Consider the following 71,568-nt stretch of genomic DNA (forward strand, 5'->3'; position numbering starts at 1 on the left):
ATAAACAGCCGTAAAACGTGTGTAAAGTGTTTATGGATCGTATAAATGGTTCGCCTTAAAAACATATTTTTGTTTCTTCAATTTTAAGGAGTTAACCGAAAACTAAATAAGTTAGGGAGTCAACCAGAACAAGTCCGGTTACATAAAACCACTCAAACATGTATAACATGTAATAAACAAAAACACAATCTATTAGTTAAAACAAAATTCTATTTCAAAGGCAGCTTTCTCTGATGTAACCCATCTAGAGATTTTGAACAATTATCAAGCAGTAAACTTTCATGTGTACATTTAGCTCTCAAATCTAGTAAAACTAAATCAAGAATTATCTAAAACAACTTCAAGTTATCCAAGAACAATGAATCATTTTTTTCCATTTAAAAAAACCTTAATGCAGTACTCAAAGAAAAAACATCAAAGTAACAAACCAACCGGTCTCTTATTCTGCTTCAGTAAAAAGAAGACAAATAACACTTCTTGAACCACTAACGCCCTTGAACACCTCCATTCACTATCACTAGCAGCAGGTTTAAAAACTCATTGATGCTTAAGAACTGCAAACACAAGAAAAAATTAGCATTGCTTCCAAATAATATATAAAATTACTTTAAAGCCCTTGACTGATTTGAATACTTTCTTTTAAAATCACATAACTTAGTTTAAAAACATATAGAAACCTAATTCAAGCTAAACAAAAGTATAAGCCGACCTCTTTCTTATCTATTCCTCAACCAAAGCATTCTCCTCTTTTGTATTAACCCCTTCCTCTTGTTCAAGCTCAGCAACGTCATCTTGTGCAAGTCCAAACGACAGATCATTCTCATTATCAACCGACTCTTCTTCCCCAAAAATCTTTTTCAATTGAAGATCAGTCAAAGGCAAAACCTGAATACTCCCTTGACCATCAACAGTTATTATAGGAGTAATTAAAGCCTAAAAAAATGATAAAAAAATTAAGTTAACAAGACATAAAATAAAAAAAAAGCATAGAAATAATCTAGAAAAAAAGTTTCAAACCTGCTGTACATCTTCATAAAATTTCTTATCACAGCTTGCAAGAAAGCAACCCTTGTTAATAGGTTTCTTTAAAACTTGCAGTATGCAAGTATGCTCAGACACATCATAAAAAAAATGGCTGTACAAAGTAGGAAAAGCATCCATTTTTTTAAACAATTGTCGTTTCTCAGCAGTAGAAGATCCAAAATCTCTGTACCAGGCTCTTAATCTTTCATTTCGAGTAACACACCTGTGACATTAAATAAATTAATACACAAAAATAATTATAAAGTCTCAATGTAAAAAATGCAAAAAAAACTTACTTGGTTTTAAAAAAATCAGTGGGAGAATGAATTAAAGTCTCTATAGGCCGCCACGGGTCTCGGTTGCCGCTAATAACCCATTTGATAAACGACGAGTCAATCAGCACACGAGCATTATATCTGAAGAGGTAGGTCCCAGCAGAGCCCAGTTGGACCCGCAAGACTCACCTTGAAGAGAGACGTCTGCGCAGAAACCAACTGAACCCGCATGACCCACCATGCTCAGAGACGTGACGTCCTTACGCGCAGTACGCAAGCTGTTCCCGCAGGAAATGCCTCCCAATGGTGAAGTACTCCGCCTGTTCCCGCAGTTGCGGATACAAGCCATCAGGGAAGGCCACCCGCGCAGCAAGGCTACACGTACAAGGCACTTAGCTCAATAATTCAGTTGTCACCTGAATGAATGAGCAAGGAGGGAATAATCCCGCCTAAATGAGCCAGTCCATATGCTTCTGAAAGATCTTTTGTACTATACCTAATAAGGTATGGGCAGAACAGACGATCTGACCAGAACAGCCCATGAACCAATCACAGGGTGACAGCTCACCGACAACAGTACGAGGAGGAGCACCCTCTAGTACTGTTTGTCACTATTAGCCGCTGCCTACTCACCAACCCTTACTATGGGACGTGCGCAGCCTACAGTTGGTGGAACAGTGCATAGCCGACAGTAAAGGAACAGTATACAGCCGACCTTGTTACTGTCGGCCGTAGTCTATCCACCAACCAGCATGGCCTGTGCGTAGTCCACTGTTGGTAGAACAGGAATACTATTCAGCCGGCTGTACCTTCTAGGAAACCTACCTTCGGCTATAAATACTCCAACACCTTGGAATGGTAAGGACATCATCTAATATCTCATTCTTATCTAGCAATCTCTTAATATACACTTATATTCAGAGCAATCTAGTCTGATTCTCACGCCGGAGGGTGGTCACAAGGAGGAACCCCCCCCCCCCTTCTCAGTGACGAGCTTACGGTGTCTGTTTTGCAGGTCACCTGAAGAACAACCTTCTCTGCTGACCTCATCCTCGTGGGAAACATTACTTAACCCCCAGATTATCCGTAATCTGCCCCGGGTCACTTAGTGTTTCTTCATTGGCGCCATCCGTGCATAAAAGCTAGAACTAATTCTTAGTTTTTTCAAAATTTCTGAAGAAATGGTTAACGTTACTCCGGTCCCAAGGCCAGTAAGCAACCAAGAAACCCCGGTAACCACAACCCCAACAACTGGGGGGAACACCGGAGGTTATACAAATCTTACGAACACTACCCCGGTTACCCAAGCCGGGGCAAGTGTAGTAAATATTCCACTGGGATTCACTGATGCCCAGTTGGAGAAACGAACGAGGGTCCCTCGCCAAACACTAGATCAAGTTAAGGCGTGGGCCGAAGCACGTCAGAAAGAGTTCCAAGCCGAGTTGGATGAACGCTTGCGTTCAGTTCAATAGGCTGACGAATTCGGCAGTACTCGCCAACATCTCAATATGAACAGTGAGTGCGAGTACTCAGACGATGAGCGGGAAGAATCCGATACCGACGAAAACCCTCGCCATAAGGCAAAAGGGAAGCGTAAGGAAACGGACTTCCAACCGACAAGGAATTTTGGGGAAACCTTTAAACCAACAAATGCGGAGAGAAACCCGCGTGACTTCTCCAAAACCTTTAGACCAACTGCTGCAAATGCAGGAAAGTCTAAGTTCGCAAGGGACATTGCGGAAGCAATCGCCCCGAGAAGTGCCAAACAAATGTCCAACATCGGCACTTATGATGGTCTATCCGACCCAGACGACCACTTGAACAGATTCATTGCGGGGGCAACCGTCAGTAACTGGACGGAACCCACGTGGTGTTATATGTTCCAGATGACTCTGGTTGGAGCGGCCAGGGCATGGTTCGATCGTTTACCGGTCCACCACATTTATGATTGGGCGGACTTTCAGAACAAGTTCAGCCAGCACTTCAGCCAGCAAAGGAAATATACTGAAGAACAGTGGACGATCCTCAACTGCGTTAGAGAGGAGGATGAATCTTTACTAGACTTCATCACTCGCTTCAACTCCAAAAAGCTAAGTCTCGGCAACATAAGTGAAGATCTTGTTCGCGCCGCTTTCATTCAGGGCGCCGAATACCCAGAGCTTATCCGCACATTGACGGGTAAGGACGGCATGCCATCAACATGGGATGCCATCATGACGGCGGCCAAGCGCTTTGCCGAGACGGAGAAGCAACTGGGAAGGGATCTTCCCCAGAGTACACACCTCTACACGCAGAGGACTAGAGAAAACAATGTTCGGATCGCCCGGCAGAACAAAAAGAGGAAGCTAGGTATTTGGCAGTCAAGGGTAAACTTTGACACCTCATCCAGCTCTCACCCTCTTGTTGGCGGAAGAAATAACACACCCTTCAAGCCAAAAACACCGGTGGACGCCACTCACCAAAAGCGTCACGGAGATATTTGCCACTGAAAAGCTACCATGGCCAAAAGCTCCAATGATCCGGCAGCGACCCAATGCGGATCAGAGCATATCCTGTGACTTCCACGGGACAAAAGGTATAGTACGGAAGAGTGTACATCCTTGAAGGATATTGTTGAAGCATTCGTCAAAGAAGTTCTGGGAAAGGGCGCATACCGGCTCGAAAGGCTCGATGGCACTCCCATCCCAAGAACATGGAATGGAGCTCAATTACGCAAATGTTATATGTAGATCAATTCCAAACTTGTAAAGGCCTAGAGCCACTTCTAATGGAAATGATTCTCCTTTCACAATGTATTGATAACCTTACCTTTATACTTATGAACTTCCCACACTGATGTGCCGGTATTCACCGCATAAATAGGGGAAGAAGTAAGTCGTTACGTGTGGAAGGCGGCAAAACCCGCATAAACACAACGGTAAAAATTTCAAGTTTTAAGGAAAACCTCCACGCAGGTCAGATGTAAGTAAAGTTTAGCTATCCTTGTAAGTGCAAGTGACGGTCTTACCCGCACAATCACGAACAAGGAGGCAAAACTTCAACCTATTATCTACCACGTCCAAAGGTTAACTTATTCTGAACACTTAGAAAATTTCAAAGGAAAAGATGAGGAAAACTTCCACGCAGGACAGATATAAGTAAAGTTAAGCCATCCTACTAAGTGTAAGTGACGGTCATACCCGCACAATCATGAAAGAGGAAGCGAAACAAACTTATAATTGGCCACGTTAAAAAGTTAACTTATCTAAGTACTAAAGAAATTGCTAAGTTAAATCAAAACATGCGTAAAATAAACAAGGCAAGGGATTAACACAATCTTTATTCCATCAAATTCAAATATTACAAAGATTGCTGGGTACATACCCGCATACAAAAGAAGATATACAAAAACAAAAATCTACGCTAATGGTTGAGAGGGATCTTCAGGATCATGCTTCAGGACCACTTCCACTTGGACCGCACCATCAGTAGAGCGTGGCGGTTCAAGGAAAGCTTTAAGAATAGCTAGCCCATCATCAGCAGCAGCGATTTCGTTTACCTTCTCCACCACCGGATGCGGGAAGGCGGCATACTGATTCACTGCTTGGTCATAAACAGCTTCAGTATCCACATTATACAAAGGGAAGTTGGAAGGCGGGATGCCTTTCTCAACAAACCCTAGACCAAGCAGGAAGCCGGCATTTTCCCCATCCTCGTGAGAAGCGTTGAGGGCTGTGCTCATAGCATCGTCATAAGACGTCTCCGTGAAGACCCGATGCACAACCTACAAAAAGAAAAATACAAGTATCAAAACCTTTTCTATTTACAAGGAAAAACGTAAAGACATGAAAAGCTTACCTGAGACAACGCTTCTCGAAGAAGCCATTCCTTGGCAACCAGAGCTTCTTGGAGGGCGGCTTGAGCTTGATTACAGGCGCGTTCGGCTTCACTTTTATTGAGGTTGGCAAGCAACACTTCCTTTGCAGCAGCCTCTTCGACGCCCTTTAGCTTCCGCTCAGTGTGGTCAAGCACGCCCCTCTGGTCCAGGATCTCTTGGAGCTTCTTCGCGTCCTCCATCGCCAAGGCATCATGAGCCTGTTGGAGCGCCTCTAATTTAGCTTTAAGTTCCTCATTCTCGAGGCGTAGAGGCTCAGCAACAGCTTCAGCCTTGGTGGCCCTTTCAGTCGCGTTTCTAGCAGTTTCCTTAGCTAGCCGAAGCTGTTCGTTAACAGCTTGGGCAGCCTTGGAACGGGCCTCGAGACGGGCCTGAACCTCAACTTCAAGGGCCTTGAACGCCTTCTCCTTCTCCGCAGCCGCGGCGGAGAGCCTCCTATTCTCCTCCCGGACAGCCCGCGCCTGAGCTACTTCTTGTATGCGAGCTGCTTTTAACTTGTCGTTTTCACGACAAAGCAGCTCATTGGTTAGCCTACCCTCCTGGTAGCTAGCCATGGCTTCCCCCAACGCACCACTGGGAGCTGCGTGACGAGCCCACTCCACGCACTCCACAGGTGTGCGAAAGGTTGTTCCTCGGCGGATGTTCCATCATGGAACATACACTTCATTGGAATCCGACACTGCAAAAAACAAAAAGCAGTTAAGAAAAGATGATAAAAAAAAAAATATATATATATATATATATATATATAGGCCAAAAGAACCCTACGCACATGTAGGGTCAATAACAGGCCGATAGCCGCCAAACCCATCACCTGAACCCAAGGGAAATCCGTCCAAGAGGTCAGGTAGATGGGAAGGAGGCAGAGGTTGGCGAGAATCCCCATGCATACCTGAAGGATCGGCCGTCGTTGCCGATGACGGAGGAGGCATGGTAAAGGCCGCCGCGGCCAATGCGGGCGCCGCTGCGGAATCCGCAGGAAAAGTAACCGCCGGCTCAGTGAAAGATGTAGTAAAAATGGCACTGACAGCCGGCGGTGATGTCATCACAGCTGGAACAGTTGGCTCAATGGATTGAGCAACTGAACCAGCGGAAGCAGGCGCAGCCGCCTGGGTCGTCGCCTCAGGAAGGCTGACCAAGCCTACCGTCATGGGCGGAGGGGTACTCTTCCCTGCTCCACCCTGGAATGCGTCAACATCCACGCCTGCACAAAGAAAAGTATTAAAGATGGAAAACTACGAAGTTAAAAATAAAGTTTGTACTTACGGGTTTTCTTGAGCCTGAAAGTGCGGACAGGCGGGGATGAACCCGATGGAGCCGGCCTTTTTGCGCCGCTCACCGTCGTCATCCGAGGCTCTCCGGAGGTGACAGTGGTCACAGCCTCCGGAGCAGTGGTCTTCTCACCACCGGGGTTCCCCGCCACCTCCTCGCTCTCGGCCTCCGAGTCAGACCGAGGTACCGGATCGGCAGTGGAGGCCACCTTCTTCTTCCCCTTCCCGCCGGCGGCCTTCTTCTTCCGCACCAACGGAGGACCATCTGCGGATTCCTCATCAGAACATAAGATTAGAGGAATTCCAGCAGAGGTTTCAACATTGAGGGGTCGAGGGTTGAATAGCGCCTTACCTGGCCGCCTGGCGCTCAGGATCTCGTGGCCTAGCGGGTAGACCTCCACGAACTGATCCGCCGTTTGTTCTAGGATGGGCAACTCGTTCTCATCTAGAGCACGAGTACCCATCCGAGCGGGACCGTCAGCCTCCCGCGGATACAGGAGCGACTGCAAGTCGTTCCCCTATGAAATAAATAGGAAAGAAGTTAGAAGAGATTCTAAATCAACAAAAAGAAACAGAGCATACCGTAAGGAACAGAGTTCAAACAGTATTCGAGGACGATCGGGATCTTTCGCGCATCCGCATCCTTCCACACCCGGCTCATCCCGAGCATCATCATCCCGGACTCCGCAAACCGGTAAACCGGATATTGGACCCGGGATATCTTCGAGAACCATTCCGCCTCCTGGTAGTTGGAGGCGTGAAGGCTTGGGAGAGCTTGCCCATTCTTAAATTTCATGGCAAGGGGGATGGCACGGGCGGAGATGAAGAAGAACTCCCGCTTCCACGAGCGAAGACTGCGCTCGGTTGCGCAAATCTTTAAACCCTTAATCCGGGTTATCAGCGTATACCACCCCTGGATGCACCTCCAAGAGTAGAAGGTCATCAGGCGGTCGACGAAGGGCTCAATGCCCAGAATCCGGCACACCCACTCGAAGTGGCGAATCTTCGCGATCGCCATTGGGTGCACCTCGGTCAGGTGCACACCGTGCCTCTCCAGGACACGGTAGACAAACTTTGTCAATGGGAACCTAAGATTCCCATAAACAAAGAATGCAACATATACCCCGATCTTGCCTCTGGGGGCATCATACACCGTTTGATGGGGTTCAGGAAACTCAGGCTCGAGAGACTCGAGCATGAACTTCCTGAAGATGTACTGGTACAGATCGACAGGTAGAGCACACTGGCACTCGCCAGCAGTACTCTTGTCATCGGTGAACACCCCAGCCTCCTGGGCTGTAGCTTCGAGATCGTGAGAAGACATCTTGCAGAAGAAAGAAGAAAACGATTTCGAGAGAATGCTCGACTGAAAAGTTGAGTATTCGCCGGAAATCGCTTTGAAGATGAAGAGAAAAGTGAAAGTGTGGATTACAAAGAACTCTCTCCCCCTTTATATATTAATCGCAATTAATGCGATGAAATTAATGCGGAAGAGAGAAATCGAAGGTGCAATAAAACTATGACACGTGGCAAAAAGCAAGCTAGCAACAGCTGTTGAAAGGACGCGTACCATTAATTTCGCGGCCACGCGCCCGAAAAATCGCGCCCACGCGCCTGAAAAAGCGTCTGGAATGACCATGTACTGTCACGTCACCATAACTTCCTGCACGTCCTGACACAGTCAGAAGAAACCGTCGCACGACGTTTCAGAGGTTTGGACTGTTCTTATCCTTTCACCAACTCTTCGAATTTCAAAAAATTCAAAAAAGATTCAAAAGTAGGCGGGAAAATACCCCTTATCTTGGCAACCAAGTAACTGTAAGACGGGTGCGGGTACAGTGTCAAGGCAAAACCCTTCACATACTTAGCACCCGCAGGGAATTGACACCAGGAATACCTTGGAAGTAAAGTAACCGTAAGACGAGCGCGGGTACAGTGTTAAGGCAAAACCCTTCACATACCGAGCACTCCGCAGGGAATTGAAACTAAGAAGGATCTTCTGGGCAATACTTGCGGAAACGGGAACAAGACCCCCGCATAGCGGGAACGTCGAGAACTACATTGTTTGAAGCTCCAGGATGGAATTGGTGGTTTTAACATAATTGATCACTATGTTCAAAACTACCAAAACCTCATGGAGAATCCACACAAGTGGGACTCAACGCTCCTGACTTGCGAGGAGGTTACAGACCTACCCGCATCATACCCAAAGATCAAGCAGGAAAGTCGGGAATTTCTGCGAGTGACATAAGGACTTCCGCGGGAAGAATCCCCATGGAAAACCTTAAAACTAAACCCTTTTCAAAACCCTTTGCTTAAGTTCAAAAGTTCACCTCACTTTATTAAACATTTGTGAGAAGAACATTGGACTGGGGGGACTTGAAGAGGTATGTCCCAGCAGAGCCCAGTTGGACCGCAAGACTCACCTTGAAGAGAGACGTCTGCGCAGAAACCAACTGGACCCGCAGGACCCACCATGCTCAGAGACGTGACGTCCTTACGCGCAGTACGCAAGCTGTTCCCGCAGGAAATGCCTCCCAATGGTGAAGTACTCCGCCTGTTCCCGCAGTTGCGGATACAAGCCATCAGGGAAGGCCACCCGCGCAGCAAGGCTACACGCACAAGGCACTTAGCTCAATAATTCAGTTGTCACCTGAAGGAATGAGCAATGAGGGAATAATCCCGCCTAAATGAGCCAGTCCATATGCTTCTGAAAGATCTTTTGTACTATACCTACTAAGGTATGGGCAGAACAGACGATCTGACCAGAACAGCCCATGAACCAATCACAGGGTGACAGCTCACCGACAACAGTACGAGGAGGAGCACCCTCTAGTACTGTTTGTCACTATTAGCCGCTGCCTACTCACAAACCCTTACTATGGGACGTGCGCAGCCTACAGTTGGTGGAACAGTGCATAGCCGACAGTAAAGGAACAGTATACAGCCGACCTTGTTACTGTAGGCCGTAGTCTATCCACCAACCAGCATGGCCTATGCGTAGTCCACTGTTGGTAGAACAGGAATACTATTCAGCCGGCTGTACCTTCTAGGAAACCTACCTTCGGTTATAAATACTCCAACACCTTGGAATGGTAAGGACATCATCTAATATCTCATTCTTATCTAACAATCTCTTAATATACACTTATATTCAGAGCAATCTAGTCTGATTCTCACGCCGGAGGGTGGTCACAAGGAGGAACCCCCCCTTCTCAGTGACGAGCTTACGGTGTCTGTTTTGCAGGTCACCTGAAGAACAACCTTCTCTGCTGGACCTCATCCTCGTGGGAAACATTACTTAACCCCCAGATTATCCGTAATCTGCCCCGGATCACTTAGTGTTTCTTCAATATCCAACACCAAGCAAAGTTTTGATTTGTTTTACATCTTCATCGAGTTCAGTTCCATAAAACAATACTCCATTATTAAAATCTATAGCTTTCTTAAAATATAATTAAATACAGAATTAACACTTGTAATAAACGAACACCGGCCAAATTTGTTATCAACTCGATAACTTCAAGATCAAACAGTGCAGAGCATGTGAACAGTAAGCCCTAAAATGAAAATATTAATACAATCATCGAATCAACAAACCCTAACATGAAAAACATCATCTATAAACAAAATCACTCAAACACGAAACTGGTGGTCAATAAAAACTAATTTGAAATCAAAATGTTCAGAATGAAGCAAAGAAGAGAAATCGAGAGCATCAGAGCAGTTATTAGCAAAATCAATCAGTCATAACTTGTATGAAGATGATGATGATAATAATAATAATAATAATAATCAACTTGAATTTACCTCAAAAACAATAGAATTGATCGAGAGAAATCAAGATTGGGGGGTTTATTGTTGCGTGGAAAAAAAGCAGTAGTGGTAGAAAATAAATCTGTTTTAAGCGTGTTGATCATCTTAGATTTCTGATAGAAGAAGAATGCGAATGTGTGTAGAGAATGGGATAGATGGATTTTTAATATGAAAATCGCCTGTCTGTTGTTTATAACGAACGAGTGAGAGGAAGGAAAGGAGACAAAGAGGCACGGAGTTATTATTATTTTAAGGGATTTTATTTATTTATTGTTATTATTTTTATTACTAATTACATAAAAATAATTTATTATTATTATTATTATTGATGTCGTTTGTTGTTTATATGAACGAAATGCAAAAGTCCTAACCAAATTTGTTACATTAATAGCAATATCATAAAAATTATAATCTACAAATTTTATGAGATAGTGACGATGCATCATTAAAACGATGTAATAATAACATAGAAAAAGAGCCCTAATATTTGTGAGTGGCTATCGCCCGCCACAAAGAAGACGGGATGATCCGGTCATGCGCTTTAATTTCACAGGCTTTGATGATGTTCATGCAATTGTGGCCGGAAAAAGTTTAATAGCCAAATAATTAACAAATTAACTGAAAAACAATTACGATCATCAAGGATATTGACAAATCAAAACATGTATGAAGGAGCTTTTAGACACGTACGAATTAAGTAGATTAAAACTCCATTGAAGATTTTTTTTACCTTTTGCTAAATAGTGAAATATAAATAGCCATTTGTTTTTTATATGAGCATTGCTATACTTTTCAACGTTAATTATTTTGTTTTCAATATTTATAACTTACTTCTTAGTTACAGTATAAAAAAAGAACTTTCGAGAAAATCTAATGAAGCTTAAACAACTTCTTGGTAATTTATTTCGATAGTGATTCGTGCAAATCATAGTGACTACCACCCGATCGAAAATACGTGTATAAACATTTTTAAAATGAAAAAGGGAATATATCCTAAGAATAGAAGCTTATTTTTTATTTTTAATGTATAGGACGGCAAAAGACTACCAGAGATGTATCGATCCATTCAAAACATTAATTAATGCTATATGCATGCTTGTGTATATGTGATTACTTTAAAGATATTTATATATATTGCAGCATAGTATAACTAAATGTTTTAATACGTTTAAATGTTTTAATATTCAATAAGGACGTTTTACGTCATTGCGATAAAGGTGTTTTACATTATCTTACGACGTTTTAAAACAAATTTGTATAGTTAATAGAATCCTTTTAATTCATTATTTTATTATTATTTTTTTATTAAAAAAACAAATAAAGCAACTATCAATCATTTTACCCTCCGTCCCCCCTTCCAACACTTTTTGAATGCGCTCCCCACTAAAAAGAACTCAAAACGTCACAGGGGCAGTGCTTTTGGCTGCTTTGGGCTTTTTAGGTGGACAAAGCCCCGCTACACCCGGTCCTAGGGATATGTTAAATAGGAGAATCATGTGCGCTACCTAGTTTTGTCTAGGCGATGTGTGTGACCTCGTAACCAGTTAACTGTCATTGCACTCTTAAATTATTATCATCTAAAAACCTTCAATTTTTATTAACGGTCAATAAACAGATAATTAATTATAGGAAAAGAACTTGACAAGTGAAATATTATGGCTAAGTACATGCTTGTGTGAATTTAATTATCACTTTATAATGTGGAAATTAACAGCTCCTAATTTGTAATCAATATGAAAACACAATAGTTAGGTTTAAACCCTAGAATAACATTCAATCAGAATTAACATTTGTAATGATGGAAATTAACACCTAATTGTAATCAGCAGTTAGTTTTAACAACAGATGATTGATTCAGCTAGCAACATTTTAATAGAATCAATCATGGAAACTAATCATCAATGAAAGTTAATGTGCGTAAAGAGGTACGTATAATCAATCGGTATACCTGACTGGAAGTTTTCGTAGACGATGAACTACCGCAATCGGATCCGATCGATTTTGCACCGGTTATCTGAATCGAATCACATGCTACTTTCTCCTTACCACGTCCTCCGTCGGTCAATACCGGTGCAAATTGCGACTGCAATTGCTTAGACGAATCATGATCAGCCGTCGGAACACACTTCAGCTCCGAGCCGTGCGAATGGTAATGCAGCAGCAACAGCGTTCTCTGATCCTTCTCCATTATTATTATTATCACGATTAATACTAGGCTGAATTTCATCATTCTGATCTGTTAATGTTTTGACAGTTGATGCACCGGTAACCACTTGATCTTCATCCATGTGAAACTGCGGTTCGTCAAATCGATGAATTAGGAAAGAGTAAAAACGGAGGGAATGTAATGTAATGTAATGGAAATGAATGATGCGTGTGACTGTACGGACAGACGTTTGACGGTTATATAGCGTCACAACAGTGTGTGTGACGGGATTATTTTTCAATTTGGAAACATGCACGTGCCTGTAGAATTACGTCAATGCCCATTCAGTATAGGTTGGATAAGACTCATTGTTTAGTGGCATACACTGTAATTTCTATGTAAATTATGGTTTAATTGGTTATAGACATGCAGGGCGATGCCAGGTGGACCTTCAACAAACTATTTGGAGAAAGGTTATAGTGACTGACGGTAACTTTTGACATTCACCACTATTTTATTTAGACTTCTTTTCATCTTTATCACTGGTGTTTACTGTTTACTTAAGGAGTGATATAATTAAAAGTATAAAATGATAGTATATAGAAAACGTTTTGTTAAGTTAAAAAAACAAATTAAAAGCGTATACTACTAACCTTGCATAGTGAGAGATATATAAGATTGTTACATATGATTTGTGTGAAGCCCCTATTAAAACGTTAAGAACGTATTCGTGATATGATAAGCGTCTACCACAGTTCATACTGATCGAAATAAATAATTAAATTTAAATTTTTATTTTTTTACTTTTTTTTGTTTGAATTGGTTGTTGTAAGTGTTCGATTGCATATAATAGACATGAAATAGATTATTAGAATTCATTTGACTAAAGTATTATCTCACATACATTCGGATTGAATATCACTATACATAAGCTGACTTCATTACCTACACTACCAGGCTACATAAACATGGTCATATATAACACGTAAATTATAGACAATTAATGAGCTCTTCAATCGTGCATTTGTCTTTTAGATGGTGTGTTGTGGCACCATGAACGAGGCACGAACGTGGGCTTTTTGCCAACAAAGTAAAGATGCAAGAAGTGATCACAATTAGTCATCAAGACACTACTAGATACAACTGAGCAATTGTTCATTTAACACTTGCATATAAAGTAAAAAAATGAACAAAGTGATCATGAATAGTTTGCTTTACTAAACACACGAATCTACTCAAATCATTAACAAGTTTAACAACAAAAACATATATTTAATACAAACACAATATTTTAAGTAGCTCATTTAAGATGTTTTTTTAACAACCAACAAAATGAATTTATTAGAAATAAACGCTAGCCAGAAGCTAGACCCACAAATACACCGACAAAAACAATGACCACCAACAAAAAGAAAAAACCAACACCGTGCCACGCAAAAAAAGACATAACCCCCACAACTTATCAAAAACAGCAACTCGCTACAACCGAAACCGGCGCCAATCCTTCCAACTATACCCGAGTCTCTGTGATCTATTCTTTACCCACCCAAAGGAAACTTAACACTTTAATATTCTCTAACAAACTTGTGACATGAATTGGGCTTCCACGGTGAACCTAGTAGTTTCTCTTTTTCCACAGACACCAAACCGCCACCAAACATATAGCGTGAAACACTCTAGCCTTTTCATTTAAGATGTTAAAATGAGAATATGAGATTGCACCTATATATAATATTAGAAAAAAAGGTGTCCGAAATTTTCGATGGCGTACGCAAAGTACTATTAAAATGTCTGCTATGATATACACGAAGTTTCATTAAAAACTTAATCTAGTGTCACAAAAGCAAAATTTCATTTTATGATGCGTGCCACTAAATAGCTTTTTCTGGTATAGGAAAAAAGCACTTGAAATTTTAGAAATAAGTAGGGGGCAGCCAAATGGTTAATAATAAATATTAAAGGACTAAATTGTAATAGTTTCAAAGTTGTAACGTTAAATGGAGTTACAACTTACAACCGGGCGAAATAATTGCTAACGGTAGCTTTGCTATGAATGCTATCGCATCTTCAACTTGACTAGTATAATATTTACAAGTAACAAAACAAATATAAATTACAGATCAGTAATGGTATTCATTGCATATACCACAATACAAGTTTAACACACCATGTGATCATTACATTCAACCTAAAATTCTTATAAGCTATGTTATTAACAATATGATGCGGTGAATAAACCACATTCCCCATTCTTGTATAATTTCGTTTGAATAATATCAAGCATGAAGAGGTATGTCCAAGAAGGACGGACCAATATAAGACGTAACAAAAATAATGTATTGCATCCTAAAAAAACAACTTACCTATATGGCAATATACAAGGCGTGACCTCCGAAGGAAGAATCAAATATAACATGACCAAACGCCTAAAAAAGACCCATAAAACCTAACAGCTAATATCAAAATAGATTTGGTAGGGGCCACTCGTATCCAATTTTGTGGTTTATTAATGCGACCAGTACTATTGGTCTGTATCAATACCTGCGGGGTATAAATACCCAAACACTCTCATTTTCAGATAATTGATAATCTATTATGAAATCCTTTCATTTTCACCGTAATCTTAAATGTCATTCACTGATTTTTGCGTCGGAGGGTGGTCGGAGATAGAACCCTTTGTCTATGACGATCTCTAACGGTTTTTTTGTTTTGAAGGTCATCTTTCTTGTTAGACCATAATTCGAGTTATTGGCAATCTCCAAAAGGTATTTGAATCTGGTATCCCATAGGGTCGATTCTTGTATCTTCAAAGCACGAAAAACTTTTGTAGTTTTAGAGAAACCAAATTCATTTTTAAAATACGTTTGTAGAGACGGTTTATACTTTTCAATCTCCACTACGCATAGCCTAACAGTTTACAAGCATATATAATATCATACAAGCTAGTATATACTTCATCCATTATAGGTCTATGCATGCTTTATATCATTCATTTGCCAATTGTCACAACACCTCCTTAAATATATTATTCAACATATATAGTGAAGCGGTTCAGAATGAATAAAGCTTATGTCAAGTGTCGTGTATATTCATGTCGTTACAAATATGGTACCAAAAATTGATAATACTTGACACAAAAAATACATTAATAGCTTTGAACTAAAATCGGTTTGTTACGTACCCCAAATGATATCAATATTCGTACTTTTTTTTTTCTCAATAGCTTATGTGATACTGAGAGTTTTTTTTATTAATAAAACTGTAGGTGAAATATATTTTTATTAATTTAGTATAGTTAAAAAATATGTTTTTTCTATCTCCTAATCTCTTTTGATACAAACCTAACTTATTAATTACTAACTCAAAGAATAATGATGTATTGTTATTGGTTGAGAAAACGTTTGATAGTCCCGATTTAGTATTTGAATGAAACAATTGGATTCCTAGGAAGGTGGGGTTTGTTGCTTGGAGGGCCATGTTTAATCGATTGCCAAAGTTAGACGCTTTGGCGAGGAGAAACATCCCGGTACGCTCATTGGTTTGTCCGGTTTGTGGTAGAGATAAAGTGGAGGAATCGGTTGATCATGTTTTTATATCGTGTGAAGTAGCTAGCTCAAGTGGTGTGGTGTGGTGTGGTGTGGCGTTCAATCTCTCAGTGGTGCAAGATATACCCTCGATCTATGCCTCTAGTGTTTGGGATTTGGTGGAGTTATATAGATACGTATCGTTTGTAAAGACAAAGCTAAAGCTTTTCATGTGGTTTATTAAATTATGACGTGGTGTCTTCGGTCTTCGGAAGAAGAGAAACACGTTAGTTCATAATGGAATTGCGGTTCATTTACATAGCTTCTTTGAAGAGATTAAAGCGATGGGTTACCTCTGGATCAAAAGTAGGTCCAAAAATAGTGAGTTTCGGGGGTAGCTTTCGGCTTGTAATTGGTGTGTATTGTTTGTTTTTTTTCGTATGGGGTGGTGGGTGCATGGATTGTTGGTGCCTATGCGCCTGTTTGTGTCGATTGCAAATCATTTTTTTTTGTTTTGGTTACTATTTGTTTAAATTAGGGTGAAAAGTATCACTCAGCTTGTTTATTTGAAATGTATTTACTTGCCTCAATCGGGTTTATAAACTATTTACTAAACTTGATTAGTATGGTGTGGCCATGTGGGCCTACCCTTTCCGCCAAAACATTAACAAAGTGATATTTGTGAGTGGTGGAATTTATCTCTTATCAATCGACATACGTTTTTATTTCTGGGTCTTTTTCTGGATGGCGACATTCATTAAACAGGCCCAAACCCAATAGGGTCGGACTAAACAAACAAAACAAAAGAAACAAACTACACACAATTCACAAACCTGACTTGAGCTTAGGGATGACGTGAAACCTGAACCCGATGGAAAAACCGGAATACCGATCCATTAGGATTTGGGACGGGTTTGAGATTAGTTTAGAAATTTTTCGTGTGTTTGCGATGGGTTTGGAATTTGTAACATACCCAATTATCTAATGACCCATCTACCCGATTATATATCCGATGTACCCAACACAACTTTATGTTATTATATATAATAATTATTTTAAATATAAAATATGATTTTGATGTGAAGAGACCTTCCAGTTTTCAAATCCCAAATGAAGATTTGTTCCCTCTCAGTCCCGCCCACTTCACATTCCGTTATCCCAATTTCCAAATTTTCATTCTCCATTTGTCAAAACTCGATAAGAAACCCAAAACCCGATTAGTATCCCCGAAACCCAAAGAGTAATTACCCGATAAATACCAATGGGATTAAGACGGCCTTTAATAATTGGTATAGGTTTAGGAATGCCTAAACTCGACCAGCACATTAAGTTAAACCCTTGAACATTAAGTTAAAGAGGAGACACCTTAACACCGGGTTGTCTAGATTATACCAATTAAGATTAAATATAAAACAAATGAGCCCGTGGCGTACACACGCAAACAACAAGGTCGAAACATGCATCCAGAGAACATATTGGATCGAAAAAAAAAACATTTGTCTCACAAGTACACTTCTTAGTACTTGAATACACAATGAAAACTGAAACAAACCCATAAGTATAACACGATTTGTAATCGAAATATTTAAGAAACTTGATCAAACCTTTCATGTCAGGTATGGAACTATAATAATCTCACGTCAACAGAAAAACCGAAAAAGAATAGAATGGACCGCAAAAAAAAATAGTGAACCCGAACCAAAACAAAAGCTTCAATCTTTTCTAGTCTTTTAGAGTATTTTTCTTCATCTTTTTAACACTTGAAGCTTCTTTTTGGCTTCTGATTCTTTTCCTGGTACCTTGGAGCTGCATATAGAAACAAATATAATTTATTTTAACTTGTTTACTTATGAACAAGTCAACCCGACCCGACCAGCACCAAAAATGACAATTTTGACCCAAACCGAATTGACCGATTATTAAACTCGCAAAATTAGCGATAATGTAACTTAGATGTGCACGACGTACCAAGTCCATTAGTATCCTGAGTTTTTCATGATTCTTAGTCTTTTCACAGTGCCCAAAAACATCCTGATAAAACCATAAAAAGATCAAGTAGGCTTGACAAAAAACCGAGTAATACAGGTCAAATGATACTCATTTGGTCAAACCCGAGTCTCTTGTAGTGTTAAAGGTTGACTATATAATATAATACCTCCACGGAACATCACCTACGAGCATCCAATCTCCTTCTTTATCTTCATAGGTTAGCACAAACTCAGAAGATCCATCCAAAAGCCGAGAGCGTTGCTGCTTTTCTCCACCTACATAATATTTCAACCCGTTCATCAGTTCGGTTATGCTTTACTTCTAACGGGCCCAACCCGTTTATGATATTCAATGCATAAGTATAAATAACTTTGTAAGCATATTTGAAAGTGTAAAATTTTACAAAAAAATTATTAGTTTTTTTTTGGAAAAAGGATTTTTGGTCAACCATGCACGGCCCGTTAAGACCCGAAACCCGACCCCTGGCCCGCCCATTTTGCCCGGATGAAAACTGTACTTACGGATGGATGTGAAACTCGGGCATGCTTTCAGGAACATAGTTTCAAGAGCTAGAGCTAAAGTTTCATAGCAATCATGTGCATTCAAATCGACTTTTCTTCCAATCGGCAGCCCGTCCATATTCACTTTCACAAATCCCGAATGCCCGGTTTCTTTGGCTGTAACTTCATCGTTCTTGTTTTCGTGGTCAACGTGTTTTTTCTTCTTTGAAGTGCCGGTCCCACTTTCGCCTTCATTCTTGGAAAATTTTGCTTGGTTAAGCAAACTGTTCATCCTATAGGTCTTCACAGGTGGCCATCCCACCACCTGACTGTAATCAAGATTTAAGCTCATTTTAGATCCACATTTCATAGTTTTTCACTAAGAAAAAATATATAAATAGGGTGGCCCGTGCAACCCATTTATATAAACGAGCCAAACGAGTTGACAGGTTGTAAACGGGTCATAAACAGATTAGCGTTCTAAAATATTTTTTATTCATTCTAATTTTCTAGGATTAACGGGTCGACCTGTTTAATTTAACGGGTTGTAAACGGGCTGTAATTTGAAATCAAGTTCCAAACGGGCCACAAACGGGTTGACATGTTGTAAATAGGTTGTGATATTTAATCAAGTTGTAAACGGGTCATAAACAGATTAGCCTATAAAATATATTTTAGTTCGTTCTAGTTTTAACGATTAGCGGCCAAGCTATTTAATTGAACGGGTTAACGGGTCAACCCAGACATGACCCGTTAGATTAAACAGCTTAAACATGTATTTTCCAATTTTAAAGAAACTTTCAAGCAATCTTTTTTTGTTTTTGGCGTGCAACAATAAATGCGGACGGTACAACTCTTAAATGCATGCAACCAAACTATGTATCATCAAAGAATTTACCAAGATTAAATGAAACATATTTTTACAATTTAAAGGAACATTCAAGCAAGGATCTTTTTTTCTTGGTGTGCTACTATAAATGCATACAGTACAACTCTTAAATGCATGAAACCAAACCAAGAATCATCAAAGCATATCCCAATATCAAATGGAACATATTTTCACAATTTAAAGAAACCTTAAAGGCATCAAGCAAACATCTCTTTTTCTTGGTGTGTAACTATAAATGCCTGTAGTACAACTCGTAAATGCATGAAACCAAACTAACAATCATCAAAGCAGATCTCAATTTAAATGAACCATATTTTTTCAATTTTAAAGAAACTTTTCATCAATATCTTTTTTCTTGGTGTGCAACTATAAATGCATATGGTAAATGAACAATATTTTTCCATTTTAAAGAACCCTTCAAGCAACCAACTTTTTCTTTGTATGCAACTATAAATGCATATAGTACAACTCTTAAATGCATGAAACCAGACTAAGAATCATCAAACATTAAAAGCAAATCCCAAGATTCAATGATCTATATTTTCCCAATTTTTAAAGACACTTTAAAGAATCATCTTTTTTTCTTGGTATGCAACTATAAATGAATGAAACCAAACTAGGAATAAGTCAAACACAGCATGATTATCCGTGGTGCCAAAGATGAACACGACACGATAACTAGTCGTGTAATTCTTTCCAAACACGAACCTCTGTTTAGAAACAAGTCAACAAGATACGGCCCACGACCTCTTTAGGGACACGATAGATAATACATATGTATTAAAACAAAATTGCCAAAAGTTTAAAAAACTCTTAAATAATACATAATAATTCTTAGTATCTTTGAAACAAAAATTCATAAAAGCCTTCAACATGTGGTGCTAAAGATAAACTCGACACGATAACTAATCGTGCAATTATTTCCAAACACGAACCCCTTTTTAGAAACAACAAGTCAACAAGACACGGCCTCTTTAGGGACACGATAAATAATACATATGTATTAAAACAAAATTACCAAAAGTTTTAAAAAAGTCTTAAATAATACAACAATACATAATAATCCTTGAATATCTTTGAAACAAAAATCCATAAAAGTCTTTATTAGTATATATAACATAGATAAATAAAATATTTATAAAAATAAAAATATAAACATGTTATTAATAAGTGTTTTATGTTTAACTTGTTAAGACACGACTCGATACATGTTAAGCTCAGGCCCAAACCTGTTAATATCCGTGTGTGTCCAACCGAAACATACACAAACACAAGTGAAAGATGATCATAAATAAGTTAACCTGTGATCACCAGATACAAGACCCAAACCTAGTCCCAACTCCAACTCCTCCTCACCACCATAATCTTCACCACCACCACCACCACCTAGCCTGAAAGGTGTGTCCATGGGAAGAATAAGAAGAAGAATGCAGAAATGGGTTGTAGAGATGTTTTTTGCTTTGTTTTCTTTTCAGGTGAAAATAAAATGAAATGAAAATGGATTGTTTTGATTTTGAACAACTCAAAAGTTGGGTTGAAGAAAAGATGAAAAGTGGTCACCTAAGAGGAAACAGAGCAGGAGTATGTGGTTATAGCTAGGGACCCATTTGTCTGCTGTTTTCATTATATTATCTCATTTTTCTACTAAAACATATTGTTGTCTACATATATATTATGCTCTCACCTTTTACTTTTCTAGTGCCTCTTTTTTATTAAACAAAAATGTTAACTCTTTATTTTGCTTGTTTAAAAATATGATGATGGAATGAATGTTTAAAAATATAACTCTATGTATGTTCACAAAGAGATTGTCTTTCGCATCAAGGTTGTTTTAACGGTGGCGTGTTATTACTTATTATAAGGTCTATAACGAAATGAAAAGCATGCAATACTGCTTTGAATACTTAAAAGATTTGAAAGAACAAAGTTACTTTACTTGATATATCTCTCCAAATCTCACTTTTGTAAATTATTAATCATGATCAATGTTTTTTGTAATTATGATTAAAATTTAAATGATGACATATAATCGAATTGGTTTTAATATTGTAGTATTTAACAACCTTTTTCTTTTACAAAATATGATCTAATATTAGTTGTTTTGTTCTTTGAATAATGCATTTAATTAAGTTAATTAGTAATTTAGTATTGATGATTAATATCAAATTATTTAATCATGAATTAGACGGACATTGTATTTGGTCTTATATTTTAATATATTTAGAAAAATGAAGGGTTGAAAAAGAGGTTATAATTTATTATTATGGTTTGTCCAGCATTCTCAAGACATTAACCATAAAACTCTGTTTGGGAAAGGAGACTCCTACTCATTTCATTAACAGCTGTCACAATCAATAACATCCTTTGTGAGCCCCCCACCAACTTATTAGGCTGAGGGTTGTGGGGGCTCTAACGGGGGCGCGAGTGGGGGCTCCAGCCAATAATATTGTGACGTGTGGCAGAGAGAGAAACTGGATAAGGTGGGTGTTGGAGCCCCCGCTAGAGCCCCTGGCCCTGGTGTGGAGGGGCTCCAGCAGGGGCTCCAGCGGATTTTTTTTTTATTTTTTTATAAATATATTCAAAAAACGTATTATTAAAAAAACTCATAAATTATTAAAAAAAACACACATTAAAAAAAACACATTAATATCTAAAAATAAAATAAAAATTAAAGTACTAAAAAAACATTATTCTTATTCTTCGGCTTGGTCTTCTTCGATCAACCTCTTTCGGATACGTTCCTTTTGCTTTTCCATCAGCATTTGATCTACCGGATTTAGGTTACTGAAGTCTCTTGTAAGGAAGTCCAAATCTCTCATTCGACTTTTTTCCTTTTTGTCATTAAAGACCACCTCCATGGTTTTGTTGAATTTATTGAGGGATTCAACAAGATCGACGATGTTTACGGCTCCCCCCTCAGCCGGTTTTTTCCCCTTGGCGTCCCATCCCAATGGCCGCCTCCTCGGCGGTGAAGACGTTTCCTCCCCCGCAATGTTTAGGTCGAATCCAACGCGGCAATCCGACCCGGCGGAAGTGCTATACGCTCCAGACGAACTAGTTTTAGTCCGTTTCGGCCCTACTTCCGCATCATGGTCCGGCGCCACAAGCTCAACCCACTTGGAACACCTTTTCAACCTCTCCCACAACTTTAAATCGTCCCACGTCTTCACCGTCCCATACCTCCGCAAACACTCCTGCCTCCACTCTTCGACAGTGAAATTGTAAACCGCCAAATCATCACTGCCACTTGGTCTCATACGATCGGCGTTCCTGTTGAAAAGATTAGTAAACAAGCCGACAAATTTTCTGATTTCGGACCACCGACCCGAAATCATATCGGCGTTTCGCTCTGTACTCCCAACGAGCGTATAGAACGTCTCCCTAACCTTTGTCCAAAAAACCTTGCTTTTTTGGTAGTCGGCTGCAAAATGAGTAATTAAATTAGATTTCCAGTTAACTTTTTTATTTAACTTTTTTATTAAAAATAATTTTTAAAAACGTTAAAACAATTACCGCAACGCCGATCCTCAGAAATGACTATCCAAGCCCGACACAAGGCTTCCTTCTCATCCGATGACCACAGAGTGGTTTTCCGTTTCGTCCTCGGAGTCGAAGCCGGTCCCGGCCCGTCCGTTGCAGGTTGTTTTTTCCGGTGGACGCGTCTTCTTGCTCCGGTAGCATCACCGTGTGATTCTTGTGTCTCTGGAACAACAAAGTTAGGAGACGGTTGTATGTTGGATGGTTGAAAGCCGGATGTTTCTTGCGGCCCCGAATAAAACATCGGTTGGTCTGGTGACGACCATAAATCGTCGTCAATATAATCTGAATCTAGGTTTGGGTACCAATTTCCAGACATTTTTGGGTATTATATAGGAGTTTGGGGTATTATATATGAGTTTGGATATTGAAGTTGGGGTTTGATATGGTTGAAATGGGTTGATTTTGGGGTATTATATAGGAGTTTTTAATGTTTTTTTTTTAAAAAAAATCGGAGCTCAACGGCTCTTTTGGGCGGGCCCACCATCTTTTTCTCTCTCTTCTCCCGCGACCACACTCACGCCTGCCTGGGGGCTCGCTCTCGCGCCCCGTTCGCGCCCCGGTTCGTGCCCCGGTGGTGTGGGGTTAGCGCCTGGGGGCGCGAGCGGAGGGGCTCACGCGCCCAGGTTAGCGCCCCACACCCCTCAGCCTTATTAATAACACATATACACACAAATACATGCATTTATTAAAATAATAATAATAATAATAATAATAATAATAAACAATTTAAACCGGTTGGTTCAGTCAAAATTCTTATCAATTGAAATGTTTCATAAAATGATCCAAATACAATAAAGAGGTTTTGCTCCTAAATTTACACTTACCAATTGACTGGAACCTTAACCTTACGAAGTGAGATGTGTTTTCTTACACCTTGATACCACTAGGCAACATGCTCTTTGGTATCCATACGTTAATTCTAAAGTGGCCTTAGATACACAGTGTGGTAATTTGTATATTCAGACAATTGCAATGAGTTTAGATTTGTTGTTGTAACTAGACAACTTACACGATTATAAGTGCATGCGAGTTAGGGTCAATGTTTTTTACGAAAAACAAAAAACCGTGTCATGTTCAAGTTAAACAATTTAACCCGAACCCAACAAAATTGGCACCGCTAAAATCACAACCGACTAATACATATGTGTAATAAAGAACACAGAATTTATAAAATAAAAGACCGTAAAAGACACCAAACTTGGTAAATGTAAAATCATTGTATCTGATTTAAATACTATTTCTGTAGGTCAAAACCCTTTAACCGAGAATAGCACCCGAAAGCAAATATATCGAGATGCATAGACTCAGCACAAGATTTTAAAAACCGCCTCATTACATCATTTCGCTTTCTTTCAAGACTATATAATGTTATATGTGTACCACTAAAAAAATAGCCGAAAGGGTTCACTCATGACCATTTTTAGAAACCTGGCGAGGGTTGGAATAGACGCGGACGACGATGGTAACCATTGCCCCTCGGTCTGGAGTAACCATTGTCATCATGCCCATTTCCTCGGTTGCTGTTGCTATAGTTTCTGCCTCCAAAACGCCCTCTTCCTCTTCCTCTTCCTCTTCCTCCTACATGTGGTTCAAAAAAGTAACTTATATCAGTTTTAACCCGAAACAACTTTTGACAGTCTTTTAAAAAAACTTTTTTGTCATGTTTTTTGGATAAAGTATCTCAAATCGACCCGTTTGTAAGTTACAGATAATTTCATATGTCCCCTCAGAACTTGGTATAACATCAAATTTGCCCGATAAAAAACATAACATCATTCATACCCATTTTCAAATTCATGACATTTATACCCTTCCCTCGAACTTGCATTATGATATCAAAGTTAGAGTGTAAAAAGAATGAGAATGGTACAATGGGCATATTATATAATTGAATTTAGTGAAATGGATAAAATATCAAATTTGAGGGGATCTGAACGGACAATTTGATATCAACTTTTTTAGTCGAGTAAATATAATATTACGCAAGTTTTCAGGGGTACAATATCATACTTACTAAAAAATATATCATAATATCAATACACTCTTCTCTTAATATTTGCATCAGAATATCAGAGTTTAGATAGTAAGTCAAAAGATAAGAGTATAACGGTCATATTATAAATTGTATTTAATGAAACGTGTAGATATAAAATTTGAGGTATTCTGAATGAATAAATATGATATTACTTTCTTTAGTTGGTTAATTATGATATTATGCAAGTTTTCAGGGGTATATGACTATTCACCCGATTAATAAGATACGCAATCATCTATTGATGATTACACAAAAGCTTTTTATAAATTGGTTGATTATATATATACATACACACACACACACACAATACCTCCACCTCGATATGCATTGCTTCTATTTGCTCGCCTTCCTTCAATGTACACCTGCTGCCCGCCAATCTCAACAGTAGACGCCTACGTGATTAATGTTTGAAATTTAATGAATGCAAACCAATGATATTCCAAAAGAATAATTAGTTAATTAGTTAATTACAAGATTTAAATAATACTTGGTCAAACCTCGATTGCATTATGAACACTGGTGATGTCTTCAAACTCAACAAATGCATAGCACATATCAAGATCCTGCTTTCGGCATATTAGTATATTACTCAAATTAGAATCTTTTTTAGCTAAAAAAAGTATTACACCGTTCATTCATTCATTCAATATGGTTAAAAAAAATCTAACCTTTCGGGTTCTGATGGCAACACCATCTGGCCTGATCTTACCAAATCTCTTGAATTCCTCTTCAATATCAGAGACACTTGCAGTTGATGGCACATTTTTCACATAAATAGACTTCACCTCAGCTGGTAGAGCCAATATGCATATAAATAATATGTAATAATGCAAAATGGTTTATAAGTTTCAGATGTATATATGTGATAAAAAGGAGCCGAAGGCACTCTAAATCTACTTCAAACATACAAAAAGATTCCCAAAAAAAAAGCTAATTGTATTAATTGCAATGATACAGGTTTTAGGATGTGTTTTTAAAAAGTTATTTGTGTTATTGAATGAAGCTAATCACAGCATCAGTTGTAACAAAAGGGGCTAAAGATTGCTGTTTGGATGAGTGAATAAAAACTATTAAAAAGGTACCTTCATCATCGACAGCTGATATGTCATCCATCACCTCAGCTGAAGCTGCAAACGTCTGCTGTCCAGATGGCTCAGGCCTATGGTTCAACTCTAAAGAAACTGTACTCTTAGTGACAGGCTGTTCTGTAGGTGCTGATGGCGCAGAATGCCCTTTAGCAGCTTGCAACTTAAACAACAATATGATAATAAAAATCAGTTTAATGACAATTACATATTGAAATGTGTAAAGTACAGCATACAAACATAAATCACATACGATGGAAGCATAAGTATGCTTTTGAGGCTCTCTTACAACTTCCTCAACCGGTGCCATATTTTCTTGTAGTGCAATCACAGAGTTCTGAACCGAACCAGAACCATTTGCCTGCCCAACATAACCGTTTTCAAGAACACTTTCAGCACCAGTGGCTTGCAACTGTTGCTCTTGGAAACTGTAATTTTTAACAGCGCCATTTTCTACAACTGTGATAAATTGTATAAATTTAAACGCTATATATAATATAAAGTATATGCGAGTAAGCATTAATGATGCAATGCAATAAAGCACAAAACCTTGTTCTCGAACAGCAGTTGAGGCGTTAAAGTTGGATACAAGATCGTTAGGGTTCATATACGCAACAGGAAGATGATGAATCGGTTGGTCATCAATGAAGTGAAAGATATCATTCAACACAAAGAAACCTTTCTCCTGAGGTGCAAGGAAGAATGTCTGCACAAAATTCCTCTTGCTGTTGTAATCTTTTACATGCACCGAACCCGAAACCAACACGAGAACACCTCTATCCCATGATTCGAGAGCGTTAACCGTCCTGATTTCTATTCCAGTGTAATTTAAAGACATGACAAGAGCATGGATTTGCTGCATTAAATGCCAATTGTAACGTTTGCCACTAGTTAGTGTATAAATATACGCAAAATAGCGGGTATGCATAAAACAGATCCAAAACCGAAAAAAAACTGACGGTCTGGTTTTATGTTTTTGTAAAAATCGAACTTAAAGTTTGGTTTTGGTTTACACATAATAAAATCAAAAAAACCAGATTTATATATTTTCATTTTTTTATTCTAAGTAATTTTTACGAATTTAATAAATATGTAACTGTTAAATGTATTGCTAGTTGTTTTAATTAGGGTTTTAGCCCATGTAGTTTGCTAAAGCCCATGGGCCCTTTATGGGTTATAGTTAGGGTTTTACTTGTGTATATATAGGTGGTTCCCCCTTTGTATTATTCACACCTTCAAGTAATAAACATTACTTCACTACAACCATCTTATTCTTTACATGGTATCAGAGCTACGGCTCTCGATCCAAACCCTAGCCGCCATCTGATCCGAACCATAGTCTGACCAGCCCGCTACGAGATCTGAAACGAGCTTTAACCTCGTTATACCTACTGTTTTGTCACGAAATCTTTTTTCGAGACACCTCCTACCATCACCGCCGCCACCATCGTAACCAGCAACCTCCGAAACATCATCCGTCAAAAAATCGCCGCCAGCCGCCGCCTGACGCGCCGCCACGCGCCGCCACGCGCCGGCGCGTGTGGGCGCGTGACTGGGTTTCCGGTTACAGGATTTTTTCCAGATCTGTTGTTTTTTACTTCCGAAGCTTCCTGTGTTGTTAGTTTTCTGATATAACAACCTTTTTTCCGTCTGTTTCGGTTATTGTGTTCGAGTTTGTTCAAGCACCTAAGCCACCAGATCTGAAACAAACCCCAGCACCGGTTTCCGGTTTTGTTTCAAACCCGTCCAGCCAGCCACTGTCGGAGTACTGTCACTGTTAACGCCGGATTTACTGTTCACGACGAGTTACTATTCACTGCCGGAAAAGTTATTGTTCGCTGCCGGAAGTTACTGTTCACTGCCGGAATCTACCATGAGAAACGAAAAACACACGTATACATTTACTAAGGAGGAGTATGATCTGATTCAACGGTTTCTTGCCTCCTAGTTGAATCCTCCTCAAACCAACTCAGCACAACCGGGTAAGTTTTCTAGCCTCGACTCATCGTGGGTAATCGATTCTGGAGCCACACATCACATGACTGGGAATCGGGGTATTTTTTCTAGTCTTCAAAATGTTTCCCATGCACCGGTACGTCTTGCCGATGGATCTTCATGTCCTGTTCTAGGCATAGGATCCATCAGCAACTCGGAAAACCTAAAACTGTCTTCTATCCTATTTGTTCCTAAATTTCCTACCAGTCTTTGTTCAGTGAGTCAGATTACCAAACAAAACAACTGTTCTGTGACCTTTTACCCAACTCACTGCGTTTTTTATAAACTAGGAACAAACCGGGTAATTGGTACTGGTTTTGAATCAAGGGGTCTCTATCGTATATCCTCGTTTTCGCATCCTGTAGCAAACTTATGTGATTCCACTGTCAGGGAGGCTCATTGTCGGTTAGGTCATCCCTCTACAGCGGTTCTAAGGCAAATGCGACCAGATTTACCACTTTCCTCTTTTAATTTTCATTATGAGTCGTGTCAACTTGGTAAACATACCAGGCGTCCCTATCCCCCTAGGGTGCCTAATCGAGTTAGTTCTTGTTTTGAACTGTTGCATTCTGACGTATGGGGTCCTTGCCCTATCAAATCTACGTTGGGTTTTGAATATTTTATTACCTTTATTGATGACTATTCTCGCACTACTTGGGTTTATTTGATGAAATCTCGTAGTGAGGTATTTTCCATATTTCGAGAATTTAATGCTTATGTTCAAAACCAATTTAACACCACCATTAAAACTTTACGATCTGATAATGCTAAAGAATACTTTTCCACCGACTTTTCTTCATACTTAAAAACCAACGGCATTATTCATGAGTCATCGTGTGCGTATACATCTCAACAAAATGGTGTGTCCGAACGCAAAAATCGTCACATATTGGATGTTGCTCGCACAATCATGATCCAGTCACGTGTTCCTCATCGTTTTTGGGGAGATGCCGTTCTCACTGCCACATATCTGATTAACTGCATGCCCACACCCGTTCTTCATGGTAAAACACCGTTTTCTGTACTATTTCCCAACGATGATCCATTTCCTCTCGCACCTAAAGTTTTTGGTTGCGCCGCCTATGTTCATGACCATCGTCCAAAAACCATCAAACTTGATCCCCGAGCCATTCGTTGTGTCTTCCTTGGTTACTCACGGGTTCAAAAAGGGTATCGGTGCTATAGCCCATCACTTCACCAATACTTTACTAGTGTTGATGTCACCTTTCATGAGTATCTTTACTTTCCCGAGTGTTCCACTCCTGTTTCTGACCCGTTTCCTGACCTCGATATACCCACATCTCCCTTCCTCCCCACCATTCTTGTGTCGATTCCCTCTACAGATCCTATATCTGCTGATTCTGACCCACCGACTGAACCTCCGCCGCTACTTTTCACATATGCTAGGCGAGGTAAGGGTCAAATATCAGAGACACTTGATTCACATCCAGACCGCAACCCCGAGATCTCCTCAGATCTTCCGTCTGCATCCGAACAATCTACACCTCTCACTGATACATCCTTACCCGATCCAAACACTACCCCTGATACACCCGTTTATGATCCTCCTGGTGCACCACTACCCGATATACCTATTTCTTTTCGCAAAGAACCCTGGAAATGCACTCGTTACCCGATTCAGGACTATGTTGCCTACACCCACCTATCTTCTGAATCTCATGCGTACACCACTACCCTTGATTCTTAACCGATTCCCAAAAATGTGACGAGCGCTCTCGCTCACCCAGGATGGCGACAGGCTATGGAAGATGAAATTGGGGCTCTAAAGTCCAATCATACATGGGATCTTGAAACACTTCCTAAAGGGAAGCGTATTGTTGGTTGTCGTTGGGTGTTTATAGTTAAACTACACCCGGACGGCTCCTTACACCGCTTAAAGGCTCGGTTGGTCGCAAAAGGGTATTCTCAGGCATATGGCATTGATTATGATGAGACCTTCTCGCCAGTTGCTAAGATGCCATCTGTCCGTATTTGTATCGCTCGTGCTGCCATTAATCATTGGCCGCTCCACCAGCTTGATGTCAAGAACGTCTTTCTTAATGGTGTTCTTGAGGAGGAGGTATATATGGAGCAGCCACCAGGGTTCGTTGTTGAGGAGGAGGCCTCAAAAGTTTGCAGACTACGTCGTTCTCTATATGGTCTTAAACAGTCTCCCAGGGCATGGTTTGGTCGATTCTCTAGTGTTATGGGACAGTTTGGGATGCCTCGGAGTGCCTACGATCACTCTGTCTTCTTTAGACACCAGAAAGGAAAGAGGATTATCGTAGTTGTTTATGTGGATGACATTATAATCACAGGTGATGACGAGGTCGGGATCACCGAACTCAAGCAGTTTCTTCAGTCTCAGTTTCAGGTCAGCGACTTAGGTCGATTGAGGTATTTTCTTGGCATAGAAGTATCTCGCTCTCCACAAGGAATACTTCTCTCCCAACGAAAGTATGTCCTTGATATGTTGACCGAATGTGGCTTACTAGGTAGTAAACCTGTTGATACCCCGATGCTTCCTACAAAGAAACTCCTCCCAAAGGAAGGAGATCCAATGAAAGATCCTGAGCGATACAGACGATTGGTTGGTAAACTTAATTATTTAACCGTCACACGACCGGATATCTCCTTTACTGTCAGTGTTCTGAGCCAATTTATGGCTGCACCATACACCGGTCACTGGGATGCTGCCCTTCGTGTCTTAAGATATCTTAAGACCTCACCTGGTTTGGGTATATTATACTCTGATCAGGGTCATTGTCGTGTGGGTGCCTTCACGGAAGAAGGAGATGGTCGGATATCAGGGTTCTCAGATGCAGATTGGGCAGGTTGTCCGATTTCTCGACGATCTACCACCGGATATTGTGTGTTTGTTGGAGAAAATCTTGTATCATGGAAGAGTAAGAAGAAACACACGGTTTCCCGGTCGAGTGCCGATCGGAGTATAGAGCCATGGAAGATGTAACATCAGAGATGACATGGGCACGTCGTCTTCTCATAGAACTCGGGGTTGTTTCTAATGACTTGATGAGGTTATACTGTGATAATCAATCAGCCATTCACATAGCCAAGAATCAAGTATTTCATGAAAGGACAAAACATATTGAGGTCGACTGCCACCTTATCAGAGATCGAGTAGTAGGCACACAAACTGATCCTCCATCCATTCAACCGGTTCATGTGAAGACAAACTTTCAGCTTGCAGACATTCTAACTAAACCGCTCCGGAAAGCTCAGATAGATTTCATTTGTAACAAGTTGGGCATGATTAACACCTATGCTCCAACTTGAGGAGGAGTGTTAAATGTATTGCTAGTTGTTTTAATTAGGGTTTTAGCCCATGTAGTTTGCTAAAGCCCATGGGCCCTTTATGGGTTGTAGTTAGGGTTTTACTTGTGTATATATAGGTGGTTCCCCCTTTGTATTATTCACACCTTCAAGTAATAAACATTACTTCACTACAACCATCTTATTCTTTACAGTAACAAATATATTTAGCTCAAATGTATAACAATCAATTAGGTATTAATTAACAGAATGATTAGCCCAATTTTATAACTTTGGGCCAACGATTTAGGGTGTGTTTGGGATTCCTTATTTTACCTCCTTATAACTTTTCATTAAGTTAATAAGTTACAACATTGTAACTTATGAAACTTTTCCTCTCACAATATAAGCAAACCCAAACACCTTATTACTTTTTCAAAAGTTTATAAGTTATAAGTTGGTGAAAATAAGCAATCCCAAACACCCCCTTAGTTTAATGTTTTCGTAAAAAACATACTTACGGTTACGGTTTGGTTTGGTTTTACATGTAACGAAAACCGAAGAAACCAAACCACATTTATATAATTTCAATTTTTGTTTTTCATTTAAGTAATTTATAAGAATTTAATAAATATGTAACTCAAATATTTTAGCCCAAATGTATAATCATCAATTAGTTATTAACTAACAATAAGATTTACGCCCAAATTTTCAAGCTCAAACGACAAAACCGAAACCAAACGGTTTTCAAAAATTCAAAAACCTAACCGCGCACACCCCCAAATTGCAAAATCAGCAAAATAAGGCTAAAAATGAGCTCAATTACAGACACAGTAAACTAATTACCAGCATTGAGGTAGCAGTCTCTCTGTTAATACCATCAACACGAAGCACCGTGCTTCCATCACTGTAAAACTGGTGAACAAAGTCAGGTTGCGATTGAAGCACCTGATAATAATGTCCTACGAAGTACGTTCCAACCTATATTAATTATTAAACATTAAAACCCTAATAAATAATAATATTAATAAACAACGGTATACAGTTAGTTATTAATTATTATAGTGTAATAGACCACAGAGCAGTTAACGAATAGCATACCTGAGCAGCAGTTACAGGCAAGTTAAACGACGGCGTTGCCATCGGAATTGAAACCCAAAGTATGAATTTGTGTGTGTGTGTGTCGTTGCGGCTTGATTTAGCAGACACATATTTGGTAGTCACATCATTTCAAATTTATACGTTAGGTAGTGGTAAGAACTAAGAAGTAAGACTAATTGGCGTTTTTCATTACACAACTAGCAAGACACTAAAGGTCAAAAGACTCAAAACAATATAACACGTCTTTATATAATATTTGATCGTGTTTACGTCACATTCATAAGGTCTCCTTTTGTAGACGAATCCATTAACATGTCATGTATGCTAATATACTCAGTGTTGCGGTCCACTATTCAATTGTGTATAAACAAGTAATTTTAAATTGAGATATAGTTCAGTACTTATTAAACTATATTTCAAGGTCCACACATGATTTTTCATTAAGTTTCAGATGTCCTTGTTGGTCTATTAATGTTTGAAAACTAAAATGTTTAGAAGCTTGAATTAAGATTCCATATATTGCTTGGAAATGATTGTATAAGAATAATGAGATGTTTAAATATGTTTGTTGAAGGAATTAAGCAAAAGGATTTTGTGGGTGCGCTAGAGTGTGTTTTGATCGGAACGCAATTTGACGTGTTATCCATCTTGATCAGGCTTAATGAGGATTAAAAATCGTTGTGAGGATTCTCAATGTATTTGACCGATTTAATTCGTCCCGATTCAGCTAACGTTGTTGACTTGGATCATTTGACATAAAGCACAACACAAGTCGACTCCTACACTCATAAATGGATTAAATTCATTGCCAAAATATCATATTTATAGTGTCCTAATGTGTAATACTCAGACATTCATAGGATATATACTTAATAATTCAGTATTATTCTCACGACTAGGTATCCTTCTCTAGCCATTAGTTATTCAATTTTATTTGTTACATTGTCAGTTATTTATCTCCAATAAGCCATCGCTTCCCAATACCTCTAAATCCCAGTTTCATCTATTCTACCAAAACTCTTGTGGTTTGGGTGTTTAATTTTTCGATGTTCGAAACAGTGAAAAATTAAATTCTGTTATGTATTTGTTACATCTAAAATTTATTTTCATTAATTATATATATCAAATTTCGAGGACGAAATGTTTTTTTTAGGATGAAAGAGTTGTAATACCCGTAAATTTTAGTTTTACAAAATATGATATAATAATAATAATAATAATGGGAATAATAATAATAATAATAATAATAATTTAAAATTGAAACCTAGATGATTTCAAACTCATGATTGAGCATATGTTTATTATTTGATATTCCAATCATCATCTAGATCAACTTGTTTCAAATTCAAACGTGCTGGACAATTTGGATTAACTCCAAAGCCTCGTTACTTCACAAACGACCTCCGTTATAAATTGCAACAAACTCCATCGCACCCATCTATCATCTACTCTCATCACACCTATCTCCACCTCCCTCACTGTGACTCTTTGTTGCTGTTACAAGTGGCCGACGCCGACTCCATTGCCGACGAACCGTCATGAACCAACCACTTGGCGATCCGAGTTGTTCCTATTTCGCCATATTAGTTTCATATCCCGACGCGAACGCCACCACCTTCACGAATAGTGTACTACTACGACCGCCGCTTACCGTCCCTATTGCTCTCTATTTGACGTCTTGTTCCGCTATTCGGCCACCGTCACACACTTGTGTTCCCTCACATTTTTGTTCGGCTTGTGAGGTTATCATACTCTTTGGAAAAACTTAGAGTTTAATTGACTATGCTTACTTGTGTCTGGCGAACTAAGGTACGGTTTCTGTTTTTGTTTCCTCTTAGTATTAATTATATTTCGTTACTTTAGAGTACGGTTTCTGTTTTTGTTTCCTCTTAGTATTAATTATATTTCGTTACTTTAGAGTACGGTTTCTGTTTTTGTTTCCTCTTAGTATTAATTATATTTCGTTACTTTAGAGTACGGTTTCTGTTTTTGTTTCCTCTTAGTATTAATTATATTTCGTTACTTTAGAGTACGGTTTCTGTTTTTGTTTACTCGTAGTATAAATTATATTCCATTTTATATTCGGCATCCGTCACTTTGTAGCGCGGACTTTTCAGTTTGAGTTCGGTTTATTTATTTGGTATGTTTTATATTTGTTTTTGTACCATGCAATAGATTATATATTTTGTACTCGTCATTGCATGTTCCGTTAGTAACAATTTTATTCGGATATTAAAACTATCTTTGTTATGATCCTTAAAACCGAAAACCATTATGTTGATTCAAGTCAAGAAGTGATTGTTAATTAAGGGTTAAGTTATTGTTGGGTTAAATTGATAAACACTTAAATCTGTGATCAATAAAGGTGACCTACTGGTCTTTCCTCACCTTCCTATTTTATAAAACTAAACGTTTAGAAACAGAATCTGATTTAAGGGTCTCAAAATAGTTTTATCCTTTTACAAATTATTTTATTAGATAATATTAAAGAGTATAATATAATATGGTTTGATAACTAAATATGAAAATAACTCTGAAAGGTTACGATGAATATGAAAGTTCAATTCAACAATAATTATTATTTAATTATTAATGGTGATCTATACACACACATATATGGAACTTATTTGCAAATACCGAAAATGATAGAATGAACGTGAGCATCACAACTATAAATTAAACTACCATAATATTATAGGTTCGCGTACGAGCTAAGGATCGGGACTGTTTATACTTAGTGTGTCCTTGTTCATCGGATCAAGTACGGATTCCGTGTTTTTTCTTCTTTTAGCTTTATATTGTTTTCACCGTTCTCGTAGTGATACGGATTCTGTTTCTTGTTACTTCGTAGTACGGTTTCTGGTTTCTTTCTCTAATAGTATTAATTATATTCCGTTACTTCGTAGTGCGGCTTTTGTTCTCGTTTACTAATAGTATTGAATCTATTCCGTTACTTTGTAGTACGGATTTTCGTTACGCATCGGTTATATTTTGAGTTCAGTTATTTTATATAGTATATTTTAGTTATATGTTTTTAGTTTTAGTACTCTGTTACCCGAGCATTTTCTGACTTGTCGTTGGGGCGTCAACGGGAAGGCACTTGTCGTGACAGTGCGTAATTAAAGTTCACGGCGTCTCTAACTAGTACTTTTGAAGTATTAGGGCCACTTAGGGGCGTATAGATCGATCTTAGCTCCGACTCCTGACTCCTGACATGGCACTTATCGTGACAGTGCGTAATCAAAGTTCACGGCGTCTCTGAAAGTACTCATGTAGTACCTTGGCCACTTAGAGGCGTATAGATCGATCTTAGCTCTGACTCCTGACTCCTGACTCCTGACTTCTGTTTGAGATGGAACAATGTGTGCACGCCACCCACACCGTCTCTTTGGTGCATGGACTAGCTAGCTGTGTACCAGTCTGTTCTGTTTTGGCTCGTGGGTGCTTCCGTTTCACGTGACTTTGAGTTTTTGATATGTGTAGTCACGTGGTCTGATGTGTGTATATGTTATGATATGTTTCTGTATGCGTTTGATTATGTTCTGGCCAAGTGTCAGATCATACCTCTGAATTTTATTAAGTATATGTTTAGGTAAAAAGGGTTGGTTTCGAGTTTGAATTGAAGTTCGTATATTTATTCTCTTACGTCTGTCCTTACCTATACTATTGTTCTTTCCGTTACTGGGCAATTTTTGGCTCAGCCGTGTTTTCTTGTTTTGTTTTTCTTATTTTGTTTTCAGGTAATCCGGGATTCTGGGAATTTAGTGATGAGAGATAAAAAAATGAAGTTCAAGCTTCTAAAAGTTAATTCATTTTGTTTAATAATATGACGTAGGTTGCATTAATTTTTGTTGTATTTTGGATTGTGGCGTTGATTTGATGTCTGTAATAGTAACACGTTAGCCTGTTCCGGGTTGGGGTCTTACATAATGAGTAATTAATGAGTCGTCATGCTGACAAATTATTTCCATCTTTTGTCTCGGGAAGGTGCAAGCCAGTACTTTTACACGTGTTCAAATAAGTGACCTGCTAAAAATTGGAGGTGAAAATTTTACCTTAATGCTTGGATGGTGATTGTTACTTTTCTTATATGTTAATACACTAATATACTCTTTCCAACTAAAAAAGGACAATATCAATCATTTCTCTACTTCTATTTATGTTAATTTTTAACGAGGTGACGTCATATCCAGCTGCAGATAAAAGAATAGGCAAGACAAACTCAAATACCTAGAAAAAGTTGTCAAAAAGGAGAAAGCACCTCCCAAAGATAAGAATTGTTCATGTTTTAAATTGTTATAGCATAGATTATAGAATACAAAGAAAGCTTCACGAACTAATGGACGATGCATTTGGAAATAAATGCTTGGCTCACGATGAATTGTATTCTTTATGGAATGTTGTGGTAGTCGGTTTATTCCTCTTTCACATAACGTCAAATATGAGGTCTTTTTTCGTTTTCTTTGCTAAATGGGCTTCTAAGTATCCCTAAACGTGGATTAATCTTCACGTGTGATTTGTTTTATTGTTTACGATAAACCAAAATCTTAATAGATGATTCCCTAGTGTGATGTCGCTCCACGCACATTCTTTGTAACATCTATAAATTAGTTAATACACGATCTATGGTTCTAGAGAACTTTGTTTCTTAGATAATTTATGGTTTTCACAAAGAAATTTGTATTGTAGATTATGAAACTACGTAACATATTTTTCATATTGATCCTTAAATTGTATTATAACTAATATCCTTAACCTTAATTAGAGACAGAATGTACTTATCCACACTTGTGTTTCCAATTATGTTCACCTATTATAATGTCATCGTTAGGTCTAAATTGGTATGGGTCTTTATATTTTATATTGAGGGGCATGGTTGTAATACCCACCTTGATTTTCACGTTAACTTACTAGACAAGTAAACTGCCCATAAACGACTGTTTACGGTCAAAAAGTCGCGTATGAATCCCAAAAGTGGTGTATGAAACCATAACCTCTTATTCTAATTAGTTTATAGTTATGTATTTGGTTTTTCATGCGTGATGATTGCATGTATGTAATTACGGGGTGTGCATAAGCTAGCTTTGGGCTAAAACGTAGCCAATACTATATTTTTGGCTTTATCGGTGGTTGGAAACCAGCAGGGGCGTAGCCAGCTTTAGGGAAACGGGTTCGGTCGAACCCGTACAAAATTTTGTTTTAGTGTTATGTATTAGTGTACTTTGACATCGAACTTGTAGAAATATCAACATCAAACCCGTAGAAAACTCAAATCTAAGTGATACACAATCGGTCGTGCATCCCTCGAAAATTTCCAAACCTGTAGGAAAAAATTTCTGGCTACGCTACTAGAAACCAATATATTCCCGGTTTTGGTTTTACTTAAGTTTTATTTTTTACATTAGAACTTGAAATGCTTGTCTTGTAAAAATTGGTCAAAATTATTAAACTTAAACCTAAATCTTCGAGTTTAAATTTTTGTCAACTACTTACTAATCTATTATTACACAATATAAACAAGATTCAAAACAAGTTATAAAATACCATAACTATAAATAGATAGTTATAAATTTTGGCTTAAAAACGATGTCGATTACAAGTTTTGGTTTTTATTTTCAAGTAATTTTGGTTTAACTAATACCAGTAACATGCCATGTCTCACGTAGTTGCACGCTTTAGACCAGTGAGTACATTTGAAAATGTAGCAAACTACAATACAAAGTTAAAAAAACCCGAAAGGGGTATATTTATAAACTTGATTCTTACAAAATTAAAACAACAAAAAAAATCTCATTAACATAGTATGTCAAAACATGTTATTTTAACTCCGAAAAATAATCCAACACCCAAAACAACAAGAGAAAAGATGTATTCAAGACTCCGACTTCGTCTCACCATCCTCTTCAGGCAAACCAAACAACCGAAGGTTTCGATCCATTGACCCAACTGCTAGGTACTTTGCATCGGGACCAAATCTTACAGAGTTTATCTTCCCTGCATTCCCATACCATATAAAAATGCGTTACACATATTTCAATCAATAACAGGAGTTTAATACAGTTCAAGAAATGTTTTAATGAATCAAACCTGTGCCAGACAAATCAGGGAGTGTTTTAATACAGTTCCATTCGGACTTCACACTCGCCACTTGATAAACTCTGCAGTAATGGACGTACAATGAAACTATATTATTATAATGGCATAAACTATATTATTATATACCGTAAATTTGGGTAACATCAGTTTGGGTTAAAAAAAGTCATTTTTTAACATGAGTCAAAATAGCTAAATGTGTGTTAAACACGATTGTTAAAACAATATTGCTAGTTTGCTACGACATTTATATAGATCGTTGAATAAAACCGTTTGAAATATTAAATTTATTAAAACTCGATGACCTGCTTGATATAAAAGAAAACCCGAATTGACCCGTTTGTAACAAACAGAAACGTTATATTTATAGCCAGGAATTACCTTATGTCTGAGCCTCCTATTGCTAGGTAATTTCCACTATGATCAAAGTCCACTGTAGACAACACAAGAACATCATCAGATACGTTCAAATGTCTCCAAACGTTAATATATTGAATATGATTATAAACATTATTTTACAAAAAAAACAATCTTTTAGCAAAAAGATACAATAAACAGTATATTACAGTATATTGTCACTGTGACCCAAATTTTAAACATAAAGATAATGGGGGGCAGAAAATACCAGATTGTGTAGGGGTATTCTCGTCATACGGGGAAAAGGTCCGGAAGTTTCTCAGTTTACGAAGATCCCACAGCTTAACACCGTCTTGAGCAGCAGTCTGACAAATTAAAGATACAAACATTGGTGCATAAAAAACTAAGCTACAATTTAAATGTAGCTTTAGCAAAGAGACACTTACAGCAAGAAAGTAACCGTTCTCTGAAAAAGATATTGCAGTTACTGCCCCAACATGCCCATCAAACCTTGCAACATTTGCCTGCAAAAAAATGAAAACAATGGCTAATGGGTAGACCGTATAGGTAGCAATTGTGATCCGTTTACTTGTGAATGGGCAGTTTGGTTTATGTTTATATCTCTAACTAGTCAAACCAGTTGAAATTGACTAAATTACTATAAATATAATAAAGGTTCTGTAATCAAGTTTGATATAACTACTTGTGAAAAAATATTTTATGAACAAAAAATATTCTAGTCAACTCAACCAGCTGTTCGACTAGTTTGATAAAAGTTTATTTAATAAACGAACAAACATGAACACGTCAATTGGTTCATTTGTGTTAGTGAACATTTATGTATGTTCTTTAGTATACGTTTGTTTAATCCCCGTTCAACTATGTCCATTATTAGACTCATTAAAATTTTAAGGTCCATTACAATTTACTGATTCAGTGTGGTTTTAATGTCTTTTTAACCCAACATATTGTTGTTCATATTTACTTGGTATTTCCCTTACATATATTATTATTATTATTATAATTATTATTAGCTTTTATATAGCTGTTAAACTGTGATCTTATTATTAATATTATTATAATTAGTAGTAGTTTTTATATAACTGTTAAACTTTGATTTCCTTTATTTTGCTTCATACACATGTACTTAGAGCCGAGGGTCTCTCTGGAAGCCACCTCTTTATTCCTTTGGATAGAGGTACGGTGTGCCTACATCCCACCCTCCCCAGACCCTACTTATAGCTTTGCTGTCGGTGGGATTTTACTGGGCATGATTGATTGATTGATTGATTTACTTGGTTTTAGCTCGGTCATGCTTGTTCATCTATGTTCAGCTATATTCGTTTGTTTACGATCGTGAACCAATCATATAAATTGTTAACATACGAACATGAACAACAAAACTCTGCCCGTTAAATAGTTACTGTTTGATCGTTTGTTCAGAAAACAAACGACTACAAACATGGTACATCCGTATCCGTTTGTTTACAGACCAAAAGAGAAACGCTGTACGTACCTGACTCTTTACATCCCAGATTTTAACAACAGATCCGGAGGTACCAGTTCCAAGAATGAGACCATCAGGATGAAACGCTGCAGATGTATAACCATCAGATGCAGATGAATCTTCTACCTGCAAATTTGTGCAAATAAAAAATAATAATCTTAACTAAGAAGCCAATAATTATCAAATACTGCTATATGTTTCCATGTAAAAAAGAAACCTGTGCGAGACATGAGCTGGATGATAGATCATAAAAGCACCATGAACTGTCAAGGGAAGCTGTTACAAAGTAGTTATTTGTAGCATGAATAGTCACCGCTTGCACCTGCGAAAAAAATAAACGCATCAATATTTATTACTGAAATTCCAGATGAGTTAAAAAAGTAGAACTTTTCAATAATAACATAATTACCTCAGCTGTGTGATCCCTTAAAACATGCTTACAATCATAATTTCCATTTTCAGATCCTTGCCACACACGTACTGTCTACACACACAAAAAAGCTAATACTTTAATGCGAACTTAATAAAACCTTTGTTTTTAGGTTGAAAATCTAACTAAAGACTCATAAGAGGGAATAAAAAGAATGATGAAGAAGGTTACTTTATCAGCTGAGCCAGTAACAATCAACTCTCCATCAGCTACCAATTTGACACTGGAGACCTAATAAAGAAATAAAAATTTAATAATTAAGTTGGCAATAAAACATAAAAACAAAAAATTAAAATAAACTGAATATAAAATAGTGACAACACCTTCTTAGAGTGACCACTGAGTGTAGATAAAATCTCCCCTGAAGATCGGTTGAAAACTACAGCATTTGTATCAACTCCACCAGTAGCAATAAGATCCTGAAGTGCAGAACAAATGATTCTTCATGTGACTAAAAAAAACAATCAACTATTTCTAAAATTAACTATGAGACACTCATATTGGTTTAAACAAGTTCCAACTTAAGTCAACAATGTGAGATTCTATTAATTTCAAAAACGTTGTTCAAATTTCCCCCTCGTAACTTTCAGGATCGCCCATAAGTATAAATAATAAAATAATTCGAAACCACCCAAATCTGAACACATGTCATTTTCATATTATCTGTTTCCTATGTTTTTATGTTTTCTAAAATTAATTAGAAAAATATACTGTTCTCTTAAACAATTACATAACTAAAAGGATCTGTTCAATGTGCTAAAAAAATCTAAGAGGCTATGATTTGTCATATAACTTATGGCTTGATTTTGTACAATGAAGCACATTAACAAAACATGATAAACTATTTCACAGTCCAAGTTTATATTTTTTCCACTTTTGTAATCAACTAATTACAAGACACATACACTAAATTTTAACTTTGTGAGAGTTTAACATTTATTTCACTTACAATGTTATAACTTTTTATTTGTGTTGAATTGACATATATAAACTGAAACTGTATACAGATCCAAATTTATATATACATATCAAACTCTCATATACTAGAGTTAACTGCTTTTTTTTCACTTTAAAGTTAATAACTGCCAATCATTGCCTCGTCATTAATTTTAACTTTTTTCTTAGTCTGCCCTTCACACACGGGTAGATAAGCTACCAATTATAGTATAACAATACTTTTTATAATATTGTTTAAGATGAGCGTCGAACTATAACAGCAAAATAATGTAAAGCATCAGGTATCTAATATTCATCAAAATCAAATCAAAACAGAACAAGATGACATGTGAGTGTGTGTCATTTATTATAAACTTTTTTCTTCACACACTGGTAGATAGGCTACCAATCATAGTATAACAATACTCTTATAATATTGTTTAAGATGCGCGTAGAATTATAACAGCAAAATAATGTAAAGCATCATGTATTTACTATTCGTCAAAATCAAATCAAAATAAAACAAGATGACATGTAAGTGCATGAATTTAAGCAAATGAAGTTATGCCCAAAAACCAAGTAGACACTTCAAATAAGAAGATAAAGAAAAGATACAATAACTGCAGTTTAAAGTGTACCTTGGACTGATGGATATCAATAGATAAAATGCCAGCTTTATTTGTTTTGTGAAGAGGATAACTGTTAAGCTGAGTATACCTCTCAACAGCATCCACAGGAGCTAGCGTAGGAGGAATCTGAAAAAAAAAAGAAATCAAAAATGTCAAAATAACTAACTTCAAAACTTCATGCTAGTACAGAAATAAATACCTGTCTTTTCTTTCTTTGCTGTGAAAGTGCAGCATTGCAATCCGTTAATTCAGTAATTATATTAGCCGATATTCCTGATCGGATCTTCTTACCATCAGGACCCAAATCATCCTCAGCAGCTATCCCACCAAATATTTGATTAAACGAGTCATGTGAAACATTAAAAAAAACAAGCAAAATAAAAGGTTTAGAAGCAGAGTAAATAACTAACCTCTTTTCCCGTTGCTCAAAGCAGAAGCACTTGCTGTAACTGTTGTTGATGCAGCCATTGGTGCCTGCCTTTCTAGATGAGCAAGCATTGTCTTGGCTTCATCAAGTTCTTTCTTTAATCTTGCAATTACACGGCAAGCTGAATCATGCTGCCATACAGAAATATAAATTGTGAGTGAACATAAAAAACAAAAACCAAAAACCGACAGAACACAACAACACAAACTGCACCAGACACTTTGATTTAAGTTTAGCAGTTTGTTTTCCAAAACGTTTTAGAGAAAGTAGGCAGGTCAATTATGGACTTAGCAGTCCTACATCATAACCAAAATAAACTCATGACATATGTTTGTGTTATGAATACAATCTCTACACGTAAGTCGACTTTTCTTGCAAAGTGCAAGACTTAAAACTCATTTCTTTTAAGAACTTGATATGGTTCGAATTGTTTATATAACTATTGATAACAACAAAAAACAAGTTTGGAGTCAATAGAATCTGATGCTGGAAGAAACATGGTGCGTGAAGCTGTGAATGCAATGTTATAATGTTATATCATGTTGGCATCACTGACTGGAATTACATTAAAAAACATATGCACTATCTAGAGATATTTATGCATCCAAGTTTCAGAATCACAGATATATACTTAAGAAAGGCTTGCAAAGTGCAAGAAATATGAAAATTGGAACAGAATATAAGATCCAAGGCATAAACAATTGGTTATTAGCAGTACCTGGTATAAACAGTGGCTAAGTTCCTGCCTTGTTGTATGTAGTTGTTGCTCTGATGCAAAAGCGGATAACACCAAGGCATCCCATTCCTGTCATCAAGTATAACAAACATCAAAACACAAAAGAGCTATGTTTATAACCAATTAAGAAATGCTGTCCAAATATAAAACAAACAAATACTGCAAAACCAAGTAATAAAGCAAGAACAAATAAACACTTACATTCTGGAACATTCCAAGCATCCCAGGAATACTTGCAGCCTGCACCGGTCTAGGTTTAACTACCTGCATGCATATCCGTTAAAACTACATACAAGATTCCACGTGCTAAAAATGAACAAAAACAAATTTCACAAAACAAAATTCGGCTAAAAAAGTCCATGAGAAACAAACCTTGCCAGTTTTTATCGGAACAAGATCTTCCATGGTTAAAGCTTCCCCAGTAACTGGACATTTCCCGTAGTCCTAGCAAAACCAAATAACAAACTTCAAAAGAGATTGAAACCAGTAAATATTAAACAACAATTAACCCTTATCATGAACTTTGTTACAATCAACACCATCGTAGTTACTTCTCTCATAAACTCACTTCCTATATTCAACAACAGTTGCAAAACTAGCTCTACTTCTACCTAAACCAAAATTAGCATAGAAAGTCAATCTGTATCCATTATTAGCTTCAATCGGTGCAATTTTGAATCTCTGTAACATAATTCTAAAACTCATTCGTTTTGCTTTAACTCTAGAGCACACCGACACAAATTTAAGCAATATTCAGTGTGACTAATAATATAATCCCGAGCAAAGAACCAGCACTCACTGGTATGAATACCAACAATTAAACTTCAATATGAACTATGTAACAATATCTGAATATCAACACCATTCTATTAACTTCTCTCATAAACTGATAAACTCATTCCCTATATTCCATAACAGTTACAAAACTAGTTCTACCTAAACCAAAATTAGCATAGAAAGTCAATCTGTATCCATTATTAGCTTTAATCGGTGCAATTTTGAATCTGTGCAACAATAATTCTCAAACTCATTCCATCATTCATTTTGCTTTTAACTCTAGAGCACACCGACACAGATTTAACCGATATTCAGCGTGACTAATAATATAAACCCGAGCAAAGAACCAGAACTCACCAGTATGACTATCAACAATTAAACTTCAATATAACTTTGTTACATTCTATTTACTTGTCTCATAAACTGATAAACTCACTCCCTATAGTACATAACAGTTGCAACACTAGCATAGGAAGTCAATACGTATCCATTATTAGGTTTAATCGATCAGTTCAATGACTGATTTAACCCTAGGGCACACCGACACAAATTTAAACGATATTCAGCACAATTAATAACATAAACCCTAGCAGATAACGAGAACTCACCAATATGTTTCGTTCAATCAACCGCTTCTCGAAGAGAAGTCCGGATGACTTAGAAACCACCGGTTCTTCCGGCACCTCGCCAGAGACTGCGGTAACAACACAGAGCAAGAATAAGTGAAACAGATAAGATAAGCAGCGAGTTGAATGATAATGAAGCTGGAATAAGTGATAGAGGATTAGAGATAGAAGCTTACTTGAGCAAATCATGGTGGAATGAGAGCTAGGGTTTTACAGTCGTGAGGAAGCGGGAAGTTAAAATGGATCGGGATGTGGTGTGGCGAGGTGTGTTTTCCGACTCCAGAAATCAAACCCAGTCACTTTTTTGTAGCATAAGGGGAGGACCCTAAATATAAGGTTTTTAGAGTTTTTATTATTTTGAGTTTTAGATAAATTATAATCCCTAGAAAATTAAAATATAGCTAAAATCTCTTTCGAAATCGATTAACCTGCGTTTAAAGATTTTGCCTTTCTTAATGGACCTAAAACTCAATGGTATCGATTACAAATTTATAACTAGGGATGAACATCTTCGTTACCGGCACCGATATTTCCCGAATTTTGCACGAAATACCAAAACCGTACCAATACTAGTACCAAATATGTCAAATTTTCAGGATCGGTATTTATACCATCTCGAGCTCGTTTATGTTTATAACATGTGAAATTTTGAGTTTCTAAGTTTGTGGAATAAAATGATTCTTTATTTTGTGATTGAAAACTAAGATGTAAAGGTCTTGTATTTGAAGAACTCTTGTATTGTACATGATAATTAAACAAAATATTAAATTTAAAATAGCTGGTAATAATAATTTAGAAATTATAAAAGAGAAAGAAATGAAAGCTAAATGTAAATGTTAATAATGTTGATTTGGAAATTAAGAAATAAAATTAAAAACAAACTTATTTATTGCATGAGTAAAAAAGAAGCGGGAGAAGTAAATAAGAGCTTGCATTATTGTGACAAATTGCACTCTCGTTTTCTTATCTATACTATATAATAAATTAAATTTAGAGCCCGTGTAATACACGGGATTATCAAAATCATAAAATTACAAGTAACAAATAATTACATAATGTATGCAAAAAATGCATTACATCTCTGCTTGTATCTATACTATGTGTACATAAATGATTTTATTTATATCACAAAATGATTTTTTTTAAATGAACTTAATAAAAAAATGCACGTGCAAAAACGTAACCGATAACGCTCATTTTATTTGAACTTTCATTGTCAGTGTCATATATGTATAATTGAAAGAATTCAGAAAGAAGACGTCTCATACAATAGTAGTTCTGACCACCCGACCTAAATATCGAATGAGCGTTACCTTTATTGACATGTTTATCAATTTACAACTCATAGAAGGAAATGTGAACATTAAATTATAATGACGGCTGTTATTCAAGAACTATGTTTTTCTGAGCTACACCATAAAAGAGATTTTGATAAGTTTTAGGGGGCCTCTTGACTTTGCCATAATGACAACATAAAAAAATAACATATTAACTCATTCAATTTTGTGAATATTTTGTTTCATTTGAGCATAGTTTTGCATGACATGGTTCTCATTCAACGTTCTTATCATAACTGAATGAAAAGTTAATGTTGACACAAATGTGTCAAATTTGATAAAAGTTAGAAATATTGATATGCATGGAGGTGGCATGTCGGGTGTGCTCGCTATCTTTTCTTAAATTTAATAGTCGAGGGAAAAATAGTCAATTTGCCAAATTCCGAACCTTTTGTTTATTTCCAAACATGTCCTTGAAAATAAATTTGAAACCCGAATCATGTTTAAAATTTTAACTTTCATCCGTTTGACAATTTCAAGTCAACACTTTAAACCCGTAACGAATTTGACGACAAATCTTTTTGTATTCTCAAAGTTTTAAAAATACTCAGATTTCTCATTTTTGACCCGTAACAAATTTTGACACAAATGTATTTAACTTGTACCAAACAATATATTTAAGCAACTTTTGACTGTATAAATCAAATTTAAGTTTCACAAAACCCGAAACAATCTTTCATAAAAAATCAAGAAATTAAATATAATAAACTTTGTTATATATGAAAGTGATTAGTATATATTACTAAATAACCGGAAAATATATATTTTTTTTAAATTAACCGAAAAAATAATTGATAGATTTAAAGCATATATTTATAGTTTATAAATTTATATGAAAATTTAAAATGATAATAATAATAATAATAATAGTAATATATAAATGGATTGACTTTAAAAAAAATGAATAAACTTTTAAACAAAGAGTTATAATTTAATGATTAAAAAATTGCTTTGTAAAATGAAAGCATATTCGAGTTTTGTTTTTCCTTATAACATTCAATAATATACATTGTACAATATATTAATAATAACATTTGAAATTATATTTTTTTCAATCTTTAACATACATGGTTTGTTAATTTTTGGCTTTCAACAAATATTTCGGAATATATAGTAAAATAACATGTTAATATTTATTTTTATAAAAATGTATAGATATAATAATATAAATAGAATATAAAAAAAAAGTAAATATGACATATATTAGGGTCAATTAGGATCTTGCTTTTGGAGGGAAAAATGTTATGAGGTTTAACCACAAACCGACATGTGTCACAGTTATCTTCTTTTATTTATAATAGGTAGATAAAGGTTTTTAATGTCACATGGCATCACATAAGATAATTTTTTACAAAATTTTCTCACATCTCTCTTTTATTAAATACATTTCCTTGTTTATTAATGGTTTTATATTTAACTTTTTTTTCCCTTCTTAATCAATTATTTTTTAGTTTAAAATTTTAATACAAATATAGATATATTATTTAGTTTTATATAAATATGTTGTATTAGTTATTAATATTAAGCTTTTATAAGTAATATTTTCACGTTGATTTAGATAAAATAATTAATTTAAAATAAAGAAAATTTAACTTTATGTTTGTTTTGCAATGAAGATTAATAAAAGCTAAAGTCAATCACTATAGATGGTTTGATTTGTTTTTGAAACAACCTGTTTTAACGCATGGTAAGTGATGTGTTTCATTATCTAAAGTTGAAATAAAAAACAAAACGAAAATACTAATTTTTATATGTAGGTTAAAATTACAAATATTGTATACAAAAAAATATTTAGAGATTTATGAATTTTCAACAACTTTTTATTTCCGTATTGTGTAATATGTAATTGATTCCACCATATATTATATCTTTATATCATTTGAACATATTTACATTGTGTTATTATCTAAACAAATTTATTTATTATAACTCGTGTTCTACACGGGTTTTAATGTCATATGCCATTACACATGAGTGACCCTTACAAAATTTTTCCATTTCTCTCATGTTAGATATATATTTCTTTTTTCTTATTAATAGTTTTATATTTGATTCTTTTTTTTTCTTTTCAATTTATTATTATCGAGTGAACTGCGGTTTTCGTCCCTATGGTTTGTCGAAATTTGCAGTTTCAGTCCAATAGTTTTCTCTCGTCTCTCTCATATTAGCTATGTTGATCCTCACAAAATTTCTCCTCATCTCTCTCATATTAACCACATTTCTCTTTTTAGTATTTAATTTTCAATTTTTAATAATTTCATCCTAATTTAAAAGAATTAATACCATCATAAATATGTTTATTTGTTTAATATAAAATGTAATATTAGATTTTTATAAGTAACCGATACGAAATGGGTGAGTTTCTTTAATCGATTAAAGTATCAAACATTGTTTATGTCAAAACAGTTTAAGATTAGAATGAATTTTGGTCCACGAGTTGATTTAAAAAAGTTGTCATTTACAACTAAGTTATGATATAAAATAACAAAGAAATAATTTACGATTTGTGAATTTTCTAATAACTTTTTATTTCCAAATTGCGTAATGTGTAAATTTTTGTATAATATATCTTTATATATGTGATAATTTTTTTATTTTTTTTTGTATTTCATATTATGTTATTGTTTAAAAAAATTATTTATTCTAACCCGTGTGCTACACGGGAAACTAACCTAATTTAGTATATACATGTATTAACATGGTTGATTTCAATTCATTTATTTGATAATAACTTTATTTGCGGTATGTTTTGTACAACATACGTTGTGGGCACTCACAAATTTGAAAACTATTTTTAGATATTAAGTTCAAATTATTTTAAAACTTAAAGTATGAGTGGGCTTAAGTTGACGAATTGGCATTAAGTTATATTATATGGTTGGTATCATAATGTTAAAGTGCTACAACTTTGGCTAGTACAGCACCGTAACAATGTAACAACAATATCATATTAACACTATGTGTTTCATCATTTGACTGATTCACTCATGAAGTGAAAAGGTTGACACATTATCTGAATGTATTCTTATTGTACCACAACATGATTCAAGTCATCAAGTTCACGTTCATATAGACAGTGGCGAAGCTTGGACGAAGATACCGGGGGCGGATTCAAAATGTATTTTAAAAAATTCACAAACAAGGGGGGGGGGGGGGCGGACTCAAATTTTCGATCAGAAACGGCTAAATTTACACTACGTATAAAAAAATCGGATGAAAATGGGTAAATTTACACTATTGCGCAAAAAAACAGGGGGCGGGGCCACCTCGGGCCCTAACTATACTTCGCCCTTGCATATAGAAGGTTCCTCGACTACATTATATACTCTTGATTCTTGAATGTCAAATATTTACTTTAGTCACACAATTTATGATTATTTGTTTAAACCGAGTCTCAATCTTATGTCCATGAATTATTCACAAAATCTTGATAAATTTAACAACATTTTATAACCATGCTTATAAGCAAACAATTCAACACCCATATTAACTATTTGCACCTTCAAGACTAAATTGCTCACACGTGATATACGTATATGTTTTTTTTTATAGCCACTACTTATCACTTATCGTCTTCAAATGCAACATAAATCGTAATGATGCAAATAATATTGGCTAATAAATTGACAACATTTAGAATATTGGCAGCAGCTTTCTATATTATGTTAGCTTTTTTCATAAACATACTAATGAAATGTTGGTTGGCTTATAATATTGAGATGATTGGTATGGCTTAAGAAGGTCAACTTCTGGTAATGAGTAATTCAAGATTTAACCAAACCCTTTGAACAAAGTGAGTGATATAAAACCTTTGAACGAAAGTACATGTATCATAGTATGATATAAGTTATTTCATTACGTGATTGATAAGAATTAACTTATACCACTATCAGAATATAATGACTTTGAATTGTAGAATTGGTTAAAGTGTTAAAAATTGTGACTTTTGAAGAAAATGAAGTTTTAAGCTAATATAGACTAAAACATGTGGAAATATCAAAATACATTATCCATTTTGCGAGTTCAAATGTGATGAAATGAACTTTAGTTGGCTATAAATCTAAGTTAGTAAGGTCGTAGTCGATATGTGCCTACTTGGCAGAGACTAGGGATGAGCAATTTGGTACCGTCGGTACCGAATCGGTACCAAAGTTTTGAGTTATCGATATCGGTACGGTACAGTATGGTACCAGTGTTTCTCGAATTTTACCTTAAATATCGGTACCAGTACCAACAAAATTGTGATTTTCGGGATCGGGGTTAACTAGTACAATAGAAACCATTTAGGAACCAATTTGAACTTTTAAAACATGAACCAATTTGTAATCGCTTTTTCTACTTTGTTTAACCTATTTTTACCGCTAAAATATGTGATAGACCGTTACTGACGTTGGGGACCAGCCGTATATCCGTTTATGAATATTCAAAATCGGGTTTAACCCTTTTAACCCCCTTATGCCAATAAAAAAAGGTGCTTGTCTGTTAACGTCTGATTACACATATACTAAAGTTTTAAAAAACACTTAATGTGCATTCATTTATAAGTTCATTTGGACGAGATGGAATGTGTATGACATGTTAGAAGTTTCGAAGGCTAACTCCTAGTTGAAGAATATATACATGAAGAAGAAGTGAAAACTGGAAAAGTTTTACCATTATCAGAATATCAGAAGAAGAAATTGCTTTTGATTAAAGAACACATGCGCCCCAAACCTAGCAGATTATGAACGAAGACTGAAACAAATAACTTGTGTTTCTTATATTTTAGTAGAATTATATTATGAGGAACTTACATTTTGTTAATTTAAAAACTGCAAATACATTTAACATTTCTGTTAGGGAAAATGACATATAATAGTAACCAAGTTTTAAAAGTGTTTAAATTAGGTCACTCATGTAAATTTTCTGTAAATCGGGTTATTAAATCTTCAAATAAAGTCTCACCGAATTTTTTGTCTGTCAAGAAAGAAATGAAAGATGAGGTGCGGGGGTTGGAATTTGTAATATATGTAGTTAAGTTAAAAAAAACAAAAAAAAAACGTTAATCATATTAAAATTTAAAAATAAAAAGTAAAATTCACGTCGCCTCTCAACGTCAACATAAAAAAAGATAAAAATATTTTCTTTGTGAAATAAAAAAGAAAAATGTTAAAAAACATGCTAAAACTTTTAATTTAATAAGACATAAAAATTGAGTGAATTATTTTTAAGACTTAAGTGACATAATTGGAAAATTTTTAAAATTTGACTATTATTCTATGAAAGATTGAAATCACCCTTTTCTATGAAGTATTTAGTTAAAAATTATATATTTTTTAACAACCCGTCACAGGTTAACTGATTCAGTCAATGAAACCGGTTACAAATCATAATCAGTTACCAGTAATAAGCGATTTTGATCGCTTAACCAATAACCAATGGCGAAGGACTCTTAGGGCCAGGGGTGGGCCCGCCCCCCCTATTTTTTTACGCGGCAGTGTAAAATTATCAGTTTTCGTCCGAAATTTTTTATACGTAGTGTAAATTTAGCCGTTCCTGACTGAAAAACGGCTAAATTTTTTTATACGTAGTGTAAAATTTAGCCGTTTTCGCACGAAATTTTTATATACGTAGTGTAAATTTAGCCGTTTTTGGCCGAAATTTTTTATACGTAGTGTAAAATTTAGCCGCTTTCGACCGAAATTCTATATACGTAGTGTAAAATTTAGCCGTTTTCGGGCGAAATGTTTTATACGCAGTGTAAAATTTAGCCGTTTCCGCCCAAAATTTTATATACGTAGTGTAAATTTAACCGTTTTTGACCGAAAATTTAAGTCCGCCCCCCTTTGTTTGTGAAACTTTGTATACATTTTAAGTCCGCTCCTCCAGGTGTCTTAGTTCAAGCTTCGTCAATATCAATAACCGGTTTCAGTCATTGCCCGGTCTCTCTCCGGTATCTACACTTCAAGTTGTAGGCCCCATGTTCCAAGTTTCATCCAAGCCCAGGCCCAAATCTAATTTACAAACCCTAGAGCAACTAACCGCTGCTATTTATCCACAGCAATCAAAACCCTAATTCATAACATACAATACAAAATGTTGACATGGTTTACGCATGCAATGATCTGTTGCAGCTGCTCATTTTGTTCAGTACGCGATAGATCATCATCACATCTGGCCTGTCGGTAGCAGCAAGCTTCTAACCGGCGGTTAAATCGGATCCCGATTCGACGATTGCACGGCGTTTTCATGAGCCTTCGGTACGATACTTGTTCATATGCTGTTATTCATGATTTTGCACCAATTTGAGCTCTGTAGTTGATAAATAACAATAATAATATTCATAAACCCTAATTTTTGCTTGTGAGTTTAAACAATTCATAAACCAGACATTAGTCAGGTATCTGCTTAATATCCACAGCTGTTACCGTTACTTGTTTGGTAGATTAACTGAACCTATCGTTACAGATGCGCTTTTGCTACTTATGCTCGCATTTGTTCCACTTAGATTCTACATACATTATTATTATTATTGTTATTATTATTTTAGCTGTTAATTGTTATGTGAATTTGAATAACCAGACATTAGTCAGGCATTTACATGTTCTACACAGTTTATGCCGTTACTTGTTTGGAATACTAATTGAACCCATCGTTACAGATGTGATTTTGCTTTATTATATGCTCACATTTGCTCCATTTAGGCTCTACAAAAATATAATTTATTACATATATGATATTTATTTGTATAACCAGACTAGTCAAGTATCTTGTCATATTGGTTGTTTGGTACTGTTACACGTCTGGAAAATCGATTTGTAACCATTCGTTACAGTTTTGGTGCTACTTCTATTGCTCACAACTGCTACATCTGGTTTCTATAGTTTAAATAATGAGTCAACTTTGGTTTTGGTCAATGTGGTTTCTTAAATTTAGCGCCTTTAGTTCATTAGTTTATTTTGACTATTGAAGTTGATCAAACCAGTGAACCCCCTCTACGAAACCGTTAGTTTATGAACATGTGCCTTTCATGTGAAGGGTTTTTTTGTTCTGTTTTTATCTACTGTTGTAAAGACTATCATCTAACAATAAAACTTGATAAAATTACACTTTCATTTATTTAGACATTAGACAGGGTAAACATTGGAGAACCATATGAACACATGTCTGGAACACATGTCTGGATCGATGGAAATGTGATTAGGTGGGTTTTAAAGTCAGATAAGAGCTTTTACATAGTTGGTAAAAAAAGACATTGAAATTCTTCATGTGAGAGGCATACTGTTTGTGAATTGATGGGTCGGTCAATGGGGTTGATGGGTTGGATTAACATTGATCGTCAATTGAAATTAATGTCCCTAGCCCTGGTACTGATTCTGAAAGTTTGAAATATATGTTACTGGTACTGAAATGTTTGGTTCAAAATTCCGAAAACTCAAAACTTGTTGGCTTCGGTACCGAAAATGCTCATCCCTACACGCAAATATCAAAAATAAACGACTGCACTAAAAGTGATAATTTTAAGAAACCTTAAGGACCAAAACTGAATTTCTCTCTTCAATTAATTGTTTTTTATAAGTTTTACAGTTTACACCATTTTGCGAAAATGTTTCTAATGAATGTGTTTTTTGTTGTTTTAACAGATGATGCTTGCCATAATTTGCTTACATGTAATGTACCTCACATTGTTTGCAAGTGCTGCCGCCATGTGTTGCTTTTTGGTAGCTATGAAAACTTGATACCCATGAAGTTTTGTTAAACTGAGATATGCTGGGGTAGTGTTTTTTTCATTAATATTGAAAGGCTATTGTTGCTTTTAGATGTATATGCTGGTTAACTATGAAAATCTGTTATCCATTGTGTTGCTTTTATGAAATCGCGACGATGAATTGAAACAAAATTATTTTGCGTCACGTGCACTTGCTATGGAACTATGTTCACTACATTTTTAGTTAACTACATTTTTGTTTATCTTCGTGTGTTTATGTTTTCTACTACTACTACTACATTGCAACCTCATTTAGAAATAAGTTTATGTTTTCTACTACTACTACCACTACCTTGCAACCTCATTTTAGAAATAAGTGTTTTTCCGCCCTTGATACAAAATTGTTGTCTTACTGTTGCTTGGAAGAAACATTCAAAATTTGATGTCTTATAGCAATTTATTTAGTTTTAGCCACTTGATAAATGCATTAACAGGCTAGTCATTGTTTTAGTTGAAACATTTAAATTCAACATTTAAAATTCGACGTCTTATAGCAATCTAATTAGTTAACATTATGGCCATTAACTGTTTATCATCCTCTCTATCATCCCAATATCGTCTTAAAACTCAAATCACCATTAATATAACACCTCTTATTTGTCCTACACTATACATGTAACCAACTTCAAAACACAAAACATACATAGAATCTCACACAGAACACCTATGAAATCTACACAGCACTTTATCAATACGCCTTCATGTGCGCCGTCCGGTTCATCTTCGCACAATAGTCGAACAAACTCCCATCATAACACCGTCTAACCGCCTCTTTTGATAACATACCTTCCTCATCCTTAGCAAGTGCATACAAGATCGCCCACTCCATCTTCCCAGCAGTCCTGCATCAATATCAAGTATTTGTATTAAATGTATTAATTATGATGACCTTATAATGACAAAGGTGATGATTTAGATTTTAAATATAACTGAGGGTTCGTTTAAACAAACTAACCATCCAAAGAAATCAAACGCTTGTCGATTCCCTTCGGTCATGTTCCAAATCTCTTTAAACGTGAGCTTGTCGGGCACTGTTCTTGCGTATTTGCTAAACATATTCTCAAAGTGCACTGGCATATATCTACAATACAAAAATAAAATAATATGGCTTAAGACTAAAAATCATGTATTATACTGTTAGGATAAAATTCTAAAATGAAAAGAATATATATAACTAGAGTAATTATGCTATGATAACTTTTGAATAAAATAGCAACTCTTAATGTGAAAAATGGTGTTTTTCTATAAACAGTTGCTTCAGTTTAGATTTTAGAAACTCATAAACCGTTTTTCATAACTATGTTACTTGCGGTACGATATAGATAGGGCAGACCTTCCTTCGGTATCGTAAGTTCCTGTGTCACTTCCATGCTTTGACTTATGTATGTTGTAAACATACACAGGGAACAAAAGATTCGGAATCCAACCCTACAAAATTAAGGCAAACCTCATCAGTTTTTCGATGCACAAAACGTAGTTACAAAAAATGAACACAACATACAGGGAGGGTCGGATAGCTCATCCCGATATTGATAAACAAAGCGGCTATAATGGATATCAGCACATTGAACCCTAACTCACGCATACCTGCACCGTATGTCAATTCACCAATGTTAAATAATGTATCTAAGTGTTTGATTTGTTGAGAGCTCACCGGTATAGGTATCCCAGGGGTAAATGATACCGTCATTGTCACGATCGAAGAACGAAACGTGCTGCTGGAGAACGGTCATATTGTAGTGCCTGTGCCCCAGCGTTCCGTTCGGATGTTCGGTATCTGGAGCTACCACCCCCCTTGCTAAATCTGTAAGTTATTCCCAACGAATTGTCATTTTCAATTTATTCACAGAGTCGTAACAAACATAATATGTATAATGAACTCAGAATAAAGTAGACGTCAAATTGTTTATAAAAACTTTACGAATCTGTGCATGGAATTCAGAATCAAGTAACATAACATGCGCAATCTCATCATTCATCAAATTGTTCATAAAATTTTCGCAATATTTTCAGTAAAATTATAAGTAATTAGGCAATATTCATAGAGGAAGAAGGCAGGATTAATGAAGTAGGGGCGTGCATGAAACCGAACAAACTATTCGAGACCAAAAAACCAGAAAAGCTAAACTCACAGGAAAAACTAAAACCCAACATATTAGTTTGAATGTTTGATGTTTTTGTATAAAACTGAACCGACATATTAGTATGATGTGTTTGTACAATACTGAACCGATTTTGGTTTGATTTTGGTTTTGCATGTAATAGAAAACAAAAAACCACACCATAGCGAACCGAACTTATGATCTTTGTTATTGTCAATTAAATTAGTTTGATGTTTTTTGTAAGAAAGAAACTGAAATGGTTTTGGTTTTGCATGTAATAGAAAACCAAAAACCGCACCATAGCGAACCGAACTTATTATCTTTGTTATTGTCAGTTTCTCTTTATAAGTAAAGAGCTTTTGAACACGGTGTAATTTTTGAACCCGATTATTACACGAAATATATCTACTAATAAAAATAAAAAAAATCATTTATTTCGATTGTGATTCTTAAAATACTTATGAATTGATTTAATGTAGACTTAATGGAAAAAACAAACGAGTAAACAAAATTACTTATGAAATCAACTACTTATGTCCGTAGTTGATTTGCAAGGAATTTAAAAAATGTGTTAAAGTTGCGTAGTTGGTTAAACTTCATGTATGAAAATTACACTACGTAATAAAATCCACACTATGTTATAACCTGCTTGATGGCTAGAATGAATAAGATACGAGATTAGAAATAATAAGAAATGTAGGTTTGATATATAAACTTCAACAATACATTTCTTCTATTACTATTCTCTTATGCTATTACTATTCTCTTATGGGGCAATTTCATAGAATAGTAACCAAGTTTCAAAAGTGTTTCAATTAGGTCACTCAACTTTAAAAAGTGTTCCAATTAGGTCACTCAACTTTCATATTTTATTAAATTAAAGGTTTTAACATGTTTTTTAACGCTTTTAATTTTTGTTTCACATAGAAAATCTTTTTATCTTTTTTTTATGTTGACGCTGAGTGGTGTCGTGGATTTTATTTTTGAATTTTAATATAATTAACGTTTTTTAATTTTTTAAAAATATAACTACCTATATTGCAAATTCCGACCCCCACATCTTATCCTTCATTTCTGTCTTAACAAACAAAAAAATCGGTGAGACTCGATTTGAAGATTTAGTGACCCGATTTGAGAAAAATATGCATGAGTGACCTAATTGGAACACTTTATTAGGTATTCTTTTATTAGTATAGTAAGATAAAGATACAATTAGATTTAATAAGAATTTGACAAGCATCCAATAAATTTTTTTTCATTAGAATGTATAATGATTAATTAGTTATTAATTAACAAAATAATTTAAAATCGAATTCAACAATTTTAGCTAAATTTATTTTTTCGGCCCAAAATTTTAAGTGGCAAAACCGAATAGACTGAAACCAAAGAACGGTTTATAAAATTTCAAAAACAAAGTTTCGCGGTTTTACGCAAAACCAAGGCGATCAACTTGTTGATAAGAGCAATACGAGATGCAATAATAATAATAATAATAAGGAAAAAGAAAGATACAAGGTTTAGGAAGTTGAGTTTCGAGGTCAGTCCGGACTCTCCTCTCGTAAGTCAACGGTTGACAATCCCCCTTAGGCGACAATGCATTGCCCTCCGGCACCGTTGCGATCACTTTTCCAGCCATCTTTTCTTCTTGTTTGTTTGTTTGTTTCGAGTGCAAGTGTGTTGTGTGTTTAAAAGTAGTGAGGTGGCGCTTGAGATCATGCTTACTATCTTCCTGCCTCTTCCACGTGTTTCATCCACGTGTCCATGTAGTACACATCGCTTAGCCTAAGCCCAATACTAGAAACTAATGGGCTCCCCAAAATCCATCTTGTAATTGTATGTTAAAAAGTTATGTTGACACCTAGAAATCTGGAATGCACACACATCACTCATGGGTTGAGTGGGTTAGGACTCCACAAGGCCGTATATAAGAATTGTTAAAACGTTTTTGGGTCGGACGAGTTAAATAAATAAATAAATAAATAATAAATAAAAGAGGTTTATATTTTATTGTGCTAAAATAATTAAACTTTTAAGTTTGTTTAAATTTAGGAATTGGGATATGGCCTGAGCTATAAGCATGGATTTAAATGAATTAGGTAATTACGTTATAAACTGGGCTATGTTGTTTCTTATATTAAGAATACAATATTCTTTAAACATAATATATATATATATATGGGGGAAGGTTAACGGTACAAATGAAATTAACGTGCTAAAAGTGAGAATCAAGTAGAGTAATTATATATACAAGTAGAATAATTATGTAATTACATTATAGAGTAATTATTTTAGAGTAATTACATAATTACTCTACTTGATTTTCACGTTTAGCACGTTAATTTCATTTGTATTTAATCCAAACCATACACACACACACACACTAGTTTTTATCCACCATATTACGGGGTTGTTTTATATTATTTTATTTTTTGAATTTTTATTTTTTTTATTGTATGAAAATTACTTATGGTTTGATGATAAATTGTTTAACAAATAAATGAGATGTTATAACCCGTTTTAAAAGCTATATGGGTTTGATGAGACCCAAGACCCGTTTACTTTTTTTACTATAAAATTGGTTTTTTAATTATAAATTATATATATCTTTTTTTAAATAAATCATATATTAATTTTAAGTATATCCTACTTTATAGAATTTTTATATCAAATATTTGGTGAGATTAGTTTTTAATTTAATGAGATGTTATAACCCTTTAAAGAAATATCTAGGTTTGATAAGACCCATACCCGTGAATTCGGGTCAAATGCATGAGAACCTCCATTTAAAAATTAAGTAAATCTGGTGACTCCAAAAAAGGGGGAGCGACCACATCGCGACACGTAGAATTTTTATGTTTTCGTTTATATATATATTATAGAGATATATTACAAATTACGGGCCTTCAAGGTTGATCATGTACGTGACCCCCCCCCCCCCCACATCAGGGCCAGCCCTAGAAAACACGGAAGACGAAAGAAACATATACAAGTGACTGAACCGCTAGGGGTTGGTCGGTCATGGTTTTGTTTGTTCGGAGGTTGGATTAGACTTCCAAGTTCCAGAATATTCTTAGTATTTATTGGCTCGAAGCTCTTTATTTTATGTTCGATGAGCATATACAATTATACATTTAATGATTAATCTTTATTGACGTCGTACATGCGACTTTCAACAAATACAACTTTCCGCATAATTCTATATGTATTAATGAGATCAAGTATGGAGTTCTGTTTACTCGCTTTAAATTGACTATCCATTTATACTGTACCCAAATTCAAAATTCGTTCTATACATATGCCCACTAATGAACAAAATAAATCCAATAGCTAATGATGTGAGGTTATATCTGAGTTGTAAATTTATTTGTTTTGAGTTGCGTACATACATTAGAAAGTGTTATATATTTTGGGGTTAAAACAAATTGGATCAACCATCCAATATCACCAAGACTCCAAGAGGCTCTTCAAACTAATTATAAACTTTTACTGAGATATGTGTAATCGATTTCAACTTGTCACACAAACCCGACTAGGCCGTTTTGCCACTCATTCCCAAAACCCTTGACATTGAAGTCAATTTTCTTTTAGTACATGTCAATGTTTATAGAGCTTGATTCAGATGACCACATTCAAATTCACGCTTGAACGTTAAGACATGTAGAAACTTATATCGCGTTTCTAAAAGTATCCGTGGCGTCGACTGTCGAATCTAAAGGGCATTTCAAGTTTCTAATGTAACATTCATAATGTTAAAGCTAAAAGATATGAAGTGAATTTGATTCATATGTTTAATGTGAGCCACATCTTCATACATACATACATACTATGGAGGTAAAATTCAATTTTCTCATCAAACTTACAATCTTCTGTCTGCAAATATCATTACTAATTAAGCTAGGAATCCAAGTTTTTCACCGTTCTTCTTCGCCAACCGAATCAACCCTTGTCTTTGTTTTGCATCCGCCCCTATCGATTTGCAGAACTCTGTGATTACCTAAAAACAAGTCCAAATATTAGTGTTTAGATATGGTGACACTCAATAAGTCATTATCATAATGTGTTTTTTTTTGTCATTTTGCATCTAAAACTGTATATAATCACACTATATAACACAACAATTTCAAAACGCAATTACAAACATCCTCTTAGAAAAATCTTAAAAGATCTCATATACACGTGTATATGAACAATGACAGAATCAGAAACCTCTGGGTGATCATAGATTTTTATAATAAGAACACTCACATTTTCTTCCTAATAAGAGTCCACATTGATGTTTTACAAATAAAAAAGTTAACCGTTTTTCTTCATAAAAATTCACGGGTTCTTCTCTTCGAATGACAAGTCAGAGGATTCAACTAATGTTCTTATTAAAAACCATGCTTTTCTAATAAAAATTCACATTTTTTTCTAGGCGGACGGCAATTCATAGAGTTCAGCTAACACTTCTTAAAATTCTCACATTTTTTCATTCAAAAAGGAGGTGGCATTGATTTTCTTTATTGCACATATATATAAAAGAACTCTTATTCTTTTCCCTTATAAAATCGTGTTTTTCTTCTTAGCCAATGACAATTCTCTTACAAATATCGACAGTTAAAAAGTCAGTGCACCCTCTTACAAAAAGCTACCAATTTCAATAATTCGGTTAACAAGTCACAAAAACCACAAGTGTTAAACGACATGTGTATGATACCTGCGAGTGTAACGCAATCGCTTTCCCTCTAAGCTGATTAAACCGCTTCTTTCCAACAATGTTACGCGTAATAACAACCAATGGTGCAAATATCCCTTTGCCTTCATTAACATTTCCCATCATCGGTCCGGACCGTAACGGCTTCCCAACCCGAACCATGTTCGGTGTGGTCTTAGCAACCATGGTGGCATACTCTTCACCATTTATGGATGTCCCCCAACTTCCATGGAAAGAAGATGCAAACCCTGTTGCATTAACTGATGATATTGCCATTAAAGTGAATCAAAAGATAGCAATGAATGAGAGGTTGATGATGAGAATGGGTTTATTGTGTGTTTGTGGGTTTGGTGTAAATTTGAGAACCTTTGGTTTGAAGATGAAGAAGCATCATGAACCACATATAGTTTGTGGCTTGAATATTTTGCTTGATGGGTTATTGGCTCCGGTCCGGTCTGGGCCGGGTTTAAGAGTTGTGTAGGTTCATCTAATGTGGAAAATGGAAATCTATCAGTGGTTTTTGATTGGTTGTGGGTTTGACTTGGGCCCACTGGTTGGATACTTGGATGTGGTGTAGTGGAATTGCTTTCTTGAAAATATATTGAGCCAATTTTTTTTAATTTATATATAAATAATTTTAATTTATCAAAATATAAAAATTTTATTTATATAATACACTAATTTATAATGTAATGAGAAGTTAAGTTATTTTATATAATCATATAACTTTATATAAAAGTCTTTTAATAATTTTTTACAAACAAAAACTAACACAACCTTCTTTTTCTTATTGGAATATGTTAACAATTTTTTACTACTAAAGTGCATCCATATTCTAAGTTTAAACAAAATTATGATTTTTTTTAATTATTAATTTACATGAGAAAAGAATTGACTTGCTATAATTCAATATTTTAATAATAAAAAATAAAATTTCAAAAACAAGAATGACGTGTCTCAAAATAAAATAAAATAAAACTGAAAACATGGGTTTGTAAATTTTAAAAGTGATACAAAGTTACAAATTTTTTTTTATCGGTATTGTAATATAATTTTTCAAATAATATTTATATGATTTCATCCAATCATAGTTAACGAGACTTTTATGAAGAAAAAAAACATAAAACTATGTAGGATTTTTAAGTATAAAGTATAGTTGATGGACTTCTTTAAAAAATGTATGATACTTTTTATGTGCAAATTAATAGTTAAGAAAATTTTACGAGAAAAAAAAAACCTGAAACATGTAGGTTTTCTAAATGGTATTTTATTTGACCAATTGTATGCCAACTATTTGCAAATCTTTTACGAGCCAACTAGAAGTTAAACAAAAACGTATCTATTTTCATGTTTTAATATCTATAGTTTGTTTAATAGATACCGAAAATTATATATGGAATTTAGGAGTTTGAAATACTAACACAACATGAATCTAACACGAAATTCTTGTTTTTGATTTTTTCTGAATAAATTTAGGCCCGTTTCGATTTAATCCACAAACATGTTTATCTAAATAGGTCGAGTTCGGGTCTACCTAGCAGGATCATGTTTGTAATTATAGTTTTAAAAGAAAATATATTTTATGAGATAACTTAAATAGATTGAAATTTTACAATAAAATTATAATGATTTTGGGTTTCCTTTCTGGCAACCGATAAATTTTGCGTCAAGCTCGAGTTCATGTGTATAATACAACAGCTCACTTAACACACACATGTATACTGTCCTAATTTGTTAAGATACCCAAAAAAAAATAAAAACAAATCCATGCTTTATTTGTTTCTCTTAATTTGCAAAATAAAAATAAAAAAAAATAGTTCAATTTAAAAGTAAATGCATTAAGAAGGTTTAAAGTTTTCCCCACCAAATGTTTAACCTTATGATCGGTTACATTGAATTATATCATGATTGGTATTTTATTTTTCTTAAAATCTATCATCAAATTAAACTTTTATGTGAACAAAGGAAGTGCAATTACAAATACTGATTTAAGTACAAAAATACGTTGCTATCTAGTGAAGTGTGTCATCATGATAACAGGAATAACTAATAATTTTCAAAAAAAAAGCAACAATCTAATTCAACAAAATATAATCCATCAAGTTTAAAAGCAAATTAACTGATCAAGTCAATATAAATTAGGCATGTTTCTTTACCTCTCCATAGGATTATGTGAATTAATACAAAAAGACGCACATTTCACTCGCTTGTAGGGTCGATGGCGAGAGAAGTCTTCAACTTTGCAACCAAATGTGGTAGCGACTTAATATTTTCATCGATCGACCGATTAACACATGATTCTATGTCCTGTGCTGCATCAGTCTTGATCTTTTGGAGTTTTGCACTCATATTTGTCTTGGCAAACCATAAGTGACCGATTTAATCGTTCCTATATGCAACAACAAAAAGGTTAACTATTCTAGGCAACAAAATGACAAATGACAGTATTTTTACACCTTTCAACTTCAGTGACTTTAGAGGATGATTAACATGAAAAACATGAAAGAGAAATTTGAAGCACTTCATCAAGTGATTATGAAAAGGAAATGAGGTTACGATGGTGCATATTAAGTGAAGCAACAATTTGGATTCCGCCATTGATAAATAATTGATGATAACTCTAAAACGTAAACTGACATAACAGTTGCCTTAAAGATCCTTGCAAGATGTAGTTGCACTACAATTGCAGGCAAATGTACAAGAAAAATAACATGTTATGAAGGTGTAAAGGCAACAACACAACCAACATAATGGATCCACGAATTCTAAATATCACTAAGCCTAAATCTTTGAAAACTCGCACACAAGGACCATGTTATCATTGTTCTTTTTTTTTTAACAAAAGAAAAAAGCAAAGCTTGCCATATTTTTTTTATCAATTTCAATGTTTCCTTCAACCAACCAAACCAGAACTTGGGGTTGAGTGGAAGAAAATCAACATAGAATTGAGAGTGGACGCACATACTTATCATCCTCAAAATCTAAATATCGAAGGCCCGGAATTAAGCAAGTGAAACCACCTACTTTGACTACTACGATGTGAAGCATTTGTGTAGAACCGACTCATGCCATGCAAGTGCTATGTATATCAAATTCATCAAGGACCTCTCGCAAGCCATAATTACAAAGAACTAAGTAGCAATTGATCTAACTTTGTTGAGACAAATAGATTCCAAAAATAGTCAAGTCAAGATTTCAAGAATAGAGGAACAAAATAGGCAAAAACACAAGATCTAGTTTTCACATTACTATATTAGCATAAAAGACCTAGTAGTAACTAGCCTTAAACAAGATGAGTAAGGTACAAACTCAACCGGAATCAAGAAAACAAATCAGCTATTTTGATTTCCATCAGACAACATATACTACAAAACTATCATTATGTCACAATATATTTGTTAGAAGATGTTATTTAGGGTTTATTATATATCACAATTAACCAAATCAACATGAATAATAAAAATAGTACCTGAAACTTGGCCATTTCGCCTTCAACGAGATTCTGAGCTTGAAGAACAGGAATGCTGCAATTCTCAACGCACATGCTTATATCATCCTGCTTCCTCCTCCTCCTGTCAAAGCACTCGTATGTGCATTTAAAGTACGCTTTCTGCACATCCATCAATATTCACTTATCAAACTTCAATATAAACATTTTATTTTACTTTTAGAGAGAAACATAAACAACAACAGTATAATAATAATAATAATAAGGCAACCTGGAGAGTGAAATTGACGTGATCCTGAACCACTCCGAGCTGAGATTGAGCGGCGGAATTGACCTCGTTGAGCTTTTGCCTCAGTCTCTCCGTTACGATTCGTTCCTCTGCTGCATCGATGTGATTCATTGTTATTTGTTGTTAGCTTTGGTGTTTTATTAGCGGCGCAGCTGCCCCCTTTCCAAGTTATTTATTTGTTATATCATAACTTGAGATATGTAATTTGTTGTTACACTTTTCACCCTTGTAAATCCAGAATTTGTAATTCAGGATTACTAGCAACCGTTAAATGGGTTTCGGTTTCTCTCTCATGGTTTAACCGGGAGGGGCTAGTTAAAGTGTCATGTCACTGTCACGTAGGTAGTGAGACTTTAACTAATATGTCATTTAACTATTGTGGTGTAGGTTAACTAGATATTAAAAATATAAGACGTGATTGGTTCTCGCGGAGCGAAACCATGCCAATTGGTCTAAGAATGAATCTAAGTTGTGTTTTAGTGTTAAAATTGTGTATTATATATGTACTCATGTTGTCATGTTAGTAGGATACCCGTTAGGCCGTTACTTATTACCCATCCGGTATCATGGATAACTAGTTTATATTTTTATATTGTTAAAAAATTACCCGTTGGATGCCCTTTACCATAAACCAATTACTAAGCCCACCTTAAAAAACTAGCATGAAATATCATATATTGAACTATAAATGTATAGTTTAAAGAAAAAAAAACTTCAAGTTTTAAGTTTATTTGTAACAGCTTTAATATAATAGGCATTAATTTTTTAAGGTTGTACAAATATATTTGGTTTAGATGCGAGTAAATTTGTTCAAGTAATTGAACGGATATCACCTAATACTACAACCTACTTAAAACCAAGAAAAACTTAAAACGAAGGTTGATCCACTCACTCAGTTGACATCTTACTTTTGCATGTCACACACTCAAAAACACTTCTCTCTTCTCTTTTACACTCAAATGTTCACGACCCATCCGTCTCCCTCATCTCCCCGTCGACCCAATATCAAGTTAAAGAAAATTGTTTTACTGGATTAGAAATTACGAACCAGTGCAAGAAGCGTTGCCTCACGTCGTAACATATAAACATGTCACCTCATTCTTTGGAGTGTGGCCTCACACCGCAACATATAAACGGTCCACATGGACGACCATAGATGGTGTCAACTATCATACAAATTTATTTATGAATGTATCCTTATGAAAACATTAACATACAGACAATAACCATCATCATCAAAACTGGCATAACACGTTCTATATAGTATGTCCAACATCCAAACAACTTTAAATGCGTCACACACACCAAATTCAACAAAAAAACACATAATCGCTACACGAGAAACAAACATCTAACATAGGTTTTAACTTCCAACCTCTCTACCCATAGAACCAAACACAAACTTCAGAGTTAGGCTTCATTATTCAGAGCTTCACTTGTCTATCAAATATCCAACTAAACGGAACAGTTGGCCCTTCTTTTGCCCTTGCCGCAGCCCTCTCCTCGAGCCTCCTAATTCTCACGGGCAGCCCACACACATAGTCTTGGGCCTTACGCCCTTCACCCGAAAGCCCGGTCAGATCCGCCACCTTCCACCGACCCACCAAAAACTCCAAAATATCTGCATAATCTTTGGCCGTATATACACCAAGCCTTTGTGCAACAGCTGAAAAATGTTCAAACAGGTCATCATCTCGCCCGTCATACATCAAGTGTGCGGGCATGGAGATTTTTTTCCTCATCATGTCAGCAAAAGCAAGAACCGTGCCATCGGGGTCGATTTCAAATAGTTTTTCAGTTATTTTTGTGTACGCGGTTTCGTGCCTTTTTTCATCGGCTGCGATTATACCACAGATTTGGGCCAGTTTTAAGTCCCCGTGCTCCTTTGCGTGACGGGCTGTGTTTCCATGAGAGATAAAGGTGGCCCGTTCTTGGAATGATGTGTAGATGAACCCGAGGTACGGGCTGTTTTCAGTTCGTGGATCCTGAAAGAGCAAGGTGCATGGAAAAAGGGCATAAATGTCATTTGATAGTAGAAACTAATTTAAACCGATTTGTTTATAAACCACTAGTTAATTTAGGCAAAGGGGTGTCTATAAAACAGGAAAACGATCCATAACCAAAATAACCAAATCCAACCCAAAACCAAGGGTTTGGATTTATATATTTTTCCAAGAACCGAATTTTCGGTTTTGCAAGTACCAAAAACGAACAAATGGAACCGAACCCGTAAAAACCAAGTTTTGTTATTGAATTTATGGATTATAAATAGTGTAGACCAAAAACTTTAGGCCCAAATGTGTGTATTAATTATTAATTAAAAAAAATGAGGCCCAAATTCATTATTGTAGGTCATTTTTTTCGGCTCAGAAAGTTTCAAGATCAGATGGCAAAACCGTGCAAACCAAAGCCGAAATCATTGTCAAAACCAAAAACTGAAAAGGTAAACTGGCTAAACGGGTCAAATGAGTAAAATGGCTAAAAAAAACAGGCCAAACGGGGTCAAAAGTCACCCAAACTGCATTTTTAATGCAAACAACGTACTAAATTACTTTTCTTAAAAACTTATATTTTTGTAAGCATATTTAACAAAAATAATTTATAAACTTTTTTCAGGAAAACGAACAAAATGTGATCACCATCATGAATTGTTACCATACCCACTATTGTTTTTTCCACCCCAGTACTGGCTACTAATGCTAGACAAAGGAAAACAAGGAAACAACTTTCAAAACATAAACTTAAGATGAAAAATATAAAAAATTACCATTCCAGACCCAATCAGATATTGAATAGTTTTCTGAATCTGCCTCATGTCGACCCGCCCAGAAAGGTAAAGATACTGATGCAGAAGGTCACCGTGCCTATTTTCTTCAGCGGTCCAAGCCCTGGTCCAGACAGCCCACGGTGTCGGGCTAGCCCCAGTCTCATCACGCACACCATCTAGAGTATTAAGCATGGTTTGATAAGTAGGTAAAGCTTCTTCAGTAATCATATCTCCAACCAACACAACAAAGTATTCATCAGGAATCTCTTTAGCCCGAGCCCTCAATTCCTTCACTTGTTCCTCAAAACCATCAGATGAAGGTTCGGGCAAGAAATCCTGTGGTTGCCAGCATTTTTCAACTGGTTTTAGGTGGACCAGTATGTTTTCTTCAGCCCAGCCTTCAATGGATTTGAAGATCTCTATCTTTTGTGGTGGCATAGAGTGTGTCACCTGGAGGTGAACCTCACGTGGAGGGGTGAAGGGCTTTTTGGTACTTTCAACCCTGTGTGCAAATAATAAGAACTAAATGAGCTCAAGAAAGGTTTAAAAGATAGATAAGCTTATCAAGAAGTTGGCTTGGTTGAGGGATTCTTGAAGTAGCTGGCCAATTAAACTACCAAGAGGAACAGTTTACTCAAAGTTCAAACTTACACCATCTACCTAATTAACAAGAACAAGAAAAGTGAAAACAAAGATACTATTTTCATTTGAACAGTGATTCATTTGAACAGTGATTCATTTGAACAGATTATAATCATTAAAATAAGATTATAAAAAATACCACATAAAACAGCTTAAACATGTAGATGAAGAAAAAAATCACTTATTATGTACCATCAAAGACCCACATAGTTTGGTTTTAAAAAAGACGTGATTGGTGCGATCAGGAAAGCGTCTCCATTCATGCGTGTCTGAGTCAAACTTGGAGAAAGTTGGGGTTTGTGGGAGGGTGATATGTAAAAACAACCAACAGGAAGAAGTAATTATCAATGGTTTACTTATAGAAAGGCTAATATGTAGAAAAGATGAGACAAATGCAGCTTTCGGGATTTAAAGTTCTAAACGCCTTGGAGCACCTCACGCTTTTTTGAACCAAGGCTACGAAGTTAAAAGACGACAATATTAAGAGGGGCAAATATAAACTACAAGTCTACGTTACTACACAACTTAAACGAAACAAGTCAAATAAGTAGCTTGTAATGAAAAATCTTGAGAATTTAAAACACACTTGGATCAACTATCAAGTAGCTTCTAACTGTTTCGGTGATAAAAGATGCAAGCACCTATATCAATATCCCACAAGAGGTAAAGTAACAATACTATTATTTATAGACTTTCAATAGGTATTAGAGAACAATTAAATTCACTTATAGTGGATGTAAATTATTCACCTAGAGTATGCATGTCATTAATAATGCAAATCATTTGTAGCCTAATCAGCAGCCCCTAAAACTTGAATAACTAACAATAATGAAAGCCACATCTAGAAAATGAAAGAAAATGACATTATGGCCAAACAAATTCAAAAGCGACCAACTCAATACCAAAAATAAATCATATGACATCTCGAATATCTTCACCTAATCATAAAAATGAATTCACATAATTCATCTACTATAAATCCAAATATACAAATAACTAGATAAAAAACAATACTATTTCAAGGCATCATTGATCCATCGTCACAAAATATACATCCACGACATAAGATTTTTTCACTGAATACCAGTACCGTACCGAACCAGCACTGGTATTTGTTTTTTCATGTTTTCGGTATCTGTACCATTTGGTTTCAATAATGAAAATTAGTATGGTATTCGGTGTATGTTTTACTCGTTTTCGGTATCTAGATTTTCCGGTACAGAATCAATACCGGTACCGTAACGATAACGACATAACACATTCCATACCAGCTACAGTACTTGTTTATTCATGTTTTCAGTATCGGTACCATTCAGTTTCGTTATTTTCAATGGTACTGATACCGAAAAAATCGGTCAGTACTGTACGGATCTCATCCCTCGTCATGGTATCTTATGATTCAATCCGCCACCTGGAATCTACCAATCGTTTTCACACGAAATGAAACAATTAGTTCCGTACCGGAAACGAAATAACAACACAGCTGAATCAAAACACGTCTAATCATGAAATAAACACAGCGAATGAATAATATAATATAGTATAATATAATATAATATAATATAAGATTACTGACTTCGGAGTTGAGGATCCGAGGGTTGAAGCCATGGCGAATTTGGGAGATCTGAAATTCGTGGTTTTAGGAACAGCAATTGAACGATACATCTCCGATTGCAACGTCACCGGATTCATTCGAAGCGCCATAATTGATTAATTGATTGATTGATGATGATGATATATGTGTGTGTATGTATATGTGTGTGTATGTATATGTGTGTGTGTGTGTGTGTGTGTGTGTGTGTGTGTGTGTGCAGCCGGCAGTTGTTCAAGTGGTTTTTTCCTCCACACAAGTGAGAAATGGGGACACTAGACAAGTCTGTTTATAAAGTATCTACTTGCCATTTTACATGAATGCCCTTGCTTTTTATTTTTATTTACATTTTTACCCTTGTATTTTTATTTATTTTCATTTTTTTGCACTTTTGTGAATAAAGTCTAGCACCGTCCATGGCTCGAGGCTAGAGGCTAGAAACTTGTTTGAATCTGGCTAGCCGAGCTGGCTCGGTTTGTAAAGGAGTCGGGCTATAGCCAAAGTTGGTTCGCTCTTTTGACTCACTAAATTAACCCCAAGTGTTAATAGTTTATGTTGTTCACTATGGAGGGGCTTTAACGTCATCACCACCTAAGAAATTGGGCTTCGAAGCCTTTTCCCATAACGCTCCGTCAATGTTTTAAAAACCGATATTTTACTTTTACCGGATTGGACAAAAAATCGTACAACCAGTTGAACCGGGTTATACCGGAAGGTTCAACCCGGTTGAATAATTTACCTTATAATTTTCTATAAATGTAACTTCAATCCAAAAATAACCCAAAAGTAAATGATTTCATAATAAAAAATAATCCAAAAGTTAATCCATAGTAAACAAAAATAATGCAAAAGCAATCAATGTAAAAAACAATAGTTTTGTGAGAAACATAAGAATAGATGTAGACCCTTTGATCTAAGATCTAGTGGTAGATTGATAGTTTATAAAAGTTGTATAGTTTCCTATTTGCATGGTATCGTGTCCTGTTTAGGTGATATATTTTACTTCAAAGTCTTCTCACACTTCTCACAAAACAATTGTTTTTATTTGAACCATTATCTATACATATATCTAATCTAACTATCTATATAATTACCTACCATAAAATCCTATGTGTCGCTCTCAGGTTGTCCCCCACATTCTCTAAAGTTACCAGATTGCTAGATTTACAAATGGAGGCTTCTCATGCATTTGACCCGAAATCGCGGTATGGGTCTTACCAAACCCATATAGTCTTTAAATGGGTTATAACATCTCATTTATTTGTGAAACTCTTTCATAATCAAACAATAAATTTTTACGGGTCATGGGTCTCACCAAACCCGGATAACCCTTAAACGGGTTATAACATCTCATTTATTTGTGAAATAACATCTTAATCATCAAAGAATAATTTTCACGGGTTATGAGTCTTACCAAACCCTAATAGCTCTCAAATGGGTTATAAGATCTTATTTATTGATAAAAACTTTCATCCTCAAACCCTAATTTAATTTATCTTCTTTACATGTTCTCCTTTGTTGGTCTATCATCTCTATCGCCGGTTAACTTTCGATACTACCCGCCATCGTCAAATACATCAACATCCCCTTATTCATTAGACAAATATTTGTGTTCATGTTTGTTAATTTAAAAAAAATCAAGATGTTTATGTTCGTGTATGTTTGTTCGTTAAAAATCTGAAAAACCTACACATCTCAATTGAAAATACCCAAACACAAAAAAACATAATAATAAACTAATATATATATATATATATATATATATATATTAAAAACAAAAACTTAAATAAACTCCCGTAACACGGGAGGATCAAACTAGTATGTATATATGTGTGTGTGTGAGAGAGAGAGAGAGAGAGAGAGAGAGAGAGAGAGAAGTATGAGAGCACACCAAAAGAAAACCAACAACGTCGGTCTTCATGAGACCATGCCTTTAGCACCCCTTTATGGTGTTCACTCCCAACCCCCTCCCCCTTTTGAGCGCCCCATAGCGAAAGGTGTTATAGACAAAGTAAAGGAGATTTAGTTTGTTCATTTTAACTCTTTGGCAATTTGTTTGAGAAAAGCCTTGAACAAACAAGACAACTTTTTATAGACG

At 35.8% G+C, this 71,568-nt stretch overlaps 6 protein-coding genes and 2 pseudogenes across 9 annotated transcripts; all 8 read right to left on the bottom strand.

Moving 5' to 3' along the window:
- Window positions 1-582: 582 nt before the first annotated feature.
- LOC143537329 (uncharacterized) lies at window positions 583-1,434 on the bottom strand. Its single transcript, XM_077031120.1, has 3 exons — window positions 1,320-1,434; window positions 1,018-1,246; window positions 583-933 (listed from the first exon to the last, which is right to left on the bottom strand). Exons 2-3 carry the CDS (start codon window positions 1,159-1,161, stop codon window positions 721-723), a joined length of 357 nt encoding a protein of 118 aa, XP_076887235.1. The 5' UTR covers window positions 1,162-1,246; window positions 1,320-1,434; the 3' UTR covers window positions 583-720.
- A 16,248-nt stretch (window positions 1,435-17,682) lies between these two features.
- LOC143537340 (auxin-responsive protein IAA13-like) lies at window positions 17,683-19,724 on the bottom strand (annotated as a pseudogene). The gene is made up of 4 exons (XR_013136038.1): window positions 18,440-19,724; window positions 18,085-18,193; window positions 17,898-17,960; window positions 17,683-17,735 (listed from the first exon to the last, which is right to left on the bottom strand). The product of XR_013136038.1 is annotated as an auxin-responsive protein IAA13-like (transcript).
- A 4,201-nt stretch (window positions 19,725-23,925) lies between these two features.
- On the bottom strand, window positions 23,926-32,439 carry LOC143537330 (nuclear transport factor 2-like). Of its 2 annotated transcripts, XM_077031122.1 has the most exons (9): window positions 32,337-32,439; window positions 32,082-32,216; window positions 26,517-26,823; window positions 26,221-26,426; window positions 25,965-26,130; window positions 25,551-25,672; window positions 25,380-25,445; window positions 25,186-25,274; window positions 23,932-24,406 (listed from the first exon to the last, which is right to left on the bottom strand). In XM_077031122.1, exons 1-9 carry the CDS (start codon window positions 32,376-32,378, stop codon window positions 24,268-24,270), a joined length of 1,272 nt encoding a protein of 423 aa, XP_076887237.1. In that variant the 5' UTR covers window positions 32,379-32,439; the 3' UTR covers window positions 23,932-24,267. The 2 variants fall into 2 exon arrangements, with proteins under 2 accessions (XP_076887236.1, XP_076887237.1); XM_077031121.1 differs by having other exon boundaries at window positions 23,926-24,406; window positions 26,221-26,823.
- Window positions 32,440-38,056: 5,617 nt separating this feature from the next.
- On the bottom strand, window positions 38,057-45,146 carry LOC143537344 (pre-mRNA-processing factor 19-like). The gene is made up of 18 exons (XM_077031133.1): window positions 45,031-45,146; window positions 44,837-44,922; window positions 43,824-43,895; window positions 43,653-43,715; window positions 43,434-43,520; window positions 42,699-42,846; window positions 42,488-42,606; window positions 42,298-42,414; window positions 41,047-41,142; window positions 40,895-40,954; window positions 40,703-40,777; window positions 40,511-40,615; window positions 40,303-40,419; window positions 39,233-39,310; window positions 39,055-39,151; window positions 38,811-38,862; window positions 38,424-38,494; window positions 38,057-38,330 (listed from the first exon to the last, which is right to left on the bottom strand). The coding sequence occupies exons 1-18, from the start codon at window positions 45,041-45,043 to the stop codon at window positions 38,209-38,211; spliced, it is 1,578 nt and encodes a 525-aa protein (XP_076887248.1). The 5' UTR covers window positions 45,044-45,146; the 3' UTR covers window positions 38,057-38,208.
- A 9,480-nt stretch (window positions 45,147-54,626) lies between these two features.
- LOC143537345 (peroxygenase-like) lies at window positions 54,627-57,697 on the bottom strand. Its single transcript, XM_077031134.1, has 6 exons — window positions 57,553-57,697; window positions 55,593-55,742; window positions 55,440-55,525; window positions 55,272-55,366; window positions 54,894-55,019; window positions 54,627-54,780 (listed from the first exon to the last, which is right to left on the bottom strand). The coding sequence occupies exons 1-6, from the start codon at window positions 57,674-57,676 to the stop codon at window positions 54,627-54,629; spliced, it is 735 nt and encodes a 244-aa protein (XP_076887249.1). The 5' UTR covers window positions 57,677-57,697.
- A 2,058-nt stretch (window positions 57,698-59,755) lies between these two features.
- Window positions 59,756-61,302, bottom strand: LOC143537331 (protein PROTON GRADIENT REGULATION 5, chloroplastic-like). Its single transcript, XM_077031123.1, has 2 exons — window positions 60,737-61,302; window positions 59,756-60,034 (listed from the first exon to the last, which is right to left on the bottom strand). The coding sequence occupies exons 1-2, from the start codon at window positions 61,007-61,009 to the stop codon at window positions 59,930-59,932; spliced, it is 378 nt and encodes a 125-aa protein (XP_076887238.1). The 5' UTR covers window positions 61,010-61,302; the 3' UTR covers window positions 59,756-59,929.
- A 1,581-nt stretch (window positions 61,303-62,883) lies between these two features.
- Window positions 62,884-64,584, bottom strand: LOC143537332 (uncharacterized; annotated as a pseudogene). Its single transcript, XR_013136036.1, has 3 exons — window positions 64,453-64,584; window positions 64,203-64,343; window positions 62,884-63,122 (listed from the first exon to the last, which is right to left on the bottom strand). The product of XR_013136036.1 is annotated as an uncharacterized LOC143537332 (transcript).
- Window positions 64,585-65,684: 1,100 nt separating this feature from the next.
- LOC143537347 (stearoyl-[acyl-carrier-protein] 9-desaturase, chloroplastic) lies at window positions 65,685-69,625 on the bottom strand. Its single transcript, XM_077031135.1, has 3 exons — window positions 69,456-69,625; window positions 67,238-67,739; window positions 65,685-66,455 (listed from the first exon to the last, which is right to left on the bottom strand). The coding sequence occupies exons 1-3, from the start codon at window positions 69,581-69,583 to the stop codon at window positions 65,895-65,897; spliced, it is 1,191 nt and encodes a 396-aa protein (XP_076887250.1). The 5' UTR covers window positions 69,584-69,625; the 3' UTR covers window positions 65,685-65,894.
- Between the last annotated feature and the right edge of the window lie 1,943 nt (window positions 69,626-71,568).

This window comes from Bidens hawaiensis, unplaced genomic scaffold, assembly GCF_021521415.1.
Source record: "Bidens hawaiensis isolate Kalapana, Puna unplaced genomic scaffold, B.hawaiensis_p1.1 tig00011184_1, whole genome shotgun sequence".
Classification (NCBI taxonomy): domain Eukaryota; kingdom Viridiplantae; phylum Streptophyta; class Magnoliopsida; order Asterales; family Asteraceae; genus Bidens; species Bidens hawaiensis.

What these genes read in the sequence shown, in the direction of transcription:
- LOC143537345 (XM_077031134.1), bottom strand. Translation starts at nt 57,676, where the DNA reads ATGGCTGGAAAAGTGATCGCAACGGTGCCGGAGGGCAATGCATTGTCG. An exon ending in TGAGCTATCCGACCCTCCCT is followed by an intron (nt 55,367 to 55,439) that starts GTATGTTGTGTT and finishes TTAATTTTGTAG; the next exon opens with GGTTGGATTCCGAATCTTTT. An exon ending in GCGTTTGATTTCTTTGGATG is followed by an intron (nt 54,781 to 54,893) that starts GTTAGTTTGTTT and finishes ATATTGATGCAG; the next exon opens with GACTGCTGGGAAGATGGAGT.
- LOC143537344 (XM_077031133.1), bottom strand. An exon ending in TCAGTGGTCACTCTAAGAAG is followed by an intron (nt 40,955 to 41,046) that starts GTGTTGTCACTA and finishes TTTCTTTATTAG; the next exon opens with GTCTCCAGTGTCAAATTGGT. An exon ending in GAATACCCCTACACAATCTG is followed by an intron (nt 38,863 to 39,054) that starts GTATTTTCTGCC and finishes TGTTGTCTACAG; the next exon opens with TGGACTTTGATCATAGTGGA.
- LOC143537331 (XM_077031123.1), bottom strand. Translation starts at nt 61,009, where the DNA reads ATGGCAATATCATCAGTTAATGCAACAGGGTTTGCATCTTCTTTCCAT. An exon ending in CGATTGCGTTACACTCGCAG is followed by an intron (nt 60,035 to 60,736) that starts GTATCATACACA and finishes ACTTGTTTTTAG; the next exon opens with GTAATCACAGAGTTCTGCAA.
- LOC143537330 (XM_077031121.1), bottom strand. Translation starts at nt 32,378, where the DNA reads ATGGCAACGCCGTCGTTTAACTTGCCTGTAACTGCTGCTCAG. An exon ending in TGCCTGTAACTGCTGCTCAG is followed by an intron (nt 32,217 to 32,336) that starts GTATGCTATTCG and finishes TAATTAATATAG; the next exon opens with GTTGGAACGTACTTCGTAGG. An exon ending in TTGCCATCAGAACCCGAAAG is followed by an intron (nt 25,446 to 25,550) that starts GTTAGATTTTTT and finishes TGCCGAAAGCAG; the next exon opens with GATCTTGATATGTGCTATGC.
- LOC143537347 (XM_077031135.1), bottom strand. Translation starts at nt 69,583, where the DNA reads ATGGCGCTTCGAATGAATCCGGTGACGTTGCAATCGGAGATGTATCGT. An exon ending in CTCGGATCCTCAACTCCGAA is followed by an intron (nt 67,740 to 69,455) that starts GTCAGTAATCTT and finishes ATTTGCACACAG; the next exon opens with GGTTGAAAGTACCAAAAAGC. An exon ending in ATCTGATTGGGTCTGGAATG is followed by an intron (nt 66,456 to 67,237) that starts GTAATTTTTTAT and finishes TTGCTCTTTCAG; the next exon opens with GATCCACGAACTGAAAACAG.
- LOC143537329 (XM_077031120.1), bottom strand. Translation starts at nt 1,161, where the DNA reads ATGGATGCTTTTCCTACTTTGTACAGCCATTTTTTTTATGATGTGTCT. An exon ending in TTTATGAAGATGTACAGCAG is followed by an intron (nt 934 to 1,017) that starts GTTTGAAACTTT and finishes TCATTTTTTTAG; the next exon opens with GCTTTAATTACTCCTATAAT.